At 43.4% G+C, this 72,089-nt stretch overlaps 2 protein-coding genes across 2 annotated transcripts; both read left to right on the top strand.

The window, feature by feature from the left end:
* Positions 1 to 2,893: 2,893 nt before the first annotated feature.
* On the top strand, positions 2,894 to 5,062 carry LOC309566134 (trafficking protein particle complex subunit 5-like). Its single transcript, XM_082271193.1, has 2 exons — positions 2,894 to 2,965; positions 4,302 to 5,062. The coding sequence occupies exon 2, from the start codon at positions 4,305 to 4,307 to the stop codon at positions 4,869 to 4,871; it is 567 nt and encodes a 188-aa protein (XP_082127319.1). The 5' UTR covers positions 2,894 to 2,965; positions 4,302 to 4,304; the 3' UTR covers positions 4,872 to 5,062.
* A 9,105-nt stretch (positions 5,063 to 14,167) lies between these two features.
* ENGASE (endo-beta-N-acetylglucosaminidase) lies at positions 14,168 to 57,594 on the top strand. Its single transcript, XM_082272945.1, has 15 exons — positions 14,168 to 14,297; positions 24,215 to 24,306; positions 26,943 to 27,000; positions 30,412 to 30,613; positions 31,037 to 31,185; positions 33,823 to 33,980; positions 38,268 to 38,416; positions 40,445 to 40,604; positions 44,516 to 44,619; positions 46,265 to 46,373; positions 48,805 to 48,992; positions 51,549 to 51,697; positions 53,828 to 53,921; positions 55,649 to 55,763; positions 56,841 to 57,594. Exons 3-15 carry the CDS (start codon positions 26,952 to 26,954, stop codon positions 57,234 to 57,236), a joined length of 2,022 nt encoding a protein of 673 aa, XP_082129071.1. The 5' UTR covers positions 14,168 to 14,297; positions 24,215 to 24,306; positions 26,943 to 26,951; the 3' UTR covers positions 57,237 to 57,594.
* The last annotated feature ends 14,495 nt before the right edge of the window (positions 57,595 to 72,089 follow it).

The following is a 72,089-nucleotide window of genomic DNA, read 5'->3' as shown; positions in this document are numbered from 1 at the left end:
CACACCGACTTCAAAGTAGTCCCTGCACTACTTTGGCCCGATTTTAATGCGTTTTGAGGTCCAAAGACATAGGAATTGCTTCGAGCCCAGTCAAAATCGCTTCAAAATCACGGCTGCAAAATTGCCGTAAAATCGTGCAAAAGGGGCTTAAATCTTCAAAGCACTGATGACTAAAATTAAAGTGGGTGCATGGAAGGATTTATGGGATGATCAGTGGGCAGATTCGGTAGGACGGCCAGTGGGTGGGCCCAGGAGAATGTTGGTGGTCAGGCCTGGGGGTGGGACCTAAAGCTGTAAAAGGGGACTCCAAAATTTCTGATGGCTGTCCTGGACGAGAGCAAGTTACTAACATCACACACCACCATCGCTCCCAACTCTCCTTTATTTCGAGGGACTGTGCCTGATTGGGAACAAAGTCGCTCTCTCCCTCTTTCCTCCCTCATTTTGGTCTGATCTATATAATTTAGTGATCGACCGACATCGCTTTTTTATTGCTGATACCGATATTTTGGTCATCGCATATCGGTATCAGCCTGATATCTGGTGATATTTTCGAACAATTAAACATTTTTTTTTTTTTACACAGGTACTCTTGTGGAGAGATCTGGGGGTCTAAAAGACCCCAAACCCCTCCTCTGCACTTAAAAGCATTCAAAACGCCAAGTTTGGCTGTTGTGAATGCTGTCATTTTTTTTTAATCTGGTGCCGAGTCCCCGGAAGTGATGTCATGACATCACTTCCAGGTTTTTACATGGAGACCCGATCAGAACCAAATGCGGCTTTGATCGGGGCTTTGGCGGCCGTGCAGGTAGGATGCCCGGGTCTCCTGGTGGGACGGGAGACTCTGGCGAGCTGCGGAAGGTGGCGGGAGGGGGGAACGTCCCGCTCCTTGTAATGACAGCCGAGCGGCTTCTCAGCCACATCGGTTGTCATTACAAGTCAGCTGACCCTCAGCTATGGACGCCGGTACCGGGGTGATACCTCTAGCTGCAGACATCACTCCGGTACAAGCACTTTCCAAAATATCGGTAACCTCAGGGGCCGATTCCGATACATCAGGGAAAGTGCAGATCGGCCCTCGATACATCGGCTTTGCCGATAATCGGCCGATCCCTAATATAATTGTATATATAAAATGTACTATTTATCTATCAAAAAGTGTTTCCCAGTGCTAAACCTTTCATCCAATTTCTAAATTGCTGCATTTGTAAACTTCAGATGCCAAATTGCATTGTAGTGGTAGAACCTAATACTAAAACATATTAAATATATATATATATATTTATTAGGGATCAACCAATTAACGGCAATGCCGATATATCGAGGGCCGATATGCCCTTTCCCTGATATATCGGCATTGGCCACCAAGGTGACCGATATTGCCGATATTTTGGGAAAGTGCATGTACCGGAGTGATGCCTGCAGCTAGAGGCATCACCCCGGTATCGGCGTCCATAGCCGGCGGTTGGCTGTCTTGTAATGATAATCAATGCGGCTGTGAAGCCACTCGGCTGTCATTACAAGGAGCGGGAGGGGACGTCTACTCCCTCCCGCCACCTTCCGCGGCTCTCCCGGGTCACTGGGAGACCCGGGCATCCTACCTGCACGGCCGCCGAAGAGAAGATCCGATCAAAGCCGCATTCGACTCTGATTGGGTCTGCATGTACAAACCCGGGAAGTGATGTTATTACATGACATCACTTCCGGGTACTTGGCGGCAAATTAAAAAAAATGTGAGCATTCAAAACAGCCAAACTTGGTGTTTTTAATGCTTTTAAGTTCAGAGGAGGGGTTTGGGGTCTTTTAGACCCCCAGATCCCTCCACAAGAGTACCTGTGAAAAAATAAAAAAATGTTTAAATGTCCCGAAAATATTGCTAATAGGTGTCCCTCGTTTACATCTCAAAAATTTAGGAGGTGTGCAAACCACGGCCTAAAAGAACTGGAAGATTTGTGCTGGAAGTGTATGATTAACCCTTTCATTCCAGAAATGCTTGGTAGAAATGCTTGGTTAACCCTTTTATCTAGCCATTAAATGGTTAATCATACACTTCCACCACAGATCTTCTAGCACTGAAAGGGTTAATTGTGCACTTCCCCGCGGATCTTCCAGGGTTATTCCAGCAATTGTTTGTTTCAGACATTGATTATTGTTGTTGGGATGTAATAATCACTTCCTTATTATAAAAGACAGATAGAAAGAAAACTGTTTTCCTACTTTTATTATAAAGAAAAACAAATAAACATTGCAGGAGAGCACACCCTCCCTGTCTGTACAGCACACTTTCATTTCTTTACTTCCGCCCTTTCTATTATACCACCTACCTCCACTTCCGCCCTTCCTAGAGATTACTTCCGGTGTGCTCACTTCCTCCCTTGCAGGTTTGAACGCATGCTGATAGGTAGCAAGTGTTTTGACAGAACACCCTTCCTATCAGACCCCTCTTGCCATTTCAGCCCTTCCTAAAGCTCCCTTCCTGTGTTTTACTTCCGCCCTTCCTATCAGACCCCTTCCTTCAACTTCCACCCTTTCACAAAGTTCACTTCCGGTGTTTTACTTCCGCCCTTCCTGCCAGACGCACCTTCTTTCTTCCACTTCTGCCCTTCCTAAGAGTCATTTCCTGTGTTTTACTTCCGCCCTTCCTGTCAGACACCCTCTTTCTTCCACTTCCGCCCTTCCTAAGAGTCACTTCCTGTGTTTTACTTCCGCCCTTTCTATCAGACCCCTCCTTATCCTGCCTTTCTAATCGATGTTCCTATTGGTCTGTCTAGTGCCAACTGACTGTTACTAACCAACCAATCACAGCTGTCTCCTCACTGCACAACACCGTCAGTGTCTAATCGCCTGTGACCTCTCCTGCAGTTGATTGGTTGGACCAGTGTACGGAGACTGGTCAGCAGGCGATGTGGTGAGTGAGGGGAGAGATCATCCGGTGTGCGGTGTCCGGACTCCGCCTGAGAAAACGGTGAGTGTGTGACTGCCCCTCCCCCCATCTCCTACCGAGGACACACCCCTCATCACTCCGAGGACCAATCACATCACCATACAACCTGATTATAGATATTAGTATAGTATAGATCACATTACCCAGTCCATACCAGTATAGATCCCAACACATTACCCAGTCCATACCAGTATTGATCCTAACACATTACCCAGTCCATACCAGTATAGATCCTAACACCTTACCCAGTCCATACCAGTATAGATCCTAACACATTACCCAGTCCATACCAGTATAGATCCTAACACATTACCCAGTCCATACCAGTATAGATCCTAACACCTTACCCAGTCCATACCAGTATAGATCCTAACACACTACCCAGTCCATACCAGTATAGATCCTAACACATTACCCAGTGCATACCAGTATAGATCCTAACACCTTACCCAGTCCATACCAGTATAGATCCTAACACACTACCCAGTCCATACCAGTATAGATCCTAGCACATTACCCAGTCCATACCAGTATAGATCCTAACACATTATCCAGTGCATACCAGTATAGATCCTATAACATTACCCAGTCCATACCAGTATAGATCCTAACACATTACCCAGTCCATACCAGTATAGATCCTAACACATTATCCAGTGCATACCAGTATAGATCCTGACACAATACCCAGTCCATACCAGTATAGATCCTAACACATTACCCAGTCCATACCAGTATAGATCCTAACACATTACCCAGTCCATACCAGTATAGATCCTAACACATTATCCAGTGCATACCAGTATAGATCCTAACACATTACCCAGTCCATACCAGTATAGATCCTAGAACATTACCCAGTGCATACCAGTATAGATCCTAACACATTACCCAGTCCATACCAGTATAGATCCTAACACATTACCCAGTGCATACCAGTATAGATCCTAACACATTACCCAGTGCATACCAGTATAGATTCTTACACATTACCCAGTCCATACCAGTATAGATTCTTACACATTACCCAGTCCATACCAGTATAGATATCCAGCATGACATTTTTCCACATTGAGATCTGATGTGTTTTTAAAGTGTTCCTTTAATTTTTTTTTGTGTGTATGTTTTATATATATATATATATATATGTGTGTGTGTGTGATCCGATGCAGAGGTGCCACCCAGTCGCAGTAAAACTGCTAAAGCGGAGACCCTAAATGGTTTAAAATTCAAATTAAATTAATTAAAATAAATTTAATTTGGGTGGCAATTTCATATAAAGAAGAAGGGGGGGATCTGTTTCAAGAAAAAGTTTTGTCTGTAGTTACAGTTGATTTATTCTGTTCTTCCCCCTCAGATCATGGATTCCCGATTCAGCCGCGGTAAATCTTCCATCCTGGAACGCTCTCTGGCTCGGCCGAAGACAGAAGTCAGCCTCAGCGCCTTCGCTCTGCTGTTTTCGGAGATGGTGCAGTACTGCCAGAACCGAGTCTATTCGGTTTCCGAGCTGCAAGCCAAGCTGTCCGAGCTGGGCCAGCAAGTGGGGTGCCGGATCCTCGATCCGCTGGTGATGAGGGAGAAGAACGGCAAACGTGAGACGAAGGTGATCAGCGCTCTGCTCTTCATTAAGGTGGTGGCCTGGAAGGCGTTGTTCGGGAAGGAAGCGGACAAGCTGGAGCAAGCCAACGATGATGACAAAACCTACTACATTATAGAGAAGGACCCTCTGATCAACTCTTACATCTCCGTCCCAAAGGAGAACAGCACACTGAACTGCGCTTCCTTCACCGCCGGCATTGTGGAGGCTCTGCTGACCTGCAGCGGCTTTCCCGCTAAGGTGACCGCCCACTGGCACAAGGGGACCACTCTCATGATCAAATTCGATGAGTCCGTCATTGCTCGGGACAAAGCAATGGATGGACGCTGAAAATAGATTTACATGCAAAGCCCCCGTGCTTTGTTGGCTCTTTGGGTTTAAAATAATCCAGATGGAAGGTCCCTGCAATAAAGAGGTATTCTATTCACCCCTCTGGCAGCCCATGTCTCCTACCTTCCCTCCATTCCAGTGTTGTAGCTCCAGCCGGTTTCCTCAGGTTTTAACACTGTGAGCAGTTGCAGATGTCCTCCATGGCAGATGTCCTCCATGGCAGATGACCTCCATGGCAGATGTCCTCCAAGGCAGATGTCCTCCATGGCAGATGTCCTCCAAGGCTGATGTCCTCCATGGCTGATGTCCTCCAAGGCAGATGTCCTCCATGGCAGATGTCCTCCAAGGCAGATGTCCTCCATGGCAGATGTCCTCCATGGCAGATGTCCTCCATGGCAGATGTCCTCCATGGCAGATGTCCTCCATGGCTGATGTCCTCCATGGCTGATGTCCTCCAAGGCAGATGTCCTCCAAGGCAAATGTCCTCCATGGCTGATGTCCTCCATGGCTGATGTCCTCCAAGGCAGATGTCCTCCATGGCTGATGTCCTCTATGGCAGATGTCCTCCATGGCAGATGTCCTCCATGGCAGACGTCCTCCATGGCAGATGTCTCCCATCGCATACATAACTACAGGACACAGCCGTCACGTAGAGGTCAGAGCATGGAACTAAAGACATCTGACACTCCTGGAAGTGTCAAATACCAAAGGGCCTTATGGAGGCTTCAGCTCTGGATCAGGGGAAAGATAAAGGACACAGGCTGCTGAAGAGGTGTCCTCCAAGGCAGATGTCCTCCAAGGCAGATGTCCTCCAAGGCAGATGTCCTCCAAGGCAGATGTCCTCCAAGGCAGATGTCCTCCAAGGCAGATGTCCTCCATGGCAGATGTCCTCCATGGCAGATGTCCTCCATGGCAGATGTCCTCCAAGGCAGACGTCCTCCATGGCAGACGTCCTCCATGGCAGACGTCCTCCATGGCAGACGTCCTCCATGGCAGTTGTCCTCCATGGCAGTTGTCCTCCAAGGCAGTTGTCCTCCAAGGCAGATGTCTCCCATCGCATGCCGCCGTTCATCCTCTAACCCCTACATAACTACAGGACACAGCCGTCATGTAGAGGTCAGAGCATGGAACCACAGACATCTGACACTCCTGGAAGTGTCAAATACCAAAGGGCCTTATGGAGGCTTCAGCTCTCGATCAGGGGTAAGATAAAGGACACAGGCTGCTAAAGAGGTAAAATAAAACCTTCTCTATATCAGGGATCGTCATTATTTTCATTTTCAGATGCCTAGAACTGTACATTTCAGAGTCCATTCACACCTTGGGGGAGATTTACTAAAGCCGGAGCGTTCAGAATCTGGGCCAGCTGTGCATGGTAGCCAATCAGCTTCTAACTTCAGCTTGTTCAATTAAACTTTGACAATAAAACCTGGAATCTGATTGGTAATTATGGAGAGTTGCAGCAGATTTTGTACTCTCCAGTGTTAGTAAATCTCCCTCTATATGCGTTGACTAAGAGAAGACGATTTGGCTTGTGCGCTATTCGTTCAGTTCACACCTCTTTACTGAAAAAGCAGGACGCATTACACCACATGACAACCTGCTGGCTGGAATATGAAAAAATGAAATGTGAATTTTCAATAAAGTTTAAATAAAGTAAACCTTGTGATGTCTTTTTATGACGCATCAGCACTGCTCTGTTCACAGAGGTCCCAGTATTAGATGGCCGCTGATGTGAAAAAGTCATATCTTTGTGAGCGTCCCAAAAACCTCAGACTTAAACACTGGCACACCCCATTCTACCCTCACTATGGTCAGTCAGCATACCTGTCACATTGATCGACCAATAGCAGGGTAGGGGAGAGCTGTGCCAATGCTTGACTTGCTTCAGCTCAAAGTAAACCTGACCACATAATTCTGTATTGGCTTTAACATTTTATTTTCATTATTTACAAGTCTGCAGCTTTCCCTATAATAATCCCTGGTGATCCTGCCATGGAGGACCTCGTTCAGACACCTGGTGATCCTGCCATGGAGGACCTTGTGCAGACACCTGGTGATCCTGCCATAGAGGACTTTGTGCAGACACCTGGTGATCCTGCCATGGAGAACCTTGTTCAGACACCTGGTGATCCTGCCATGGAGGACCTTGTTCAGACACCTGGTGATCCTGCCATGGAGGACCTTGTGCAGACACCTGGTGATCCTGCCATAGAGGACTTTGTGCAGACACCTGGTGATCCTGCCATGGAGGACTTTGTGCAGACACCTGGTGATCCTGCCATGGAGAACCTTGTGCAGACACCTGGTGATCCTGCCATGGAGGACTTTGTGCAGACACCTGGTGATCCTGCCATGGAGGACTTTGTGCAGACACCTGGTGATCCTGCCATGGAGGACTTTGTGCAGACACCTGGTGATCCTGCCATGGAGGACCTCGTTCAGACACCTGGTGATGCTGTGTCCATGAGGGAGATTTACTAAAACCGGAGAGTGCAAAATCTGGTGCAGATGTGCATGGTAACCAATCAGCTTCCAGGTTTTATTGTCAAAGCTTAAAGCCCCTTTCACACTTGGAGTCCGTCGGCGGACTCCGTTTTTCTCAGCAGGGGATCGATGCCCCGCTGAGCAGACGGATGGCAGCTCTGTCTCCGCGCTGTGTGCGGAGACAGAGCTGTCAGGTCCCCGCTGTCCTCTATGGGGGGAATCGGATGAGAACGGACCGCCTGTCTCATCCGATCCCATCCGACTGGACGGATGGAAAATAGGGTTTCCATCCCTCCAGATTTGACGGACAGGATCGGATCGGATGTCAGCGGACATGTCTCCGCTGACATCCGATGCTCCATAGAGATGCATGGGGGATCCGTTTAGATCCGCCTGAAAAACTGACAGGCGGATCTGAACGGTCCGCTAGTGTGAAAGGGGCCTTACTGAACAAGCTGAAGTTGGAAGCTTAGCTGATTGGCTACCATGCACAGCTGCACCTGGTTTTGTTCTCTTCAGTTGTAGTAAATCTCCCCATGTCTGCCAGTGATTCTTCTGCATGGGCTTTCAGTGGAGTCTGTAAGTGGCCATGTATGCACATTACCCAGACACGGTCCACTGATGTCACCCTCAGGAAACCCACACTCAGAAATCTGTGGTTGGCCTTTAACCTCTTAAAGACCAGGCCTATTTCTGACACTTGTTGTTTACAAGTTAAAAATCTGTATTTTTTTGCTAGAAAACTACTTAGAACCCCAAAACATTATATATTTCTTTTTAGCAGAGACCCTAGACTAGAGAATAAAATGGAGATCGTTGCAATACTTTGTCACACTGTATTTGTGCAGCGGTCTTACAAATGCAATTTTTTGGAAAAAAAATACACTTTTTTAATTAAAAAATAAGAAAACAGTAAAGTTAGCCCAATTTTTTTTTTTTTTTATAATGTAAAGGAAAATGCTACGCTGAGTAAATAGATACCCAACATGTCATGCTTCAAAATTGCGCACGCTCGTGGAATGGTGACAAACATTGGTACTTAAAAATCTCCATAGGAGACGTTTTAAAAATATAAAGGTATTTGACATACTAATAATAGGAAAAGTTTCATGTTTGACTGGAGATTCCCTTAAGACTCGATTCACACTAGCGCGACTTGTTAGGCGACTTGTCAGCCTGACAAGTCGCGCTCCCTCGCGGTCCATTGACCGCTACAGGACCCGTTCTAATAGGAGCGACACAAGTCGCTCCGACTTAGAAAAAGGGTCCTGTATTACTTCGGGGCGACCTTGGAGCGACTTGCATAGACTTCCATTATGTGAAGTCCATGCAAGTCGCTCCGAAGTCGAGGTGCATGGGAATGCACAAGTCGCCCCCGAAGTAGCACAGAGTCGTGCCGCCCCAGTGTGAACCGACTCTTAATAATGTTATAATAATTAAATAAATAGTATTGACAATAACAATTATTATAGTTTAAATAATACGAGCTCCCAGGGCTGCTGACATTGCCAGGCATCGGTTGGAATGCACCGGACACAAACGGAAGCACCGCTGCCGGCAGAAGGCCATCCCCGCAACAGCAAGGGGCAAGATGGCGCCCGAACCAACTGAGCCTGATGACTCCACAAGGCTCTCAGCAGTGGGACCGGCCTCCCCAGCAGACAGCTTGTTGCAGTTCCCCACGGACCTGGTAAGACATGTGCCTGTTGCTTCCGAGGACTGGCTCTCCAAGTTCAGGGCCATAGTGCGGGAGGAGATCTCCACTGCCTCCTGCAAGCTCTCCTCTGATTTAATGAGGGGCTAGGGATTGACCAGATTATCAGCAGTGATAGAAAAGGGGGTGCCAAATAGAACCCTGAAGAGTAGAGTAAAGGGGGTGTCAAGTGGAACCCTGAAGAGTAATCTACCAAGTAGTTTGCCTTTCTAATACTTTACTTCAGTGGCAAGGTGAAGCAGCGGCCTTGCCGCACTCAACATAGCTAGAAGTCCTCAAGTTGTGCATAGTTTATCCAGTTGGAGTATCCCACTCATTCCTTCTCCCATCCCAAGTTCTAAAATAAAAACAATGAAAACTAAATCCCCCAGACTGTTTTCTGACTGAGCCAAACACTTAAAGTACTAAGAATTCATAGGCTGTTGCTATGGGTAACCCAGGGGAATCCGTATCAAGCAGCTACCAAGGGAGTAGGGCTACAATTAGTTTATTCATCAATTATCTCCTCTAGGAGACCCAAAGTGTGATTCTATCACCTGCGGCTGGCGGCATCCCGCGCGCATGTGCGGGAGTGACGTCATCGCGGCTCCGGTCAGTCACAGAGACTTAGTAGTGAACCGGGAAGGAAGACCGGGTATAGATGGACGCTGCCTCCAGCGATGACATCACATCGCTGGAATGTTTCGTTTTCCGGTAAGTTTAACATGCCTTTGCCTTGCGGGTAAGAAAAAAAAAAAAAAAAGTGCATTGGTTTACAACCACTTTAGGCTCCGTTCACATGTAGGCGTTTTGGGTCGTTTTGGGGGAGTTTTTCTGCTCTAGGATCAGCTCTCAAAACGCCCAACAAGACAAATCCTATTCATTTCAATGGCCCCTGTTCACATCTGAGCGTTTTGACGCCATAAGCAAAACGCCCAACACTCAAAAAAGTACATGAGCTTCTTTTTGGGCAGATTACAGGCGTTTTCCATTGGTCTCTATTCAATCTAAAAACGCCTGCACAAAAAACGCCTGTAAAAACGCCTGCAAAAACGCCCATAAAAACGCCTGTAATAGCAACACCAAGATGTGAATGCAGCCTAAGGCTGCATTCACATGTCAGCGTTTGGATCGCGGGCAGAATCGCCGCGATTCCACCCGCGATCCGGAGATTATTGCAAATCGCGGGACGCCTGTGCGATGCCCGTGTTTTGCAATAGCCCCCCAAACGCTGTGCGATGTTGCCGCAATTTCAGCCTGCCGAATCGCGGTAACATCGCGCAAAATAAATCGCGGGACGCAATACACTCCAAAGAAGCTCTTGTACTTTTTTGGGCGTAATGCGTCCGGCGATTTTTTTTTGCGCGATGTTCCCGCGATTCGGCAGGTGGAAATCGCGGCAACATCGCTCAGCGCTTGGGGGGCTATTGCAAATCACGGGCAACGCACAGGCGTCCTGCGATTTGCAATAATCTCTGGATCGCGGGCGGAATCGCGCCGCGAGCCATACGCTGACATGTGAACGGAGCCTAAAGGAGATTCACCCTCTCTATTTGTCCTGTTTACCATTATCATTAAAGTGAAAGTAAAAGAAAATCCCAAATTTTGGATTTTTCCCAGAAAAGTAATAGAGGAGAAATCTTCCAATGGGGACACTAGTTCTGGTGATCTGGGGGGTCCCTGAGGAATTCCCTTAATTGTCAGGGATTTCCTCTCACTTCCTGTTTGGCTATGGGACAGGAAGTGAAGGGAAATCTTCACAACGGGGGACAGATGGCGAAAAAAAAATCTGACAGGGGTTATAACCCTCCCTTGCTCTATTCAAAATGGAAAAAAAGTTGTGCCTATAGTTCTACTTTGAGATTGAATATTATTATAAAAATGTAAAAATAATAATAAAAATAACAATTAGTATAGTTTGAATAACAATTAATTTTTATTAATATTATACACGGTAAAAAGTAATTTTTAGAAATTTTCTAAAATAAAATCTGCAGTTGCTTGGAGTTTCAGTCTTAATAATGTTATAGACAGAAATGAGAATAGGGAACAACAACAATGATCAGGGAAAACTGTTCATGTTGTTTCCTGGATCACTTAGGACTATGGGTGTGGAGTTGTCAAAAGAAGTGAGCACCAATAGATAAAAATGTAATAATGTTATAATAATTGTATACATAGTAATAATAACAATTATTACAGTTTGAATGATACAATAATTAATAATAATAATAATAATATTAATACTATATTATTAGTATTGCCATAAGTTTTGGCTTTTAAAAATGTTTTAATAGTTTAATAAATAGTATTAATAACAATTATTACAGTTTGAATAATAATAATACATTATTATTATTATTACCTTAGATTTAAGCTTTAATAATGCTATAATAATTTAATAAATAATAAAAAGTATTATTATAGTTTGATTATTATATTACTATTTTGTTAAAAAAAAGTAATTAAAAAAATGTTGTAAGCTTAAGCTTTAGTAATGTTCTGCTAATTTAATTAATAATAATTATAGTTTGATTATTATATTAATATTATTTTGTAAAAAAAAGAAGAAAAAAAGTAATTTTAACAAATGTTACTTAATGTGAAATAAAACCTGCAGTTGCTCCGAGTTTCAGCATTAACAATGTTCTAATAATTTATTAAATATTAATAATTATTACAGTTTGATTAATATATTATTATTATTTTTTTAAAAATAAAAAATAGTAATATTTAACAAATGTTACTTAATGTGAAATAAAACCTGCAGTTGCTCCGAGTTTCAGCATTAACAATGTTCTAATAATTTAATAATTATTAATAATTATTATAGTTTGATTAATATATTAATATTATTTTTAAAAAATAAAAAATAGTAATATTTAACAAATGTTACTTAATGTGAAATAAAACCTGCAGTTGCTCCGAGTTTCAGCATTAACAATGTTCCAATAATTTATTAAATAATAATAATTATTATAGTTTGATGAACATATTATTATTATTTTGTAAAAAAAAAAAAAAAAATAGTAATATTTAAAAAATGTTACTAAATGTAAAATAAAGTCGGTAGTTGCTCAGAGTTTCAGCTTTAATAATGATCTAATAATTTATTAAATAATAATAATTATTATAGTTTGATAAATATATTAATATTATTTTGTAAAAAAAAAAGAAGAAAAAAAAAGTAATTTTAACAAATGTTACTTAATGTGAAATAAAACCTGCAGTTGCTCCGAGTTTCAGCATTAACAATGTTCCAATAATTTATTAAATAATAATAATTATTATAGTTTGATGAACATATTATTATTATTTTGTAAAAAAAAAAAAAAATAGTAATATTTAAAAAATGTAACTAAATGTAAAATAAAGTCAGCAGTTGCTCAGAGTTTCAGCTTTAATAATGATCTAATAATTTATTAAATAATAATAATTATTATAGTTTGATAAATATATTAATATTATTTTGTAAAAAAAAAGAAGAAAAAAAGTAATTTTAACAAATGTTACTTAATGTGAAATAAAACCTGCAGTTGCATTCGAGTTTCAGCATTAACAATGTTCCAATAATTTATTAAATAATAATAATTATTATAGTTTGATGAACATATTATTATTTTTTTGTAAAAAAAAAAAAAAAATAGTAATATTTAAAAAATGTTACTAAATGTAAAATAAGATTGGCAGTTGCTCAAAGTTTCAGCTTTAATAATGATCTAATCATTTATTAAATAATAATAATTATTATAGTTTGATGAACATATTATTATATTTTGTAAAAAAAAAAAAAAATAGTAATATTTAAAAAATGTTACTAAATGTAAAATAAAATTGGCAGTTGCTCAGAGTTTCAGCTTTAATAGTGATCTAATGATTTATTAAATAATAATAATTATTATAGTTTGATAAATATATTATTATTATATTGTAAAAAAAAAAAAAAAATATATATATATATATATATATATATATATATATATATATATATATAGTAATATTTTAAAAATTTTTACTAAATGTTGTAAAATAAAACCGGCAGTTGCTAAGAGTTTCAACTTTAATAATTTATTTAGTAATAATAATTATTATAGTTTGATTAATATATTATTATTATTTTGTAAAAAAAAAAAAAAAAAAATAGTAATATTTAAAAAATGTTACTAAATGTAAAATAAGATTGGCAGTTGCTCAAAGTTTCAGCTTTAATAATGATCTAATCATTTATTAAATAATAATAATTATTATAGTTTGATGAACATATTATTATATTTTGTAAAAAAAAAAAAAAATAGTAATATTTAAAAAATGTTACTAAATGTAAAATAAAATTGGCAGTTGCTCAGAGTTTCAGCTTTAATAGTGATCTAATGATTTATTAAATAATAATAATTATTATAGTTTGATAAATATATTATTATTATATTGTAAAAAAAAAAAATATATATATATATATATATATATATATATATATATATATATATATATATAGTAATATTTTAAAAATGTTTACTAAATGTTGTAAAATAAAACCGGCAGTTGCTAAGAGTTTCAACTTTAATAATTTATTTAGTAATAATAATTATTATAGTTTGATTAATATATTATTATTATTTTGTAAAAAAAAAAAAAAAAAAATAGTAATATTTAAAAAATGTTACTAAATGTTGTAAAATAAAACTGGCAGTTGCTCAGAGTTTCAACTTTAATAATTTTCTAACAATTGAATAAATATCAATGATAAATAGGAAAGTAATAAATAAGTGTATAATAAATGTTGTGGAATAAAGATTGAAATGCAGTGATGTTGGTGATCCTGGAGAAGGAGAGTCACAGCTCTGCAGCCCTCCCTGTGCCCAGGACTGGGATATAATTGGCAGGCACAGTGCTTGTCTATGTCCGGTGATAATATCTAATATGAAAGCGATCATACGGCGGTGAGGCGCGCCCCCTGGTGGAGGGAGGTGCGATGAGCGGCCTGTGTTGGTGCATGTGACAGGCTGTAGCAGAGCGTGTAACGTTAGAAAACCATACCCCGTGGAGAAACCATACCCTACAGACCTTCGGGTAGCGGGAAGTGCAGAGGACGGGCATGACACAACTTCCGCCCGGACTTAGTACAGGCCGGGCGGAAGTTGTGTCAGTGTACTCAGTGCGGAAAGACCCTGAATGAGAGGAAGAGAGGGATCTGCGGAGAACTCATCCTTTTATGATCTGGCAGCCCGCCCACTCACCTGCAGGAGTCTGTATGTTACCTTTTATTTGCTTTGTTACCTTTTATATTTATTTATGCTCCATTAATATTGATTTCTTTGTAAATTTCTTCCACATCAGTAATTCTGCATGAAAAATCTCTCCTACACTTCCTGTAATAAAGACCGCTCGCTGCTGCTCTCTCCCTGTGCGGGGTGACGGGTCTTGTCTCCGCCCCCTACGCTCAAACACACACACACACACGCGCGCGCATATATATATATATACTCTATATTACCAAAAGTATTGGGACGCCTGCCTTTACACACACATGAACTTTAACCACTTCAGCTCCGGAAGGTTTTACCCCCTTAATGACCAGGCCATTTTTTTGCCATTCGGCGCTGCATTACTTTAACAAAAAATTGCACGGTCGTGCAATGCTGTACCCAAATACGATTGATGTCCTTTTTTCCCCACAAATAGAGCTGTTTTTGTGTACTGGTCCAAATCATTCGGTGGAGGGGGAATTATGGTGTGGAGTTGTTTTTCAGGGGTTGGGCTTGGCCCCTTAGTTCCAGTGAAGGGAACTCTTAAGGCATCAGCATACCAAGACATTTTGGACAATTTCATGCTCCCAACTTCGTGAAAGCAGTTTGGGGATGACCCCTTCCTGTTCCAACATGACTGCGCACCAGTGCACAAAGCAAGGTCCATAAAGACATGGATGAGCGAGTTTGGGGTGAAGGAACTTAAATGACCTGCACAGAGTCCTGACCTCAACCCGATAGAACACCTTTGGGATGAATTAGAGCTGAGACTTCTCGTCCAACATCAGTGCCTGACCTCACAAATGCGCTTCTGGAAGAATGGTGAAACATTCCCATAGACACACTCCTAAACCTTGTGGACAGCCTTCCCAGAAGAGTTGAAGCTGTTATAGCTGCAAAGGGTGGGCCAACTCAATATTGAACCCTACGGACTAAGGCTGGGTTGCCATTGAAGTTCATGTGCACGTAAAGGCAGGTGTCCCAATACTTTTGACAGTATAGTGTGTGTGTGTTTGTGTGTGTATATATATATATACACACACACTTACGATTGCTGGGTATTTTTTTTTTTTGCAGGGCTCAGGCGTGAGTTACATAAAGATTGCAGAGCCCAGGAGTGCGCCACATACAGGGTGCAGAGCCTAGGAGTGCGCCACATACAGGGTGCAGAGCCCAGGAGTGTGCCACATACAGGGTGCAGAGCCTAGGAGTGCGCCACATACAGGGTGCAGAGCCCAGGAGTGCACCACATACAGGATGCAGAGCCCAGGAGTGCGCCACATACAGGATGCAGAGCCCAGGAGTGCGCCACATACAGGGTGCAGAGCCCAGGAGTGCGCCACATACAGGGTGCAGAGCCCAGGAGTGCGCCACATACTGGGTGCAGAGCCCAGGAGTGCGCCACATACTGGGTGCAGAGCCCAGGAGTGCGCCACATACTGGGTGCAGAGCCCAGGAGTGCGCCACACACGGGGCGCAGAGCCCAGGAGTGCGCCACACACGGGGCGCAGAGCCCAGGAGTGCGCCACACACGGGGCGCAGAGCCCAGGAGTGCGCCACACACGGGGCGCAGAGCCCAGGAGTGTGCCACATACAGGGCGCAGAGCCCAGGAGTGCGCCACATACAGGGTGCAGAGCCCAGCCCAGGAGTGTGCCACATACAGGGTGCAGAGGCCAGGAGTGGTCCACATACAGGGTGCAGAGGCCAGGAGTGTGCCACATACAGGGTGCAGAGCCCAGGAGTGTGCCACATACAGGGTGCAGAGCCCAGGAGTGCGCCACATACAGGGCGCAGAGCCCAGGAGTGCGCCACATACAGGGCGCAGAGCCCAGGAGTGCGCCACATACAGGGCGCAGAGCCCAGAAATGCACTACAGAGTGCAGAGTTCAGAGAGTGTGCTACATGCAGGTTTCTGGAGCGCGCCACGTACAGAACATAAGGTTTCCGGAGCGTGCCACGTACAGAGTGCAGGGTTTGTGGAGCACGCCGTGTACAGAACATAAGGTTTCCGGAGTGCGCCACGTACAGAGTGCAGGGTTTGTGGAGCACGCCGTGTACAGAATATAAGGTTTCTGGAGCGCGCCACGTACAGAGTGCAGGGTTTGTGGAGCGCGCCACGTACAGAGCATAAGGTTTCTGGAGCGCACCACGTACAGAGTGCAGGGTTTCCGGAGCGCGCTACCCTATCGTTGCAACCCTGGTTTTAACACCCACACGTTGCACAAACGCGGTGCTGAGAGCACGTTCTTAGCAGAAAGACTGAGCAGCTCTTGGTCTGGCGGGACCAGTTTACGATCATGTGACCACAGTGATAATGGTCACATGATGAGAAATCCTCCCCACCCCCTGGGAGTTCCAAACTATTTAAAGGGATGGGGGAGGGGTTAAAGTAATTATAACTTGGGCTAACTTTAGTGTTTTATTTTTAAATTTATGCTTGAGGTCATTGTAGCCGTATTAGTGCACTTGTGACAGAGACAATTGAGTACTGTCCATGATACTTTTTTTATTTGCACTGACATACAATTTTTCAGGACAAGCTTTCGGGGTATGTCCCCTTCTTCAAGATCCAAGCAGTACTTTTTTACCGCGATTTACAGGCGTTTTTTGTGCAGGCGTTTTTAGATTGAATAGAGACCAATGGAAAACGCCTGCAATCTGCCCAAAAAGAAGCTCATGTACTTTTTTGAGCGTTGGGCGTTTTGCTCACAGCGTCAAAACGCTCAGATGTGAACAGGGGCCATTGAAATGAATAGGATTTGTCTTGTTGGGCGTTTTGAGAGCTGATCCTAGAGCAGAAAAACTCCCCAAAAACGCCCCAAAACTCCTACATGTGAACGGAGCCTAAGCCAAAGGAAAAAAAAGGGAAAACCAAACAATTATAAACAAATTTAAAGCGGTTGTAAACCCTATGAAAAAAAAAATAAAAAAAAAAACCTGCAAGACAAAGGCATAATGAGCTAGTATGCATCGCATACTAGCCCATTATGTTTAACTTACCTTAAAACGAAGCCCCGACACGGACCCCCGGACATCGATGCGGGCGCTGCCATGATCCCTCGTCGTCTCTTCCGGGTTCGGCGGCTCCGGCGCGCTGATTGGCCGGAAGAGACGGCTCCAGCGCGCTGATTGGCCTGAGCCGCGATGACGTCACTCCCGCGCATGCGTGCGGGAGTGATTTTTCCGGCAAGCTCCCGGCAAGTTAATTGAAGGTCCCCCCGGACCTTCAGAGCGCATGCGCCGCTCGCGCGAGCGGCTGCATGCACTGTAAATATCTCCTAAACCATGCCGGTTTAGGAGATATTATTTGTACCTACAGGTAAGCCTTATTATAGGCTTACCTGTAGGTAAAAGTGTCAAAAAGCGGCATACAACCGCTTTAACCGGCAATGGTAATAAAACTAGCATAGTTAGTGATTACTCCCTCTGACACCAGCAATGGGGCACGATTACTCCCTCTGACACCAGCGATGGGGCACGATTACTCCCTCTGACACCAGCGATGGGGCACGATTACTCCCTCTGACACCAGCGATGGGGCACGATTCCTTCCTCTGACACCAGCGATGGGGCACGATTACTCCCTCTGACACCAGCGATGGGGCACGATTACTCCCTCTGACACCAGCGATGGGGCACTATTCCTCCCTCTGACACCAGCGATGGGGCGCGATTCCTCCCTCTGACACCAGCGATGGGGCACGATTACTCCCTCTGACACCAGCGATGGGGCACGATTACTCCCTCTGACACCAGCGATGGGGCACGATTACTCCCTCTGACACCAGCGATGGGGCACGATTACTCCCGCTGATACCAGCAATGGGGCATGACTACTCCTGCTGATACTAGCGATGGGGCAGCATTCCCGCTGATGCCGGCGATGGGACAGCATTCCTCCTCTGTGCAATGGTTTTTCAGAGAGCAGCCCTGATTCTTCTATTCTGGGGTTCCCTCGTCCCCAGGTGCTACTGGCTCCCTCCACCACCCCCCTTAGTGTCCTCGTAGCTAGCCACTTGCTATGGGCGCATTCATGTGGTCTTGATCCCGAGCTGCAGGGGAGCCATCAGAAATTGTGGGGGCCCCTTACACAGCTTTAGGCCTGGGCCCCTCTGGGCCTGACCGCCAACATTCCGCAGGGCCCACCCTCTGGCCGTCCCACCGAATCCGTCTACTGGCACATTCACTGTATTGAGATGGGGGTCAGATAACTATAAGGGGGGCTGGGGAGGAGCTGCACACAGAAGATTTGGAAAATGCATTACGGTAAAAAAACATATTTTACCTTTTTAGAACCATTTTAATCTAATAAAGAAATTAGGGCCGACATTTGTGCAGCCTGTACAAAGACATCTGATGTTTGTTTAACAAATGCTTTGTAACTAGAGATGCAGGTTTGTTTAGATGCCATTCAAAATAAATGTCCCCATGACATGCTAACACGCTGCAATAGTGTGTTTCTGCACCTAACAATTTTTCTGTCAACTCTGTAACTATTTAGGCGGCACTGGCACATAAACCACTCTCCACCTTTTTACTGCTGGTTATATAGCAGTGATTCTGCTGGCAATAAAGCCACATGGTCATTCCATCCATTCGCTGATCAAACCTGTCAAATATGAACCTGGAAGGCCCAGCCTGGGTCACTGGGCAGGTCTTAGATGAGGATTTCCTCTGTTTGGCCAATGGGAACACTCTGACTGTTGAGCATTCTTGCCCATTACATACGTGGCTGTTTGATGTTATAAAATCTACCATAGCTATCAGCCTTTGTACTTGTCTTTTGTTCTGATTTGTTGTACCTAAATTTGTGTTTAATAAATAAAGATTATTTAAAAAAATATGAATCTGGAAGCGCTCAGCACTGACATGGCCATATAAGGACAGCCATGTCACAACATCTCCGCCCCTTTGTGTACGTGCATCTGCTGGACAGGGAATGCACTTAGCTGATTGGACAGGGAAAGCAAATAGCTGATTGGCCCAGCAATGGCTGCTTCCTTCTGGGTTCAGCTGAACGGGAGTTCAGACCTGAACCCAAGCTCATCCCTGCTGCTGATCCTGCCAGAAACTCCATGTCCTTATCACTTTCTCCGAGCTGAACTGGGAGCACAAACAATGTTTTGTTTCTTCAGGTAACTAATAATTCCCCCCCCCCCCCATATAATGTAGATGAAGCTTAGGTGACCACCGTGGCTCCCTCCATAGATACAGTGGAGTTAGCTAATTGATGATTACAAAAGCCTTGTGCAATTATGTTAGCACAGCTGAAAACTGTTGTACTGATTAGAGAAGCTATAAAACTGGCCTTCCTTTGAGCTAGTTGAGTATCTGGTGCATCAGCATTTGTGGGTTCGATTATAATTTAAAAATGGCCAGAAAAAGAGAACTTTCTTCTGAAACTTGACAGTCTGAAGGATGCTCCTCCACCCTGCTTTTGAGGATGCCCCACAGATGCTCAAAAGGGTTTAGGTCTGGAGACATGCTTGGCCAGTCCATTACCTTTACCCTCAGCTACTTTAGCAAGGCAGTGGAGGTGTGTTTGGGGTCGTTATCATGTTGGAATACTGCCCTGCGGCCCAGTCTCTGAAGGGAGGGCATTATGCTCTGCTTCAGTATATCACAGTACATGTTGGCATTCATGGTTCTCTCAATGAACTGTAGCTCCCCAGTGACGGCAGCACTCATGCAGCCCCAGACCCTGACACTACCACCACCATGCTTGGCTGTAGGCAAGACACACTTGTCTTTGTACTCCTCACCTGGTTGCTGCCACACACTTGACGTCATCTGAACCAAATACGTTTATCTTGGTCTCATCAGACCACAGGACATGGTTCCAGTAATCCATGTCCTTAGTCTGCTTGTCCTCAGCAAACTGTTTGTGGGCTTTCTTGTGCATCATCTTTAGAAGAGGCTTCCTTGTGGGACGACAGCCATGCAGACCAATTTGATTTGAATTGTGCAGCGTATGGTCTGATCACTGACAGGCTGACCCCCCCTTCAACCTCTGCAGCAATGCTGGCAGCACTCGTACGTCTACTTCCCAAAGATAGCCTCTGGATATGACGCTGAGCACGTGCACTCAACTTCTTTGGTCGACCATGGCGAGGCCTGTTCTAAGTGGAACCTGTCCTGGTAAACCGCTGTATGGTCTTGGCCATCGTGCTGCAGCTCAGTTTTAGGGTCTTGGCAATCTTCTTAAAGCCTAAGCCATCTTTATGTAGAGCAACAATTCTTTTTTTTTTTTTTTTTTTAGATCCTCGGAGAGTTCTTAGCCATGAGGTGCCATGTTGAACTTCCAGTGACCAGTATGAGGGAGTGAGAGCGATTAATGCCAAATTAACACACCTCCTCCTCATTCACGCCTGCTCCCATGAGACCTTGTAACCCTAACGAGTCACATGACACTGGGGAGAGAAAATAGCTAATTGGGCCCAATTTGGACATTTTCAGTTAGGGGTGTACTCACTTTTGCCAGTGGTTTAGACATTAATAGCTGTGTATAGACAGATGTTTGTTTGTATAATAGTATTATGGTACCAACATCCCTAATAATAATGCAAAAAAACAAGGAGTTGAGTGAAAGCCCTGGTGTGAGGGTCGAACACAGACACCTTGTTTGAAGTGAGGAAGGTCTAGAAATAATGAAGGAAAGGAATGAAAATAGTGAAATTTGGCAGAAAAAAGGAAAATGGGGAAAAGTTGAAAGAAAAAAGGAAAAGCAAGAGGGCTGAAAGAAAAATGGTGGAGGGGAAAGAAGGAAAAAGAGGGAGGGAGTAAAGGGAAAGGGGGAAATAGAAAAAAGGAAGGAAAGAGGAGGGAGGAGGGGGGGGGGGGGAAAGAAGGAAAGGGGAGGAGAGGGAAAAAAAAGAAAGGCAGAGGGTTGGATGGGGAGGGAAAGGGGGAAATAGGAAGGAAAATTAGTAGAGGGCTAATGGGATTTTAACGGTACTTAAATCAACGATGGAAAAACCACCATGTATAAAAATATATAAATTTTATTATTCCATTAAAAATTACATACAGAAAGAAGAGAAAAAGATTATTGTAAAATAAAAAATTGTACAGAATAGATTACCATCATAGTCATATCAATTACATACAGTTCTGAACATTGCAGGCAGTATCGATGTTATGCAAGCTCCGATAGCCCCAAATCAGGGTACCGGGCATTAACCCAACATGTTTCGCGGGTTTCAACACTCCGCTTCTTCAGGGGTGTAAAATTGTACACTATATTGGTTGCCTTAGAGTTCCTGTATGTGATAGTATCAGTATCTGGTAGGTCATAGAATGCCCATGAGGTTGTATGGCCAGACAAAGTGGCACTTCTTTCAAACTTGAGTTGGAAGTATACAAGTGTATCTATAAATACATCATGATGTCCCAAGTAGTTCTTTTTTGGCTCCAAGTTTGCATATAAGCAATATCTGCAGATGCCGGGGTATATACTAGCAGACCAGACACGAGGCATTCAAGTGCCTCTTACCTCCTTAAAGGGAGCCTTTATCCGGAACACCCATACATCCCTCCATAATTGCTTATATGCAAACTTGGAGCCAAAAAAGAACTACTTGGGACATCATGATGTATTTATAGATACACTTGTATACTTCCAACTCAAGTTTGAAAGAAGTGCCACTTTGTCTGGCCATACAACCTCATGGGCATTCTATGACCTACCAGATACTGATACTATCACATACAGGAACTCTAAGGCAACCAATATAGTGTACAATTTTACACCCCTGAAGAAGCGGAGTGTTGAAACCCGCGAAACATGTTGGGTTAATGCCCGGTACCCTGATTTGGGGCTATCGGAGCTTGCATAACATCGATACTGCCTGCAATGTTCAGAACTGTATGTAATTGATATGACTATGATGGTAATCTATTCTGTACAATTTTTTATTTTACAATAATCTTTTTCTCTTCTTTCTGTATGTAATTTTTAATGGAATAATAAAATTTATATATTTTTATACATGGTGGTTTTTCCATCGTTGATTTAAGTACCGTTAAAATCCCATTAGCCCTCTACTAATTTTCCTTCCTATTTCCCCCTTTCCCTCCCCATCCAACCCTCTGCCTTTCTTTTTTTTCCCTCTCCTCCCCTTTCCTTCTTTCCCCCCCCCCCCTCCTCCCTCCTCTTTCCTTCCTTTTTTCTATTTCCCCCTTTCCCTTTACTCCCTCCCTCTTTTTCCTTCTTTCCCCTCCACCATTTTTCTTTCAGCCCTCTTGCTTTTCCTTTTTTCTTTCAACTTTTCCCCATTTTCCTTTTTTCTGCCAAATTTCACTATTTTCATTCCTTTCCTTCATTATTTCTAGACCTTCCTCACTTCAAACAAGGTGTCTGTGTTCGACCCTCACACCAGGGCTTTCACTCAACTCCTTGTTTTTTTGCATTAATAGCTGTGTGTTGAGTTATTTTGAGGGGACAGCAAATTTACACTGTTATACAAGCTGTACACTCACTACTTTACATTGTAGCAAAGTGTCATTTCTTCAGTGTTGTCAGATGAAAAGATATAATAAAATGTTTAGAAAAATGTGAGGGGTGTACTCACTTATGTGAGATACTGTATGTTTGTGTGTGTGTGTGTGTGTGTGTGTGTGTGTGTGTGTGTGTATATATATATATATATATATATATATATATATATATATATATATATTTTTTTTTTTTACACAAGGCACAATGAAAATTAAAAGCTATGTAATCATTTTTTTTTTTTAAAGTTAATTTTTATTTATTTTTTAGCTTATGTTCTTTTAACCGCTTGCCGACTGCTCACAGTATATTTACTGCGGCAGTCAGCCCCTCACAGGCAGAGCGACGTAGGTCTACGTCGCTCGCCTGTGAGGCTCTGGGGAGCGAGCGCGCGCCCCCGCGCAGTCACGAACCCCCCCCGCGCGCGTGTGACCGGCGGACCCGATGTCCGCCGGTCACTCGGCGATCGGCGGGGGAGAGGGAGAATGTCAGGCAGCTTGTGTAAACAAGCCACCTATCATTCTCCTCGGTGTAGACACTGATCACACGGATCTACTATGTAGATCCGTTGATCAGTGTCCTTACAGCTCAAGCCACAGCCAATCACAGTAGAAAGCACGCCCCTAGGGACACACATAGCCCCTCCCTCCCAAATAAAGTTAACCCCTTCACTACCAGTGTATTTTTACAGTAACAGTGCATATGTATAGCACTGATTACTGTAGAAATGTCACTGGTAACCCCAAAAGTGTAAAAATTGTCAGTCAAGGGTCCGATCTGTCCGCCCCAATGTCGCAGTACCGCAAAAAAAATCGCAGATCGCCGCCATTACACGTTAAAAAAAAAAAACAACAAAAATGACAAAAATCTTTCCCTTTGTTAGTAAACGCGATAACTTTTGCGCAAACCAATTAAAATACGCTTTTTGCGATTTTTTTTTTTTTTACCAAACATATGTAGCATAAAACAAATTGGCCGAAAATGTTAAAAGGCTTAGATACACTTTGAGTGATGGGAGAAATAGAGGGGGGAGCTTGGGAGAAATGATGGAGTTGGCTTTTAATTAAAGTTTACCATACAGATTACAATCTGATTGTAAAATCTCCTTTTGGATCTACCAACAGCTCTTTAGCCCATCTGATTGGATGCAAATTGACTCCTAGTTTTGGTAAATCTAAAGGTGATGCTATGGCCAGAATGTAAAATGTATGGTGACCCTAACATAGACAGCTTAATTATTATTGTGAAGGTATTAAGAATCTAAAATCTGATTGGTTGCCTCTGGGGTTATGACACCTGTGCTCCATGACTGCTCCTCCCGCTGCCTTTGTGAAATAAGTCAAGTAGTAATAGAAGGATTATAAATCTTGTGCTGATTTTTCTCTCCTTCCCTCCCACTCATCTCACTTCACTCCCACACTTCAGATGGAAAACACGTTCCTCTGTAACCTGACGTGTTCTAGGAATTGAAGACAGCCAGCGCTTTCCAGAAGGAGACCGTTCATTAACGCATCAAGGTCTGGACATCTTTTTATATATATCTAGTGTTTTATATATTTATAGTTTAGATATTTATAGAGCTATTTTATATATTTATAGCTTTATAGTATTTTATTTATACAGTGTTTTATTTATTTATAGTCCTATAATTATAGAGATGTTTATGTATTAGCTCATGTTGTATCAGCTCAGTCACCAGCCTCTGCAGTCAGTAAGGCCTGGTGCACGCAGGCGCGGTATGGACATCCACACCCAGGAAGCCCAGGCGCTGCGTACAGCCGCCAATAGACATGAATGGCTGTGTGCAGCCATCTGCAGGTACAACCTCAAATCCAATGGGACTTATTTTATTTACAATAGAAAATAGAAAACATATCAAATGTTCTAACTGAAAAAATGAAGCGTTTTAAGAAAAAACAAGTTCATTTTTAAATTGATGGCAGCCACATGTCTCAAAAAAGTTGGGACAGGGCCATGTTTACCAAGGTTTAGCATCTTCTCTTCTTTTAACCACTTCCCGACCGCGCTGTAGCCGTCTTTTGGTCGTCCAATTCAGGATGGGCATCCATGGATGTCCTCCCAGAACCTCGCCCCTTGTCCTCCTCTTGGGGCGCGCATCCACCGCGCTCTGTGATCAATGTGCCCTTCGGATACAGCTGATCAAAAATCACGATGAAGGGCCAATCACAGCCACCCTTTACCAAGTGATCAGCTGTGTCCAGTCACAGCTGATCACATGTAAACCAACTTTCCAGTTATTGGCAGTGCTTTCCTCAAGCGCTGTAACAGTTTGAGGAAAGGGGAGCCAGTAACTGGCAGTTCTGACAGGGCACATTTACACTGATAATCAGGGCACTGATCATCAGTGTCCTAATTAACAGTGCAGCCTCATTAGTGCCGCATATCATGGCAGCCTCATCAGTGCCCATCAGCGCCACCTCATCAGTGTAGCCTCACCAGTGCCCTTTGTTGTAGCCTCACCAGTGCCCTTTGTTGTAGCCTCACCAGTGCCCTTTGTTGTAGCCTCACCAGTGCCCTTTATTGTAGCCTCACCAGTGCCCTTTATTGTAGCCTCACCAGTGCCCTTTATTGTAGCCTCACCAGTGCCCTTCATTGTAGCCTCACCAGTGCCATTTATTGTAGCCTCACCAGTGCCCAGTATTGTAGCCTCACCAGTGCCCTTTATTGTAACCTCACCAGTGCCCAGTATTGTAGCCTCACCAGTGCCCTTTATTGTAGCCTCACCAGTGCCCTTTATTGTAGCCTCACCAGTGCCCTTTATTGTAGCCTCACCAGTGCCCTTTATTGTAGCCTCACCAGTGCCCAGTAGTGTAGCCTCACCAGTGCCCAGTATTGTAGCCTCACCAGTGCCCAGTATTGTAGCCTCACCAGTGCCCAGTACTGTAGCCTCACCAGTGCCCTTTATTGTAGCCTCACCAGTGCCCTTTATTGTAACCTCACCAGTGCCCTGTATTGTAACCTCACCAGTGCCCTGTATTGTAGCCTCACCAGTGCCTGGTATTGTAGCCTCACAAGTGCCCTTTATTGTAGCCTCACCAGTGCCCTTCATTGTAGCCTCACCAGTGCCCTTTATTGTAGCCTCACCAGTGCCCAGTATTGTAGCCTCACCAGTGCCCTTTATTGTAACCTCACCAGTGCCCAGTATTGTAGCCTCACCAGTGCCCTTTATTGTAACCTCACGTGTGCCCAGTATTGTAGCATCACCAGTGCCCTTTATTGTAGCCTCACCAGTGCCCTTTATTGTAGCCTCACCAGTGCCCTTTATTGTAGCCTCACCAGTGCCCTTTATTGTAGCCTCACCAGTGCCCAGTATTGTAGCCTCACCAGTGCCCAGTATTGTAGCCTCACCAGTGCCCAGTATTGTAGCCTCACCAGTGCCCAGTATTGTAGCCTCACCAGTGCCCTTTATTGTAGCCTCACCAGTGCCCAGTATTGTAGCCTCACCAGTGCCCAGTATTGTAGCCTCACCAGTGCCCAGTATTGTAGCCTCACCAGTGCCCTTTATTGTAGCCTCACCAGCGCCCTTTATTGTAGCCTCACCAGTGCCCTTTATTGTAGCCTCACCAGTGCCCAGTATTGTAGACTCACCATTGCCCAGTATTGTAGCCTCACCATTGCCCAGTATTGTAGCCTCACCAGTGCCCTTTATTGTAGCCTCACCAGTGCCCATCAGTGCCACCTCACCAGTGCCCATCAGTGCCACCTCACCAGTGCCCACCATTGCCCATCACTGAAGGAGAAATGTTGCTTTGCAAAATTTTATAACAGAAACTAAGAATTTTTTTTTATTCTTTTTTTTTTGTTTGTTTAGCAAAAATATTTTCAGTGAGTCAGCTGACTCAGAATTGCATTGTGGAAAGAAGCAGTAAAGCACAATCGCTGTGCAGTACTGCAAAGCTGGAAGTAGGGCCATGTATGCAGTTTACAAATATGACTTTGTGTATGCAACCAATTACAAAATATACACAGTAACAAGATTTTTTTTTAAAATATGTTCATGAATATGAGCCCATTATTAAAGACAAGCTGATGTATTTTACGTATATGTAAAACTATATATATACTGTATATATTATTATTAAAATGGAAAAACATATTTCACATTCTTTTTTGTGTCTTTGCTCTCTCTTAGATTCTGGAGATGAAAGTCTATAAAGAGATCATTAGATATGAATCGGCTCCTTTGTCTGGTAAATTTAATATCTGCTCACTTTGTTTACAGATTTTATAAAATGTAATAAAAAGCGCTCCTTGTTAAAGAGGGTCCTTTCACTCGGCGCACCGCCCGACGAGGTCTGTTCTCTGCTCAGCGGGGGATTGATCCGCTGATCCCAGCTGAGCAGGCGGATGACAGCTCTGTCTCCACTCTGTGTGCAGAGACGGAGCTGTCAGATCCCCACTGTCCTCTATGGGGAGATCGGATCCAATCCTCCGGGTTTCCATCCATCCGGATTTTACAGACAGGATCGGATCGGATAGCAGCGGGTGTCAGGAGATGTCTCCTCTGACACCCGCTGCCCCATAGGAATGCATGTAGCATCCGATCATGTCCGCCTGAAAACTGACAGGCGGATCGGATCGGATAGCCCGTGTGAAAGGACCTTAACACTGTGTTATGTTAAAACTAAATGCTAGTCTTGCAAAGTTATACAGGCTCCTCTCTTGTTTTGAAATTGCTTCCTCTGAGTTCACTGCACACTGTGAGCTTCTAACAATGTGCATTAGAACCAACAGCAAGTCAAAAAGAGCCAGCTTGGTTTCCTGGCTGGATGAAGTCCAGTATCATCTAGCTCTTTTATTCACTGGAGTTCAGTTCTTTCAATTGTGGATGCTCAGCATCACATGTGGACTTTGCCTAAGGTGATCTGCCTGCAAATACAGCCTGCCAATGAATGACAACTCCTCCCAGACTGACCTCAACCTATCAAGGCATTGTGAAATTTGAAAAACTTCTCCCAAGAAGCATCCTACTGCTTGTATCAGGGCTGAGGGCTCTTGAGAGGAGTACGGAGGCAGGGTGCTGTGATGGTTTCAAGAAGCTAAGTACAGCACCCTGCCAGCTTCGCTCACCAGCTTTGACCAGCCTGCATTGCATACAGAGCCACAGAGACATAGTGATGATGTATTGGATCTAAAATAAGGTAAGGCTTTATTTAACCTCCCTGGCGGTCTGATTATGTCAGGATTTCTGTGCTAAAAGCGGTACATTGTTTCGCATGGAAATCTGTTGTTTTATATTTTAAAACTCACCTTCCCCTGCGATCCCCCGCCGTCCTCCCCTGCTGTCCTTCCGCTGTCCTCCCCCGCTGTCCTCCCCCGCTGTCCTCCCCGCCGTCCTCCCCCGCCATCCTCCCGCTGTGTGCTCGGCAGATGCCAGCACCTGTCTTCCAGTTCCCTTCCCTGCGAGCGTCGCAGCGCAGGGGGGTGGAACCGGCGGCAATTTCAAAAATGAAAATACACTAAATGACATGATACAAAGCTGTGACCCTAACGGATTACACTGTATCTGCCATTTCACCACAGGATTGCACCTGGTGACTTTTCCAGTGCCCTGCCTGTGCTTTTCCAGTTCTTTCTGTCTGGAAAATAGAGAACGACCATGGCGTCCAAAAAGCGTTCTTTTTGCGCAAAAGCGCTTCTAGACGAACTGGAAAACAGCGACAGCGAAACTGAGTAACTTGAAGAACCGAGTGATAACGATTAGTGGGAAAATTCGTCATCCGGTACGGAAAGTGACGACAGCGACGATTCTGATGTCTCTTTTTGGCACGTCGCTCCGTTGGAAATTCTGAAGAATCATTTGATATTCTTCCCAAATTCCACAAGCGATGTGCCAGAAAGAGACATCAGAATCGTCGCAGTCGTCACTTTCCGTACCGGATGACGAATTTTCCCACCAATCGCTATCGCTCAGTTCTTCAAGTAACTCTGTTTCGCTGTCGCTGTTTACCAGTTTGTCTAAAATCGCTTTTGCGCAAAAATAACGCTTTCTGGACGCCATGGTCATTCTCTATTTTCCAGGCACAAAGAACTGGAAAAGCACAGGCAGGGCACTGGTAGGGAGTAATATATAATATTATAAATGGCGTGATCAATGTGATAATGATAGTGATGAAGTGCTGAAATGTGTAATACAGCTAAAGGTTACATCCCAAGGGAAGGAGGGAATACCCAGTGCACAAAGTTTCTACATAGGTGAATCAAGATGCAAATGTGAAAAGAAAATTTATAACAAATTGATATGGATAGACCTAGGAAACCAAAAGTGGGATAGGGAGTGTGTGAGTGAATATACACCTGAAAGCTGGGGGAAGAAATAGGACAATCTGAGGGATGTAAGGCATGATAAAGAGAGTCCAAAGGGAATAATATGTCACTCCTAAATTAAATGCAGGAGAAGGCAGTCAGCAGTATAAACCAAGTGCATTACCTCATAGTGCATAGTATAGCCATTGTCCAAGATGCATAGTAGCCCAGCATAGAGAAAGGAAATGAAAAAGCTGATCGGGAGTGTATCGTCCTCAACAGGACAGTATATATATTATCAATGTGGCCACGGGTGACTCCCAATGTCACGCCAGCGTGCATGACAAGGGGAGGTGCCACACCTGAGCGATCTGGTTCGCACAGGCATTGGCGCCAACGCTCCCTCATGTAGTGAATGCCAGAGTGAATCAGAGCATGCATTGATGGTCAGTCCTGATATGGTGGTGGTAGGTGTCTATAAGCCAGCCTTTCTCCACCAGGGTTCATTAGAACCCTAAGGTTCTTCCAGGGGTTCCTTGAACAATAAGCAAAGAACTCCTCTATGTCTTATGCTAGCGTCCAGATTGGCCTTTCTCAACCAGGGTAATGTGGAACCCAAAGGTTCCTTCAGAGGTTGCTAGGAGTTTCTTGAGCAATGAGCAAATCACTCCTCCATGTCTGATGCTAGTGTCTAGATTGGCCTTTCTCAACCAGGGTAACATGGAACCCAAAGGTTCATCCAGAGGTTGCTAGGAGTTCCTAAAGCTATGAGCAAAGAACTCCTCCATGTCTGATGCTAGTGCCTAGATTGGTCTTTCTCAACCAGGGTAACATGGAACCCAAAGGTTCCTCCCAGAGGTTGCTAGGGGTTCCTTGAGCAGTGAGCAAAGAACGCCTCCATGTCTAAAACTAATATCCAGATTGGCCGTTCTCGACCAGCATAACGTGCAACCCAAAGGTTCCTTCAAATGTTGTTAGCGGTTCTTTGAGCATTAAGCAGTTTCTGCCTCTCAAATATGTAATTACTGAAGTAAACGATCTTTTAGCTATCTAAGGGGGGATTCTTCTTGCAGACCACAAATGTAAAGGGACACTCTTCACACTGAGCATTATGGTAATGTACCATGAACATTACATCACCAAAAGATAATTGAAATATAGTAATTATTAGCAGGAGATCCCTGAGACTAAAAGGTTTCAAGGATTCCCTCTGTATTAAAATGATTGAGAAAGTTTGGTCTAAGGCTAAGCAATACTAATAAGGAATAAAAGTGGAGAATCTTTGTAAACCTGAATTATAAAGAAACGTTTGCTAACCTTGACTCTAATGTGGTTTATCTCTGTTATTAATTTAGCAAGGCACCATGATAGGGGGACCACTGAACCAATCAGCTTCTTCTTCTCCAACCTGGAGGAACTTTTGTCATGGAGACCAACCAATCAGGACAAATATAATGTCGCTGTAACACCTCTTGCCAAAAGACATCCACCTATTGAAGATCAGAGGCCCAAGACACTGGTCTGCCATGACATGATGGGAGGATATCTGGAAGACAGGTATGGAGGATAGCTTAAACAAGCAGAAACTTTATTTTCCTAAAGTAACCTCTTTCTTTAGCATGCAGGGCAAAGTAAGGGTGTCACCTAATTTCTCTTCTCCCCATTAGCATATACCACCCATTCCTTGTTCCCGTGGTTGGTTTACCTCTTCAGTTACTCAAAGGGATTCCACAAAAATTACACCTTTTTATTTTGCTGCCTTTGCTTTCCTTCTCCCAGTGACACCCACTCCCTCTATCTCTCTTATCCTGGTGTCACAGAGACAGCAAGTGAGGAAAAATCTTTCCAACAGGATCAGAAATAACCTGATAGAAATGATAAATCTTTCTCACACTTTCCAACGCTAAGTTAAAAAACCTGATTTAGTATGTATGATTGCCTTGAAGAATAGATTCTATTTAATCACATATTGTCCTGCAGGTTCATCCAGGGATCTGACGCGAAGGACCCTTTTGTGTTCTATCATTGGCAGTACATTGATACATTTGTGTACTTTAGTCACCGTATGTTTACCCTTCCTCCTGTCTGCTGGACTAACGCTGCCCACAAACATGGAGTCTCCATTCTAGGTGAGGCCATTGCCATTCTGTGTCATGCCTTGTGCATCATAATAACTCTTACCATCCATATCAATGTTGTTATATCCTTTTAGTCAGATAACCATATTTATATGAAATCTTTCTGTTACAAATAAACATTTAAAACAGGATGACATTAATGTCACAGATATTGTATACAGTCAGGTCCATAAATATTGGGACATCGACACAATTCTAATCTTTTTGGCTCTATACACCACTACAATGGATTTGAAATGAAACAAACAAGATGTGCTTTAACTGCAGATTTTCAGCTTTAATTTGGGGGTATTTACATCCAAATCAGGTGAACGGTGTAGGAATTACAACAGTTTGTATATGTGCCTCACACTTTTTAAGGGACCAAAAGTAATGGGACAGATTAACAATCATAAATCAAACTTTCACTTTTTAATACTTGGTTGAAAATCCTTTGCAGTCAATTACAGCCTGAAGTCTGGAACGCATCGACATCACCAGACGCTGGGTTTCATCCCTGGTGATGCTCTGCCAGGCCTCTACTGCAACTGTCTTCAGTTCCTGCTTGTTCTTGGGGCATTTTCCCTTCAGTTTTGTCTTCAGCAAGTGAAATGCATGCTCAATCGGATTCAGGTCAGGTGATTGACTTGGCCATTGCATAACATTCCACTTCTTTCCCTTAAAAAACTCTTTGGTTGCTTTCGCAGGATGCTTCGGGTCATTGTCCATCTGCACTGTGAAGCGCCGTCCAATGAGTTCTGAAGCATTTGGCTGAATATGAGCAGATAATATTGCCCGAAACACTTCAGAATTCATCCTGCTGCTTTTGCCAGCAGTCACATCATCAATAAATACAAGAGAACCAGTTCCATTGGCAGCCATACATGCCCACGCCATGACACTACCACCACCATGCTTCACTGATGAGGTGGTATGCTTTGGATCATGAGCAGTTTCTTTCCTTCTCCATACTCTTCTCTTCCCATCACTCTGCTACAAGTTGATCTTGGTCTCATCTGTCCATAGAATGTTGTTCCAGAACTGTGAAGGCTTTTTTAGATGTTGTTTGGCAAACTCTAATCTGGCCTTTCTGTTTTTGAGGCTCACCAATGGTTTACATCTTGTGGCGAACCCTCTCTGTATTCACTCTGGTGAAGTCTTCTCTTGATTGTTGACTTTGACACACATACACCTACCTCCTGGAGAGTGTTCTTGATCTGGCCAACTGTTGTGAAGGGTGTTTTCTTCACCAGGGAAAGAATTCTTCGGTCATCATCCACCACAGTTGTTTTCCGTGGTCTTCCGGGTCTTTTTTTCGTGTTGCAGAGCTCACCGATGCATTCTTTCTTTTTAATGATGGCTTGCTTCACTGATAGTGACAGCTCTTTGGATGTCATATTGAGAGTTGACAGCAACAGATTCCAAATGCAAATAGCACACTTGAAATGAACTCTGGACCTTTTATCTGCTCCTTGTAAATGGGATAATGAGGGAATAACACACACCTGGCTATGGAACAGCTGAGCAGCCAATTGTCCCATTACTTTTGGTCCCTTAAAAAGTGTGAGGGACATATACAAACTGTTGTAATTCCTACATCTTTCTCCTGATTTGGATGTAAATACCCTCAAATTAAAGCTGAAAGTCTGCAGTTAAAGCACATCTTGTTTGTTTCATTTCAAATCCATTGTGGAGGTGTATAGAGCCAAAAAGATTAGAAGTGTGTAGATGTCCCAATATTTATGGACATGACTGTAAGTTTCCTAAGGAGAGAGCATTGCTGAACTGTTTGCTTTCCGACTGTCTCTCACTGATTGAATTTCCATATGGCCTTTATGAACAGAGTAGGTGGAGTCACTCCTCTGGCTCGTTCATTTGTGTGTGAAAATTTCTGCTTTAAAAGGTTAGTTCATCTTTTCAGAAAAATTAAAAAGGTCAACTAACGCTGTGTTTACCCCTGTGGCAGATGAACTGTCAGTGCCGGTGCAGTGCTCCAGGGATCTGAAATCCCTGCTCTTCTCCCTCTACCCTGGTGCCAGTGCTGACCAATCAGAATTGCTCTGATCTTTCCTGGAAACTGCACAGAGGAGAGGGAGAAGAGCGAGGATTTTATTTTCCCGGATGGCTGTGTGGGTGCTGACAGCAAATCGCCCACAGTGGTAAATACAGTGGGATCGTGGGGTTTGGGAAGGGTTTAAATTTTTTCTGAAAAGGTGATCTTACATTTTAACTATTGTTCTAGGTAGACAACAGGCTTTTTTTTTCTTTCAGTGACGCAGTTAAGATTAGCCTGGTACACATGTGAAAAGAGCCCAAGGAAGTTTAGAAATTTTAATATGAAAAAAAGCAATATTTCAAAGTTTTTTAACTAAAAAGAAAACTTTAATATTGTATTTTTTTTTTTTTTAATAATGGTGTTAAAATAAATGGTATGCATTGAATTTTATTTACAAGTAAACAAGAGTGCAACCTGCTCAAGCAAATCGTCTTATGTCTGCTATAACATCTCTTTCGGTTTAGGGGTGGACTTTGAGTAGGTCTTACCAGAATATGACTTTTAATTGCATTTTAATAATATACTATTAACATTCTTCCACTAGTTCTAGATCTTCACTGTCATGTTGAGTTTCTCTTCTGATCTTCATCTAGGAACTTTTATCACAGAATGGGAAGATGGGGCTAAGACATGCGAGTCCTTCCTAAGTGGTGAAGAATCAACCTATAAAGCTGTGGCAGATCAGATGGTCATGTTGGCTCAATTCTACCGTTTCGATGGCTGGCTGATCAACATTGAGAATGTACTTAGTGTGAGTATTGCCTATGCCTACTGTCCATGTCCTGAATCTTAAAGGCAAATTCAGACTAGGCCAAGCAGCCCTTTCTTGGAATTCAACATCATTAACTGTCTTCTGGCCAGTCACATGATCTGCTAGGTTCTCTTTCTATCTGGTGGTCGGTGATCCTGAATAATTCAGGAAGCAACACTGATGTTAGCACCAATCTCTGCAGTTTTGTTCTATGATCCCAGTCCAATATGATGACACTTCCTCAGGGGGAGGGGCTGTGACTCACAAGAAGTGGGTGGAAAGATGCTGGGTGGCATGCCTGGGCTTTAAACATAGAATGTGTCGGCAGATAAGAACCATTTGGCCCATCTAGTCTGCTCAATATATCTGAATCCTATGAATAGTCCCTGGCCCTATCTTATATGAAGGATAGCCTTATGCCTATCCCATGCATGCTTAAACTCCTTCACTGTATTTGCAGCTACCACTTCTGCAGGAAGGTTATTCCATGCATCCACTACTCTCTCAGTAAAGTAATACTTCCTCATATTACTTTTAAACCTTTGCCCCTCTAATTTAAAACTGTGTCCTCTTGTGGTAGTTTTTCTTCTTTTAAATATGCTCTCCTCCTTTACCCCTCTGTCTCTTCTTTCTTCCAAGCTATACATGTTAAGGTCCTTTATCCTTTCCTGGTAAGTTTTTTCCTGAAATCCATGTACTAGTTTAGTAGCTCTTCTCTGAACTCTCTCTAGAATATCTATATCCTTCTGGAGATATGGCCTCCAGTACTGCGCACAATACTCCAAGTGACGTCTCACCAGTGTTCTGTACAGCGGCATAAGCACTTCTCTCTTTCTACTGCTTATACCTCTCCCTATACATCCAAGCATTCTGCTGGCATTTCGTGCTGCTCTATTACATTGTCTTCCCACCTTTAAGTCTTCTGAAATAATTACTCCTAAATCCCTTTCCTCAGATACTGAGGTCAGGACTGTGTCAAATATTCTATATTCTGCCCTTGGGTTTTTACGCCCCAGGTGCATTATCTTGCACTTATCCACATTAAATTTCAGTTGCCAGAGTTCTGACCATTCTTCTAGTTTTCCTAAATCCTTTTCCATTTGGCGTTTCCCTCCAGGTACATCAACCCTGTTACATATCTTTGTGTCATCAGCAAAAAGACAAACCTTACCATCGAGGCCTTTTGCAATATCACTTATGAAGATATTAAACAAAATTGGTCCCAGTACAGATCCCTGAGGTACCCCACTGGTAACATGACCTTGTTCTGAATGTTCTCATTGACTACAACCCTCTGTTGTCTGTCACTCAGCCACTGCCTAATCCACTCAACAATATGGGAGTCCATGCTCAATGACTGCAGTTTATTGATAAGTCTTCTATGTGGGACAGTGTCAAAAGCCTTACTAAAATCTAGATATGCAATGTCTACTGCACCTCCACCGTCTATTATTTTAGTCACCCAGTCAAAAAAATCTATAAGATTTGTTTGACATGATCTCCCTGAAGTAAACCCATGTTGTTTTTCATCTTGCAATCCATGGGATTTAAGATGTTCCACAATCCTATCCTTTAATAGGGTTTCCATTAATTTGCCTACTATTGATGTCAGACTCACTGGTCTATAGTTGCTCGATTCCTCCCTACTACCTTTCTTGTGAATGGGCACGACATTTGCCAATTTCCAATCTTCCGGGACGACTCCTGTTACTAATGATTGGTTAAATAGATCTGTTAATGGTTTTGGCAGCTCACCACTAAGCTCTTTTAATAATCTTGGGTGTATCTCATCAGGACCCTGTGACTTATTTGTCTTCACTTTAGTTACACTTTAAAACCTAATTCCAGTTACAAATGTTTATCTGTAATGAATCTTAAATTTTGCGACCGAGGACATTGCCTGCAGGAACCTGGAGATACCTGCTTGTGCCTTCAGCTTTCTTTTAAGAATGTCTTAGATGGTCAGTAAATCTTGAATTGCAGCTATAAGGTCAGTGTCCCTATTGGCTGATCTCAATGTCCTCATTGGCTGACCTCAGTGTCCATATTGGTTACCTTTATTTTCCTTATTACCTGGCCTAAGTATCCTTTATTAACTGTCTTCAGTGAAATTGTTGGCTGGCCTTAGTGTCTCTATTGGCTGGCTTTAGTGTTCATGTTGAGTGACCCCAATGTCTGTACTGGCTGGCCTCATTGTCACTATGGACTGGCCTCTGTGTCATTAGTAGCTGGTCAAAGTGTCCTTATTGGCTGGCCTCACTGGCTTAACTGTCATTGGTTGGCTTCTGTGTCCTTAGTAGGTTACAAACATGTCCCTATTGGCTGGCCTCATGGCACCTTATTATTGGGTGACCTTAGTTTCCTTATTAGCTGTCTTCAGTGTCCTTATTTCCTGGCCCCGCTGTCCTTATTAGCTGGTCTAAGTGTCCTTATTGGCTTGCCTCAGTGTCTTTATTTGTAGACTTCACTGTCATTGGTTGGCCTCTGTCTTTAGTAGTTTGCAGTTGTGTCCTTATTGGGTACCCCTATTTTTCCTACTGGCTGTCTTCAGTGTCCTTATTTTCTGGCCCTGTGGTTCTTATTAGCTGGCCTAATGGCTTGTTTCCATTGAGTGGTAAAGTTTGGTTTGGTACAGTACGCAATTTTTGCCGTTTCCATTGCCAAAAGTTGTTAATGGTAGCCTATTTCTGAACCCTACCGTACCACTTTTTTGGGACCCTTTCATTGGGGTACCAAGCACAATATAACCGTACCAATAGGGTGGAGCTACACTGTTGAGGTACTGTTGAGCTGAGGTACTGTTGGTGGTGGAAATGCAAGCCTGATCAAGGTGTACCGTTCCCAACCATACTGAACTATACCGAACCTAACCGTACCGCTCAGTGGAAATGAGGCATTAGTGGCTTTATTGCCTATCCTCAGTGTTTTCATTGGCTGGTCTCAGTGTAGGTATTGGCTGGTCTTAGTGTCCTTATTTGCTGGTTTCAGTGTCCTTATCGTCTGGCCTCCTTGTCACTCTATGCTGGCCTCAGTGTCCTTATTGGCTAGCCTCAGTGTCCTTATTGGCAGGTTTAACTTTTATTGGTTGGCCTCTATGTCCCTACTTGTTGGCATTAGTGTCCCTATTGGCTAGTTTTAATGTGGTTATTGGCTCCCCTTAGTGACAATATTGGCAGGTCTCAGTAACAGTGTTGGTATGGGCTGGCCTTATTTTCCTGTCTCTAGGATGTACATGCCTAATTCTCACGGATTGTGGAAAAAATTTACAAAATCGGTAGGGACTCAGCATGGTAGGGACTATGAGCATGGTATAGCATCTGAAAAGAATATGTAGTACTTTTTTGTTTCCTTTTTTGTATTCAGGGCAAATAAAAATTTTATTTTGTTCAGTCAGGTATATACAAATATAAATGTCATATCTACCATCTCCAGCCAGCAGGTGGTGCTCTAGGACTCTATTTATTTCTACACCTCTGTTAAAGGATAAGTTTGCCTTTAGTAGCATGTTACACCTGTATTTTTTCCTTGCACCCACTGTCACATTTTGAAATCGGTGCGATTGTGCGGGACATAGTTGCATCATTTATTCACAGGAACCTGTGAATGGATAAACTACAAGTCCAGTCCGCCACCACGGCAGAGGGATTTGTAGTATCCATGAATGACGATCACACTGATCAGCACGCTCGTAGTTCATTCACACTGCCCACAGCTCAGGAACCGTCTGCCCCATACAGACAATGTCTTCAGGAGCTTGACATTACACTCGCGATCCACTGATCATGGGTGCAATGCTCTGCAGGCTTCTGTCAAAAAAAACGATAAATGCACTTTTTCTTCTGCAAAAAGATGGCATTTTTTTGTTTTTTAAGGAAAGGTGAACTTAGCCTTTTAACGCAGAAATTCACCCAAAAAGGAAAGTTCCACTTGCTTGCATACACCCCCCCCCTACACTGCCACATTTGCCACTTTCTGGGGGAGAGGGGGGGAGCGGGTACCTGGTTTTGGCAGATACCTGCTCCCACTTCTGGTGAGAGGCACTGCGGCAATCTGAGCCAGAAGTTTGCTTATGTTAAAAGTCAGAATTTCGATTATTTGTAGCTGCTGACTTCGAAATTGAGACTTGAGCTCCTCTTGAACAACCAGCCAATTCTTGGTACTGTAGATCTCTGTAAAGGGCTGTAACCTCATTTGATCTTCCAAATAACAGCTTGAATATGTATCCAAGGATTAATACAATGATAATGGAAAGCCCTTATAGTTTGTCTTTCTCTTTTTCATGTCTAGCCACTGGCAGTGTCTCAGGTCCCGCTCTTCCTTTCCTACCTAATGGAAAAAATGCACTCCCAAGTCCCGGGGAGCCTCGTCCTGTGGTACGACAGTGTGATCCATACCGGAGAACTGCGATGGCAAAATGAACTTAATGGTGAAAACAGGTAAATGACCAGTGGAATGGTGTTGGGTTTTCTCTTTTCCTGGAATACCGCACCTTTTGATTCCTTTTACACGAATGGACTGATCAGGTCCGCCTGTCAGTTTTGTAGGCAGTCCTAATTGGACCCTACATTCACACTTATGGACCTGCAAGTACATTTTTACACCTGCCTACCTCCCATCTGATCTGGTCTGCTAAAAAAAAAATAAAATGGAAAGGGGATCCGTCCCCCTCCGTCTAGACGCATCAGAGGCAGCCGGGTGTAAACGGGACAGTGGAGTCTTTTTACACCTGACCGCCCATAGAGCAGAGTTGGCTCTGTCTGTGTCCACTCTACATAAACTAAGAGGACACGGACGGGTCATCCACCCGCTCTGCTCCGATCAGCAGGAGATCAGTGGACACCCCCCCCCCGATTATCAAATCAGAGTCCGTCTTGTGTGAAAGGGGCCTTTCTGTTTTATCTTCTGATATTCAGTAAATACACTGATAAGTGTGTATGTGTGTGTGTGTGTGTATATATATATATATATATATATATATATATATATATATATATATATATATATATATATATATATATATATATATATATATATACACACACATAGAAGAGAGACCCGAGAAGAGGAAGATCCAGGCTGCCCTGTGCACAACCAACTGCACAGAGGAGGCAAGTATAACATGTTTTGTTATCTAAAAAGAAAAAAAAAAAAGACTTTACAATCACTTTATTTGTCTTAGACTTGTATAAAATTGTAAAGTCCATTTTTTTTTTCTTTTTAGATGACAAAACATGTTATACTTGCCTCCTCTGTGCAGTTGGTTTTTTGGATCCTCCTCTTCTCGGGTTCCTCTTCTATGCTCCTGGCCCCTCCCTTCTGATGAGTGCCCCCCACGGCAAGCAGCTTGCTATGGGGGAAGCCGAGCTGCACCTCCGTGTGTCCATTCAGACACGGAGCTGCTGTTCGGCCCCGCCCCCGCTCTTGATTGGCTAAGGCTCCATGTACACGGGACGTTGTTAAAAGTCCCTTTTGAATGCTGGAATTTTTAGGACGTTTGAAATGTCCGTTAGGTCGCGCTTGCACCCGCGTTTAGCGGGCGTTTGCATTTAGAACCGTTCCTAGAGGTCAAAAAAATGATTCCCCTTTAAAATGGAAAAACGCGAACGCTAAACGCAGGTCATCGCGCTCGGTCGCGTTTTTGCGTTTGAAACGCCGGGAAACACACATTCGAACGCAATTAATTGCGTTCCAAAAAATGTCCCTGAACTCAACTGCCTGCAAATGACTGTAAACAAGCCTGTGTACATGGACAGATAAGATAACATGTAGATGGGTTCAGGGGCTTCTGAAAAAAACGCCCAACTGCTCCTAAACGGCCATTTACAACGTCCCGTGTACATGGAGCCTAACTGACGTTGACAGCTGTGGGAGAAAATTGTGCCACTGCTGTGTCTCAGCCAATCAGAAGGGAGAGCCCCGGATGGCCGAGGGATTTGTGGACAGAGATGGGGATCAGGTAAGTATTAGGGGGTGCTGGGGAGGTGGCTGCACAGAGAAGGCTTTTTCTCTTCATGTATAGAATTCATTTAAGGAAACCAAAACCTTCTGCCTTTACAACTCCTTTAAGTAAACATCGGTGTGGTCTTATCTGTATTGTTATTGGCCTTTCAATTGTACATAAACCTTAAAAATTAGCTTCTGTTTTTTGCTCCCGTTTGGTCTGTTAAAATGCTTCATTAATAGTAAAATGCTGTGCATTCCTGCTGCCTCAGCTCTGCTCCTGTGTGCTGTGTAAAGAGGGTGCGGTACGTCCCTTCCCTCCAATCAGTTCTCAGAGCTCTCCTCCTCACTGATGTAAATTCAGCTCTCTGCCCCTTTTTCATTGCTGAGAAATCCTGTGTAAATTCTGCACTTTTAATGAATGTAGGGGAAAGACAGCTGTAGATAAACATGTACAACTTTTGTTGGAAGATTTGTTTCATCTCTGTGTATCACAAAAAAAAGTCTTTCTTTTATAACCATAGACAGTTTTTTGATGCTTGCGATGGAATTTTCACAAACTACAACTGGAAGGAGGAGCATTTACAGCGTATGGCGGTGGAGCCCCGCAGGACAGACATTTACGTTGGAGTGGACATCTTTGGTCGGGGAGAAGTTGTAGGAGGGCAGTTTGAAACCGTCAAGGTAAATGTACCTAATGTGTACAGCTGTCACCGTGTTCGTGATCCTTCTATGGATATTGTAGATATAGAATTCTATGCACTACCACTTATAAGAAATAGGAAGCAGCTGCTCACAACTTAACAATGTGTCCCCACATCTAAAATACAATTGTTTACAAATATGAAGTGACACTATGCTTCAAAAACTAAAAAACTATATAAAGAATTGCAAACGGTAATATTATATGTGTCTGATCTCTCAAGGTAGATATTGCATAACGTGAATAATAATAATAATAATAATAATTTATCTACAGACTTTGTACTCAAAGTGCTGCAATGAACTTCTCATCAAGATGTACAAAATAACGCAAATAAAAATAAAATGTATGTGTCTTATCACAATTCAGCATTAAAATAGTACCCCGACTAGGTATTGAGATGTGGGAGGGGATAGTGAGCGCTAAGGGGGAAAGAAAGCTGATGAGTCAGACTGTATATAATGTATAAGTGGGTACAGGGAGCAATGTGACATCAAGTGACAAGTGTCAGTCCGTATGCAGTTCATGGCATATAGTTCATGGCATATAGTTCATGTCATGGCATATAGTTCATGGCATGGCATATAGTTCATGGTATATAGTTCATGTCATGGCATATAGTTCATGGCATATAGTTCATGTCATGGCATATAGTTCATGGCATATAAATCATGGTATATAGTTCATGTCATGGCATAAATTTCATGGCATATAGTTCATGTCATGGTATATAGTTCATGGTATATAGTTCATGGTATATAGTTCATGGTATATAGTTCATGGTATATAGTTCATGGTATATAGTTCATGGCATATAGTTAATGGCATATAGTTCATGGCATATAGTTCATGGCATGGCATATAGTTCATGGCATGGCATATAGTTCATGGCATATAGTTCATGTCATGGCATATAGTTCATGGTATATATTTCATGTCATGGCATATAGTTCATGGTATATAGTTCATGTCATGGTATATAGTTCATAGCGTATAGTTTATGGAATACAGTTAATGGCATATAGTTCATGGTATATAGTTCATGGCATATAGTTCATGTCATGGCATATAGTTCATGGTATATAGTTCATGGCACGGCATATAGTTCATGGCATATAGTTCATGGCATATAGTTCATGTCATGGCATATAGTTCATGGTATATATTTCATGTCATGGCATATAGTTCATGGTATATAGTTCATGTCATGGTATATAGTTCATAGCGTATAGTTTATGGAATACAGTTAATGGCATATAGTTCATGGTATATAGTTCATGGCATATAGTTCATGTCATGGCATATAGTTCATGGTATATAGTTCATGGCACGGCATATAGTTCATGGTATATAGTTCATGGCACGGCATATAGTTCATGGTATATAGTTCATGTCATGGTATATAGTTCATGGCATATAGTTCATGTCATAATTGCTGGTGCAAATCACACTAGAGGTGCACTTTAGGAGGTCTGCTGCCAGCTCGCAGAGTATGAAGCAGCTCTGTAGTATGGAGACAGGGGGAGAAAGAGCGGCACCGATCTAAGTGCAGCATAAAGGTGAAGAAACAATTTATTTGGATAAAAAACACTTACATTTTCCACAATAGTACAAGCATTTGTAGTGCCCTACACACTACAAATGCTTGTACCATTGTGGCAAATGTAAGTTTTTTTTATCCTAATAAATTGTTTCTTCACCTTTATGCTGGACTTAAATCGGTGCGGCTCTTTCTCCCCCTGTCCCTCTACTAAGTATTGTAACAAAAAACACCAGTGCTGCAAATAATGCAAAATTGTGCAAAAATGTGGAAATACGGAAAAATAGCTTAAACATTAATCAATACAATGATAAAGTGTGAGAAACTACAATTTGGTGACCTAATTTTCATATAATTATATATGTTTCATATAATTATGATGTCCATTACAGAACAAAATTAGTGTGTCCAGTGATATCCATCGTGCAAATGTCATCAAATTCCTCAGTGATGTAATCACTCTCCCTTGCACCTCAATCCACACTGTGAGCAGCTCACCTCATTCCCTAGACCAGAAAGTCTAAAAGAATGTAGGGTGTAATCAGTTCCTCTCCATGGGTGACTGTATCCTATCCTTTCTTCCAATCAGCAATGAAATGGTATATGGGTCTGTCCTCACTCTCTCCCACTATCCACTCCCCTCTCTTCCGAGGGGTGATATGGTTATACAAGAAAGCAAATCCTCATTGTGTAATATTCCAATGAAAATGGATTTTATTAACAAAAAAGTAGTAACTCACATTTTAAAACTGATTACAACAGCATCAGAAACCATGAACTTCTGGGATCGGCCGAAAACCCAAAGAGATGTACCTGACTAGTTGCGTCACAGCCCACGTGACTTAATTTGGGTTCCCATTCATGGAAAGCCTGGTATTTTCTGAAAGAGTACAAAGCTTCTTCTGTTTGAGCATGGTGGAGATTGTGAGGTCATCTACACCTCAGCCAATTAGAGGAAGCCTTGTATTCATTCAGGAAATACAAAGCTTTCTGTGAACAGATGAGCAGCACTCAGCCCAACTTGATTTTATTGACTCGGGCCGGGTGGCGGACTGTGGGCCACCATTTAGTGATGACTGTTATAGGTTGTTCTTTGGTGGTAGGTTATGGTAGTAACAAGAAATAGACAGCTAAATGTTAAAAAATAAAAAATAATAATTTAGGCCAGTTTTCCTTGAATATAAAAAAAAAATCAAAAACAAAAAATCAAGAGATCCATCACCAAATGAAACCCAATTTGCCCTGAAAATAAACGTGATATAATCAACCTGGATGCACAAAGTAGTTGTGATACGTAAAAGTTGCAAAATTGTGCTTAGACGATAAAATGTGCTTAGGCATGAAGGGTTTGAACTAGGGCTGCAACTAACGATTAATTTGTCTGTCGACTAATCTATCGATTATTTTTACGATTAGTCGACTAATTTAACGATTATTTATTTATTTTTTTTGCCTAATTAAGTGTTTTTTTGATTAGCTAATTAATCCCCTCCCCCTCTCAGTACAGACCCCTCAGTAAGCCCCCCTCCCAGTACAGACCCCTCAGTAAGCCCCCCTCCCAGTACAGACCCCTCAGTAAGCCCCCCTCTCAGTACAGACCACTTAGTAAGCCCCCCTCTCAGTACAGACCCCTCAAGAAGCCCCCCTCCCAGTACAGACCCCTCAGTAAGCCCCCCTCCCAGTACAGACCCCTCAGTAAGCCCCCCTCCCAGTACAGACCTCTCAGCCCCCCTCTCAGTACAGACCCCTCAGGAGGCCCCCTCTCAGTACAGACCCCTCAGTAAGCCCCCCTCTCAGTACAGACCCCTCAGTAAGCCCCCCTCTCAGTACAGACCCCTCAGTAAGCCCCCTCCCAGTACAGACCCCACAGTAAGCCCTCCCACCTAGTACAGACCACTTAGTAAGCCCCCCCTCCCAGTGCAGACCCCTCAGGCTCACCTGCGATCACATGCTGCTGCTGGAGTGGCGTGTGACATCTCGTCTATGTGGGACAGTGGGAGGGATCAGCCTGCAGCGGCCCCAATCAATGCAGCGGCCCGGCCGGCAATGCTTAAAGCGGCACTGCGGGCCGGCCGTATCTTGGTATCCCGGTAGGCGAGTCCGGCCAGGGGGCGTGTGACGTCACGTGTTGACACCTTTCACGCACGTCGACGATTTTTTGTAGTCGACTACGTCGACGCGTCATTGCGCCCCTAGTTTGAACAAGAACTCTGATTGGTCACTGTCAGCAACAACTTATTTTATGTGCAAATTTGTTTTTCCCCCATTTTTTATGACTCATCTCTATATATCTCTGCTGCTGACTATTTGTCCATGTGCAGCCCCTCTAATCTAACATGTATTGTTCTCCAGTCTCTGCAGATGATCCGTCAGTATGGCTTCTCCGCTGCGCTCTTTGCTCCTGGCTGGGTTTATGAATGTTTCAACAAGGAACAATTCCTGGAGAACCAGCACAGGTGGGAATAATAATAATGATAAAAATAATACAGGCGGTCCCCGGGTTACAAACATCCGACTTACCAACGACTCCTACTTACAAACGGAGGGAGACAACAGGAAGTGAGGCGAAATCTCCCCCTAGGAAGGGAAATTCACTTCTGTAAGAGTTATCATGGGAAAAAGGTGTCTCCACTGAAGTATTATCACTAATCCTTGTTTCCACAACAACCCAAAATTGTAAAATCCAATTATTATAGGGACAGAAAGTGAGGTGAAATCTTCTGAACATGGGCATAGACAGCAAAACAAATGTTACAGGGGTGTTAACCTTTCCCTATGCTATCCAAAAAACTTTAAAAATGATTTTTTTGTCTGGAACTACACTTAAAAAATGTACCTGTTCCGACTTACAAACAAATTCAACTTAAGAACAAATTTACAGAACCTATTCTGTTTGTAACTTGGGGACCGCCTGTAGGCTGTATGAACTATTTGGGCCTTGTCACACCAAGGTGTTGCAGTAACGTACACATGTTCATGTTTAAATAGGCTGCCAAAGCCCTGCAATGCATTTAAACTGCACTTGCAACATTTATTTCATGCAGCTAGCCACAGATCATGCACATCTAATGCATTGTGATGTGCTATAACGCAAGTGCACTGTGATGTGTTAAAGGCTAAGTTCACTTTTTGTACAATCTCTGTACAATTGATTTTAGATCCCCCTTTAGGGCAGGCCAGGGTCCCCATAGATCCCTCTTTAGGGCAGGGTCCCATAGATCCCCCTTTAGAGAAGGGCCCTAACCCTAGTAGAAAGTAGTGTTTTTTATGTTTTTTAATTTGAAATGTACGTTGGTGTCCTTCACTATGGTCTGTACTTTGGAAAATGTCCGTCACAGCCTTGGTCTGTGCCTATCCCTGCTAAGAACAGGCAGGTAAACATGTAATACAGCCTAGAGCTCTACTTTGTCTTTGAAATTTCTATGTTTTAGACTTAAAGCGGAGTTCCGGCCACAAAATCGACATAGTCGATTTTTGGCCATCCGCTTGCTATAGCTCACCTGAAAAAGAAATGGGTAGTTAGGATTTTTTTTTTTTTTTTTTTTTTACTTGTAATTGCAGAAAAAAAAATGCTCACCTTCCTTCCACTTCCTCCCTCGGCCGCACGGCCTGCGCCGTCACTTCCGCTTTGCAATGATTCCTGGGAGCTGAACGTCATCGCTCCCAGGAATCAATGAGCCTGCACCGGCCCCGACGTCAGTTCCGTTGCAGGCGCCGTCATACCTTGCTAAACAGCTTCTGGGCATGCCCAGAAGCTGTGCAGGGATGACGCTGCAGAACCGGAACTGACGGCGGGGCCGGCGCAGTGCATCATGGGACCGAAGAGGGCGGAAGAGGACGCGGAAGAGGATCGCGCTGGCTTCAAGCTGTCCACACCTGAGATGGCAGCGCTGGAGAAGAAATTTTAAAAGTAAGTATTTCTTCTAAAAGGTAAGTGCGAACTGGGACAGATCAAAGGCTATCCATTGTGGAATGTACTAGCCCTGACTGTCCCGGGGGTATGTTCATTGATTTTTTTTTTCTGTGGCCGAAACTCCGCTTTAAATGTTTGGACTTTTATGTATAAAAATTTAATTGGCCCATCCCATAATCTTTCTCCAGGTTTTGGTCTCTCTTGGAAAAACACCTGTACATCCACAGTCTCTGCACCCTTCCTATATATTCCTCATTTTGTCTTGGGTACGGGAAGAAGAGATTTTTCTACGGAGAGGTGAGTTGTGTGTTGGAGCGCCTGAATAATCATTGCATATGCTGGTGATCTCATTGGTTTCTGTCCCATGAATAAAAGCAATTCATTACCTTGCCGGTACAAAGAAAAGCACATGAACCCTGCACAGGGTTAATGTAGGATTGGGAAGAGAGTGGGCACCATAGATATACAGTGCCTTAAAAATTTTTCACATTTTGTCATGTTACAACCAAAAACGTAAATGTATTTTATTGGGATTTTATGTGATCGACCAACACAAAGTGGCACATAATTGTGAAGTGGAAGGGAAATGATAAATGGTTTTAAACATTTTTTACAAATATTTGAACAGTGTGGCGTACATTTGTATTCAGCCCCCCTGAGTCAATACTTTGTAGAACTCCCTTTCACTGCAATTACAGCTGCAAGTCATTTTGGGGATGTCTCTACCAGCTTTACACATCTAGAGAGGGACATTTTTGCCCATTCTTCTTTGCAAAATCGCTCAAATTCTGTCAGATTGGCTGGAGAGCATCTGTGAACAGCAATTTTCAAGTCTTGCCACAGATTCTCAATTGGATTTAGGTCTGGACTTTGACTGGGCCATTCTAACACATGAATATGCTTTGATTTAAACCATTCCTAAAATACATTTACATTTTTGGTTGTAACATGACAAAATGTGCAATAATTTCAATAGGTATAAATACTTTTTCAATGCACTGTATATTGCTTGGAAGGTTTTTAGTTTGTCTTTGCTTGCATTTGGAAATTCTTTTCAACCCTTTTGCTGCCAAGAATGTTTTTGTATTTTTGCACACAAGGCACATTTTAGGCCTGAAGATCAAAAAAATGCTGACTATACCTGATTTCAGAGTGGCACTCACGTGACCGGCCAGCTCTCCCCTCTCCATCTGACTGCTAGAGCGGGAGGGGCTGAAAATCCGCTGCTAACGTCAGTCGGGAGGAGAGAGGAAATCAGGCATAGTTTGCATTTTTTTTTTTTTTTATAAAGCACAGAGATCAGGGCACACAGCATTAGGAAACAGAATTATATAAAGCATTAACCGTAATTTCAGTAGCAGGAGGTTCAGGTGGGCTTTGACACGGAGTTGGCAGGGAGGGGAGGAGGACTCACGAGAGCAGACAACAGGGCTGTGGATGACGGAGGCATGTAAACTGACCACAGTTTCAGTTTACAGGGGAGGGCAGATCCAGGCAGGATAAGTCAGGTGATTGAAGGGACCAAATGACAGGGCTCTCTGAGAGGCTGAGCCGAGTGTCGGTCCAGGCACCTGGTGGATCTCAACTCTGTGGTCATGATGATTTGGTGACGTCATCAGAGTGCGGACTTCAGCCTGCTCTCTGCTGAAAACGGGTCACAGGAGTGCAGCACGAACTGCACTCCTGTGATTCAAAGGAGATGTAAAGTCAAATGAGCCCTGGCTGTATATCTCCTTTAAAATTCACCCCCTAGAATTTCCGGCTGGGGCCATCTTGAATAAGGGCAAATGATTCCTTCCTGCTCTTAGCTCATGTATGCATACAGGAGAGTGTATATAAAAAAAAAAAGTATAAAACAAGTAAATATAATATACTTTCCTATCTATTCACTAATGCTTGCTGCATGAGGATTAAAAATAATCGTTGATTGGGAGTGAAGTTCCACTTTAAAGTGGTTCTAAACCTCAGACGTGAAATATGAACAAAACATATCTCTCTATAGTGTGTACTTGTCTCAATCCAGAGCACTAAGTGTCATTTTTGTCTGCTGCTTTGTTCCTCTGCTATCAGCATGAATTACTTCTGATAAGTTTTTTTCTTGACACCAATAGAAAAAAAGGTAATGGGGGAGGGACCTATAGCAGATTGACAGCCTCAGCTCTGTTCTTGTGTGTTGTGTGAAGGGGGGCGTGTCTCTTCCCTCCAATCAGCTCTCAGAGTTTTCCTCACTGAGCTCTGCAGAGTGTAACTTCAGCTCTCCACCCACTTTTTATCTTGACTCTTAAGGGCCATACACACTATAAGATTTTCTGAAGGCTTTTTCCTTCAGATTTACCTTTTCTTTGTAGTGCAAGGGCCTGCCAGATTGCATACAAATTGAACGTGTTTAGGTTTGACCTCATATTATATGGTTTTGGTAAATCTAAAGGAAAATGTCTTCAGAAAATCTTATAGTGTGTATGGCCCTTTAGACAAGCTGGATACATTTTGCACTTTGGATGCAAGTAGAGAAGACTGCAGATAAACAGGTGCAACTTATGTAGGAGGATTTGTGTCATCGCTGTGTATCGCCTGAGGCCGGTCCCTTCACTGGGTATATATAAGGGTTTACAATCACTTTAAATGGTGAAGGAAAGGTTCCATTATGCATTTTTTTCCCCAGTGAAGACATCAAGGTGTTTTTCTAACTTTGATGGTCATTAATTGTTTCCTCCTTGCTTTGCTTCAGGCGGAAGATATTGGGCCCTGGTTTAATTTAAGTGCTCAGGAACTACAGCCCATCTTCTCTGCGGTTGAGCTGGAGGAAGACAGCAGCTATGTGAAGACTCGGGTTTGCCCACAGGAAGCCTGGAATGGGGGCAACTCTCTGCTGGTGGAAGGAAATATATCGGCTAACACCAATGGTGTTTCTTTGAAGTGAGTTGCCTGATAGAGCTTCTGATTGGCTGTCATGTTGCGGTAGCTTTAGTATAATCTGCTGAACCTCAGACGTGATGGCGCTCGGTTAAGGTGCTCAGAGGTCTCACAGGGCATGCCGTAAAATCTGACCGCCCTCAGGCACTGCTACTTCTGGAGAAAAAGGAGAATGCCAAACGATCGTCTAATGAGTTCAAGATCCGTTATTGTTATCAAACATAATATCAGTAAGGCAGAAGACAGCCAATGCGTTTTGGGAGCCAAAGATCTCACTTCATCAGGGCTTGGACAATGTAGCACAAAGGTGTCAGATGCTTTTTCTAGTTCAAGCCCTAATGAAGGTGAATTTTTGGCCTCCAAAACGCATTTGATGTCTTTTGCCTTGCTGTGTCATAACAATAAAGGATCTTAGACTTAGCACAATTGCTTGGTGCTTTCTTTTTTATTTTCATGTGGACTTCTCAGTTTAGGTGACCCCTATATCTTGGGCGCCATGCTTTGTGTTGAGCTGCCAAAGCTTTTCACGTGCATTTCTCAGTTTAGGTGACCCCTATATCTTGGGGGGGTGCCATGCTTTGTGTTGAGCTGCCAAAGCCAAGCCATTAAGTATAACCAATGATTCCTCATTGCAGGGTAAAGTGGTTGTAAACCTCAGACATGAAATATGAACAAAGAATATCCCTTTATGGTGTGTACTTGTCTCAATCCAGAGCACTTAGGCCCTGTTCACATACTGGCGTATCGGATCACGGCCCGAATCATTGCAAATTGCGGGATGTCCGTGCGATTCCCATGACTTGCAATGGCACCCCGAAGGCGGCGTGATTTTTCCGCGATTGTCCCCCGTCAAATCGCGCAAACAGAATCGTTGGACGCCTGTCGCCCAAAAGAAGTTCTTGCGCTTTTTTTGGGGCGACAGGCGTCCCACGATTCTGTTTGCACGGTTTTACCGCGATTCGTCAGGCAACAATCGTGGCAAAATTGCGCCGCGTTTGGGGTGCCATTGCAAGTCACAGGAATCGCACAGGTGTCCTGCGATTTGCAATGATTTAGTATCACGGGCAGAATCGGCACGATTCCGTGGGAATTTTCGTCCGACGACCGATCGGCCGATTTTCGGCTTGTTAGTATGATGCTTCCGACAACCAACTCCGACTTTTCGGCCGAAAAAAATTCTGGTGCGCAGGCTATAAAATTTTTGTCCTCCGTCAAAACACGTCCGATTTTCGTGCAGTCAGTACAGATTTCGACAGGGAAAAATCTTATGAGCAAGACTAGGCATGCTCAGAGAAGAAAGAACACAAAGAAAGCAAACCAACACATGACATCACTTCTGAAGTAGAATTCTGTCGTGCGGGAAAATTCGTGTGCAGTCTAGAGCACATTCCAACCGACAGACACCACTCTGGACAAAAGATGGACGACCGGTCGGCGGAAATTCATTGCGTGTGTACGAGGCTTAAAGCCCCGTACACACGTACCGATCGTCGGCGAACGATCGGCCGTCTTTTGTCCAGGGCTGTCGATGTCTGTTGAAAAGTGCAAAAGACAGCACAAGAATTTTGTCCGCCGACTACAGCCGACTGCAGAAGTGATGTCATGTAATGGTTAACTTTCCCTGTGTTTTTTCTTTTCTGAGCATGCCCAGTCTTGCAAATCTGCGGTCTGTCGGCCAAATTCTGTACTGACTGGCGAACAATCGGCCGCTCTGGTGTCGGCCAACAAAAATTTTAATGCTTGCATGACAGATTCTTGTCGGCAGAATGTGCGCTGACGGCTGTCGGAGGCATCATACTAACAAGCCTACAATCGGCAGATCGGTCGTCGGCCAACGCTTTTCGGCCGACGATCGGTACGTGTGTACGGGGCTTTAGTGTCATTTCTGTCTGCTGATTCATTCCGCTATCAGCATGAATAATTTCTGACAACTTTTCCTGACATCAAGAGAAAAATGGTGACAGGGGAGGGCCCTCCAGCTGATTGACAGTCTCAGCTCTGTTCCTGTGTGTTGTGGGAAGGAGGTGTATCCCTTCCCTCCAATCAGCTCTTGGAGCTCTCCTCGCTGAGCTCTGCAGAGTGTAATTTCAGCTCTCTGCACCCTTTGTTTTTGTTTTTTTTGTTTTTTTTTTAACTCTGACAAGCTTTATAAATTCAGCACGTTGAATGGTGATAGAGAAGACTGCAGATAAACAGATACAATTTATGTAGGAGGATTTGTTTCATCTCTGTGTATCGCCTGATGCCAGAAAATTGGTGACTGGGGAGGGACCTCCAGCTAATTGGCAGACTCAGCTCTGACAGGTGACCCCCCCCCCCCCCCTTCAGCATATTTTGATACGTTAACTTCTAATATATATTTGTTTTAAAATTGTCCCTCAAAATTGGAGCACAAAGGACCGTGTAGGGGTAAAATGGGACTACTTGGCACCATCTTTTAGTGCTACAAGAAATCAGTTTGGTGATGAGGGTTCCTTTTTTTTTCTCCATTTGTTGTAAATCAGCTTTTCTTCCGATTCATTTTGGATCTCTCATATGTACAATGTTGTGTTTTGGTAGGTTGTTCTCTCTGCATGTCCCCGCCCCGGAGAAGCTCTTGCTGTCCATGGTGTACAGGCTGGAGGGGTCACCCAATGTCGCAGTTTCACTGGAGCTTACCACCCAAGACGCCCCATTATGCAGCGTGGAGAGTGTGTCCGAACTGACTGGTGAGCCATTTATTGTTGGAGCCAGATTGGCCATGATTGTGCTGGGATCGCAAAGTCTGTGCCGCCTAATGTGTCATGTTTTTGCAGTGTAATACCGGGGTTAGGGCTGCAGCTAGATGTCATAACCTCTGTATTTAAATTTTTCATCAGCCACCGCTCTTTCTCCTAAAAGTGACCTGAGTGGCTGGATGACTTTTAGAAGCGGCAGGAAGGGTGACATCCCACCCTCTGCTTTCCTGTAGTTCTCGGGCTTACCTGGCTGATCAGGCTGTTGCAGGGGATGGCCAAAGAGATGAGCAGAGGAAAGATGACCTCTGCTCATCTCTATGGACCAGGAGGGAGCAATGTCATGACATCAGATCCGGTTCATGACTGATGTAATCAAGGCCATTTTTTTTTTTAAAGTATTAGATTAATGCTTTCCATTGTAGAGAAGAGATCTGGGGTCTTATTGACCCCAGATCTCTCCATAAAGAGGACCTGTCATGCTTTTTTGTTACACAATAAAATTTTACAATTCTTGTGATAGCAATAAAAATGAAAAAAAAAAAAAAAATTATAGGGATAGTGTAAAAATAAAAAGTGTAAGAAAATGAATAATAAAATATTTTAACGTGCCCCCATCCCCCTGTGCTTGCGGACAGAGGGGAACACATACATAGGTCACGTATTCATATATAAATGGTGTTCGCAGCACACATGTGAGGTATCGCCACGAGCGTCTAGCGAGAGCAATAATTCTAGTACTAGATCTCCTCTGTAAATCCAGACTGGTAACCTGTAAACCTCTTTAAAGCATCGCCTATGGAGATTTTTAAGTTCCATAGTTTGGCGCCATTCCAAAAGCGTGCGAAATTTTAAAACCTGACATGTTGGGTATCTATTTACCAGATGTAACATCTTTCATATTTTACAAAAAAATTGGGATATATATATATTTATTTATTTTTACACACATTCATTAACCACTTGCCGACCGCCGCGCGACTATTTACTGCGGCGGTCAGCCGCTCCTAGGCAAACCGGCGTAGGGGTACGTCGCTCGCCCAGGAGCCTGTAAGGGGCGAGCGCGCGCCGCCAGGGGCAAGCTCCCGCCCCCGCTCGTTCACAGTGATCCGCGCGCGAGTGAACGGCGGCTCCGATGTCCTCCAGTCACTCGTTATCTCCTGCAGGAGAGGGAGAAATGCAGATGGCTGATGTAAACACAGCCGTCTGTCATTCTCCCTGGTGTAAGTGCAGAAACACTATGATCCTGCTATGTAGGATCATATGTCTCTGTGATTACATCACAAGCCACGCCCCCCACAGTTAGAATCACGCCCCTAGGGATACATTTAACCCACTGATCACCAATAAAGTTAACCCCTTCCCCGCCAGTGTCATTTTTACAGTAACAGTGCATATTTATAGCACTGATTACTGTAGTAATGTTACTGGTACTACCAAAAGTGTAAAAAATGTCGGTCAGGGGTCCGATCTGTCCACCGCAATGTCGCAATCCTGCAAAAAAAAATCGCAGATCGCCGACATTACTAGTTAAAAAAAAAAATAATAAAAATGACATAAATCTTTCCCGTAGTTAGTACACGCAATAACTTTTGCGCAAACCAATCAAAATACACTTATTGCGATTTTTTTTTTTTTTTTTTTACCAAAAATATGTAGCAGAAAACAAATTGGCCTAAAATGTTAAAAAATTTAGATTTTTTACATTTTTTTTGAGAATTTCATATTAAAAAATTTGAAAAATATTGTTATTTTTTCAGAATTGTTGCTCTTTTTTTTGTTTCTAGCGCAAAAAATAAAAATCGCACAGGTGATCAAATACCACCAAAAGAAAGCTCTGTTTGTGGGAAAAAAAGGACGTCAATTTCATTTGGGTACAGCGTCGCACGACCGCGCAATTGTCCGTTAAAGTCACGCAGTGCCAAAGTAGGGCCTGGTCATTGAGCAGCCAAATCCTCCGGGGCTTAAGTGGTTAAGGATTATTTGAATTTTCAATATTTACTTCTATATCCTCCCTGTCATTGTAAATGTGTCTGACTAAAAGGCAGGGTGATCTTGTGCAATGTCTCGGTTTCAGGTTAACTGTAACATTTTGGATTTTGTTTTCTCTTCCTCATCAAATAGTGCAGCATCGAACGCACACCCCGACATCCCTCCAAGATCCGCCTTCATTTCTTACAGACCCTCAGCATGGCAAAGCATCCGGATGGGTAAAAAGGTTAGTATATTAACCACTTACACACCTTGGAGGTACAATGTTTGCACAAAAAACTCCAATGCCCAGGTCTTCCTCCCTTCCACAGCCGATCTACCAGTATAGTTAGCAAGGGCTATCAGTGTGACAACCGGGTCCCGATTGGTGTTTTGGGAGATCCTGCAGCAGCTACTGTGTGCAAATGATTTTTAACAGAATTTTCAGGCTTCATTGAAAAAAAAAATATTGTTACAATGTGTTTAGACTAGTGGCAGAAGAGCTCCTATCTATTCCAGGACTAATGATGGAATTGTCTCAGTGACTTGGCACACTTCCAGTCCTCCAACCCCTAATGTTAACACAAAGCAAGTGCTTTGGACGGGACAGAGACTAAGCTGGTGGGAGGTGAATACTGTATCCAATGGTCGCTGGGCTCTTGAAATACATCAGGTTACTAGCACTCTATCCAGGATCTGGAGGAGATCGGAGGGTCTGGAGTCTTCCTATGTATGATGGCATTATCTTGGCTTGTATTATCGCCATTTCTGTTGAGTTTATAACCAAGGGGTGTGCACAGCGGTGTGGTGAAGGTTCCTTCTTTCCAGGTGTGGAGAACGATTGAGGGTCCATACACACATTTTTTGGATTGTCACCTTTTGGAGGATGTTGGGACTTATTGCATGAACTTTATTGATTAGTCTACCTAAGACAGATTTTATATTCAGCTCCGTTATATGCATATATCAAGTGTGACACGTATGTAATGATATATGATATAGTAGAGCTGCTAGTGTGTCATTTATGGTGTAGCTTCACGCTTCATCACCTAGTGTATACACCATTGTCTATATAGTTTTCATTTTATAGCAGCAGCTTATTTTGGAGTGTCAAGTTTTTAAATTTTATTCTAAATTTATAGTTTAAGCACCGGGTGAGCAAGCTGTTCTCTTCTCTTTGGTCTTGCTCCTGCTGGTGTTTAGACTAGTGTTTTATGTGCAGATCAGGTGTACCCTATTTTTAGGGTTTTTCAACCACTTGCCGACCCGTCACAGTACATGTAATGTGACGGGATGGCACATATATGCACAATGCTATTTGTTCCCACCCCTCATGTTTAACACTGCTTTGGGACGTCCCAATGGTTATGAAGATCAGGAGCTGTGTCTGTCAATGAACAAAAGAGAAAATGGGATTTTTGACTTACCGTAAAATCCATGTCTCTGATGTTCATTGATGGACACAGCACCGGCAGTGGCTATAGCAGAGAGAGAGGGAGTATACTCCCTGGGACTGCCCATTGGTGTAGCCAGAATTTTATTCTGCCTAGTGTTCTACTCCTGTAGGGGGCAGTATAACCCAATGGTTATGAATATCGGGAGCTGTGTTCGTAAATGAACATCAGAGAAATGGATTTTACAGTAAGTAAAGAATCCCATTTTTGCATTACTATATCTGGTCTTACAAAGGTTCCAAGCAAACCTGATGAAGGGTGCACTGCCCTGAAATGTTTTGGACCTACACTTCTGTAAACAATGAACATATATATGAATCAGACTGATCTGCCAGCATTTTGTCATTGCGTTTCGCACTACTGACATGCAGCTCGGTATGTTGATTTGTAGATTAGTGATAAATACCCAACAGGTTCTAAGGCATCCACACTTTTCAAATTTAAAACAAAAGTTGTTCCAGAAGAGCTCAGATGTAAGGAGATTGCTTATGTTGTAATGTGTTACCATTTTTTTTAATAGATATTATGAGGTGCAACTCAGCGGATGTTTCCTGACCAGTCTATCTGTACATTTTTCCAACTTGACGTCTGATAAAGAGGAGCAAAACTTTGTATGTCGCATCGGAGAAATAAGGGTAACTACCCACTTTAAGAGCGGGCCTTTTCTGACACTCTGTTTACAAATAAAAATCAGTATTTTATTGCTAGAAAATTACTTGGAACCCCCAGACATTATATATATATATATATATATTATACTGTGTGTATATGTGTATATCTACAGTATCTCACAAAAGTAAGTGCACCCCTCACGTTTTTGTAAATATTTTATTATATCTTTTCATGTGACAACACTGAGGCTACGTTCACATGTTGGCATAGCCGATCACGGGCAGAATCACCGTGATTCTGCCCGCGATCCGTAAATCATTGCAAATTGCGGGACGCCTGTGTGTTGCCGTTGATTTGCAATGGCACCCCAAACGCTGTGCGATGTTGCCGCGATTTCCGCCTGTAACATCGCGCAAAAACAAAATCGTGGGTTGTATGACGCCCAAAAAAGGTACAAGAGCTTCTTTGGGGCGTCATGCGACCCGTGGTTTTGTTTGCGCGATGCTACAGCAATTCGGCAGGCGGAAATCGCGGCAACATCGCACAGCGTTTGGGGTGCCATTGCAAATCAACAGTGACGCACAGGCATCCCGCGATTTGCAATGGTTTCTGGATCGCGGGCAGAATCGCGATCGTGATTCCGCCCGCGATCTGCTACGCCAATATGTGAATGTAGCCTGAAGAAATTACACTTTGCTAAAATGTAAAGTAGTGAGTGTACAGCTTGTATAACAGTGTAAATTTGCTGTTCCCTCAAAATAACTCAACACACAGCCATTAATGTCTAAACCGCTGGCAACAAAAGTGAGACAACACGGAGCACTGCGTTCCGAGTGGCTAATTAGCCGTTAGATTTCTTTTAGAAACAGCAGGAGGGGTCATCCTCCCCTCCCGATACTCATCGATGTTTCTTGGGCTTACCTGTCTCACCGGGAAGCCCTGGATTCGATCTGGCCATAGCTTCGGGAAACCATTTCAAAACCGCAATGTATACGTATTGCGGTCTTAAAGTGGCTATTTAAATACTTTTACATCAGTAAAATACTTTTTTCTGCTGTGTGGTGAACCATTTGTAACGTAAGTTTCTTTCTTCTCCGCAGGCTCTTGATTTTTCTCTACCTCCACCTCGTCCTGTGCTGCCTACTGACCTCTCTCTGTCCCACGTTCTATGGCGAAGGTATGAGCAGACCAATCAACTCTTTGTCAGCTTAACCCTTCACTGGAGCCACAGTATGGACAATATTCGCCACTTTCGAATATACTGTCGCGGCGTCACCTGCCATCGAGCACCAGACACTCAGACTCACCTTGTTGGACTGGCGCATGCTTGCATATATCGCGTAGTTGACCTGGCGGTGCCGAATCCATGCCCACCAGCCTCAGGCAGGTTGGAGTTTACAGTACAACCAGTCAACAAGGACGTTATTGAAATCTTGCCTCCTGAATGGGGGCAGTTAGTTTTAGAATTTGTGGAGCAGACACAAACCGAGGTCTGACCGCGTGGATGGTTTTCAGTACCTGCTTGTGCAGTTTGTTATTTAGGGGTCATTGTAATTGTTTTTCTTTAGCCTAATACAATTATGTGGTTATTTTTTAAGGGTAGGTTCACACCAGAAAGCGGTGTGGGAAAAGGCACGTTCCCTGCGCATTTCCCACACCGAAGGTGATTGTGCTGCCCTTGCGATCTGCATGCAGGTGCCAACATATTGTTAATGGCACCTCAAATGTAGATCGTAAACCACAGTATCATGCAGTTTGGTGCAGTGTGTTTTTAAAAGTAGCGCAAGCACTACTTTTTTACATGGCCCAATGCATTTTGGAGCCAATTCAAATGATCCCTAAAAAACAAAAAAAAAAAAACAGTTAAGGTTGCTGGGATTTCCTCAAATTACAGTTTGTCTTGTGAATGTTTGTAGTATTGGGATTTGGCTGGAGGAGGAGAAGTTGGCAAGAGATAAATTATGTAAGAATAGAGGAATCAGACCTTTAATTCATCTGCCCATCCTCTATAGATCTCTTTTCTGTTCTAGACGCCATAGTACAGCATCTATTAATGGAGGAGGGAGTGGAATGGGAGGGCCTATCCCAGGTCTGTAGGCTCTATTAACCTCTACAGCACCAGAAGGTTACGTCAGTAGGGGTGTGGGGAGGGGGATCAGAGGAGAAAGATTTCAACAAATGCATCAGACCGCAGCACAAGGGACAGATTAATAGTAAGTCATGTCCCTTGTGCTGATTTTTGTTTTTTAATTATGAGCCTAAACTTTAAAGGCTTTAAACAGCACATCATTATTATTATTACATTTATTATGATATACAGATTTTACTGATGTGAATGGCAGACAGGTTTGTGTAGGCATCTAGAAAAATGTGAGTGAATTGCCCTACTTTCATAGGTGAAGGTGAGAAGCGAACCAAGAACATGGTGAAAAGAAAGAAGGACGGCGCTCAATGGTGCATATAGAAGAAATCAATATGTGGTAGATGGACAAAAACTGTCTCAAGTTGAGCCATAAAGGTTTAATAATGGAAAAAAATAGACATAAAATTGATAATAAATCATCCAAACCAGTCTAGGAGCCTCCGAATCTAACGGAGGTGCTGTGGGGATCCCTGGTGGTGTTTAGTGGAATCTGATCCTATCAGGTGGTGCCATGATCGGATTCCAGCTAAAAATATGCACTCTTACTGTAATAATGACACTGGCAGGGAAGGGGTTAACCCTAAGGGGGATCAACGGGTTAAATGTGATTCTAACTGGGGGGGGCGTGGCTTGTGAAATGACCATAGAGACATGTGATCCTATATAGAAGGATCACATGGGCTCTGTGATAATTTCAGTGAGAAGAGCGGTCAGCTGTGTTTACAACAGCCGACCGTCCTCTCTCAGCGGGGAGTGATCGCGGGTGTCAGGCGGCAATTGGAGCCGCCTGACCCGTGCATCGGCTTCCCCGCTGCCGAGTGGGGGCGGTAGCGCGGCGGCGTACGCTCGCCCCCTAGCTTCCCGCGTGCGAACGACGCAGACCTACGTCGGTTTGCGCAGAGAGCCACCCCGCCGCAGTAAATAGGTGGCGGGTGGTCGGGAAGTAGTTAATAAGACATCAGGGGTTTAAAAGACCCCTAATGTCTCAACAGTCCTCCAGATTGCACTGGCTGGGGAAAGTGACACGTGAACCCTGAAATAGCATTTTACATTGCAAACAGACCTTTATATACACGCACTCCCAGCAACTGCAGCCATGTTAAAAAGCCATGTAAAATGCACAGCCATATCATTCATTCACAGAGAGCTGGGACAGAAGTTTTTAATGCAGCACACATGCCATGTGCTGACGTCATCCTGCCCATAGTCCATTGATACTTCCTCCAGCTCTGTAGCTGAAAATCTGCACCTCAGTATATACCTGAGCTGGAGGAATATTCTGCAGGAGTCATAACATTGCACCTGCCATCAACTGATCGCGGTGCAATGCTTTGCAGACTCTTGTCATATTCATTTTATGGAGTTTTAACATGTTATACAAGGAGGTTTAGATGCAACAATAAGAAACTAACATCATAAAGTACGGGTATAAAGATAATTACAGATACAATGTAATATAATGAATACCGTGTAGTTCAAAAACAATGCTTTGCAGACTCAAATGCATAAAAAAATGCAAATTTTTGCTTTTTTGTGATGTGAATGCATTCGTTTTTGTAAGTTTCAAAAGGCTGAATTTTCCCTTAAAGTGGTTGTAACTCCTTACATAGACCCAGTGAGGTGACTGGCCTCAGGTGATACACAGAGATTAAACAAATCCTCCTACATAAATTGTACCTGTCTATCTACAGCTGTCTGTCCCCTACATCAGTTCAAAGTGCAGAATTTACACAGGATCTCTCAGCTCTGAAAAGCAGGGGGCGGAGAGCTGAAGTTACATCAATGAGGAGAGCTCTGAGAGCTGATTGGAGGGAAAGGACGCACCCCCACACACACAGGAACAGAGCTGAGGCTGTCAATCAGCTAGAGGTCCCTCCCCTGTCACCATTTTTCTCTTGGTGTCAGGAAAACTTGACAGAAGTCACTGATGCTGATAGCAGAGGAAGGAAGCTGGCACAATTGCTCTTTATTAAGACAAGTACACACTATAGAGGGATACGATTTGTTCAGATTTCATGTCTGAGGTTTACAACCACATCTTACATCCTGTGACAGCAGGACAAGAAATTAAGGGGTCTGTGGTCACTGTAACAATGAAACACAAGCAGTAATAATATATGTTTTAACCCTTCCCTATATTATGGAGGGAAACAAAAAGGTTTGGTGTAATTTCTGTGTCCTCACTTGCTGTCCTGCCAAGAAGTGAAGGAAATCTTCCAACTAGGGACACACCAGAAACAACCACATGACCGAGGATCTATGCCTTCCTGTTTTTTCTTCAAACCAGATTCAGGAAACGTTCGTGGAGGTTATCACAGCTCACTTCTTATGCTGAAAATGCTAGTTTTCTGGCTGTCATGCTCACCGCCTGGCCTTAGTCCTTTGAGAGGTTAGCCTAGAAAAAAAATTGCAGATTAGCAGTCTCTGAACTTTCTGATCTGCAGACTAATTACAGATTGGTGACTAATGCCTCGTACACCCGTGCAGATTGTCGGCCGAACGATCGGCCGTCTTTTGTCCAAGGTCTGTCGTGTCTGTTGAAAACTGCAAAAGACTGCACACGAATATTGTCGGCCAACAACAGCTGACTGCAGAAATGATGTCATGTGATGGTTAACTTTCCCTGTGTTTTTTCTTTTCTGAGCATGCCCAGTCTTGCAAATCTGCTGTCTGTCGGCCGAATTCTGCACTGACTGGCGAACAATCGGCCGTTCTGGTGTCGGCATACAAAAATCTTAATGCTTGTACGACGGATTCTGTTCGGCCGAAAGTGCGCTGTCGGAAGCATCATACTAACAAGCCTCCGATCGGCCGTCGGCCGAATCTTTTCGGCCGACAATCTGCACGTGTATACGAGGCATAAGGGTCCTTTCACATGAACGATCCGATCAGATCTGCCTGTCAGTTTTTCAGGCGGATCTGATCGGATCCTCCATGCATCCCTATGGGGCAGCGGATGTCAGCGGAGACACCCGCTGCCATCCGCGTCTGATCCTGTCCATGAAATCCGGACGGATGGAAACCCTATTTTCCATCCGTCCAGGGGAACGGATCGGATGAGAACGGACAGGCGGTCTGCTCTTATCCGATTCCCCCATAGAGAGCAGTGGGGCTCTGACACCTCCCTCTCCGCATACAGTGCGGAGACAGAGCTGTCATCCGCCTGCTCAGCGGGGATCGGCGGATCGATCCCCGCTGAGCAGAGAACGGAGCTCATCGCAAGGCGGATCGTGTGAAAGGACCCTTAAAGTACAGAAGCCAGATTGTCTGTATAACTGCCAGGCAGGTGGCATTTTTCAGTATGAGGCCGGTAGCATTCCATTTTCTGTAAAGTAGGATAATATTAAGTGATATGTATGTATGATAATACATTTCCTTCAGGTCTCTGTACACCCATGCAGCGGTGTTCTCCCAGGACCAGCCTTGATCTCTTCTCCCCTTGTATATGGACTTGTTCTTACTATTTTATACCAACAGACGCAAAATATAAAATGCTGACGTTTTTATTTTTTACAGCTGACTTACTGATATTATTATTCGCTGCATATAATTCCTGTAATAAACATTATCTTATTCAAATTGTTTGGCATTCTCATTAAAGTTTTCGTACCACGGTCAGCATGGAAATTGTACTTGACTGGATTCAACCTATTCCTATGCAGCTTTTCTTCCTATTTATACAGCATAAATAAAAATATAATAATCCATACATATCCACTACTTCAAGCGGAGTTCCGGCCACAAAGACATTTTTTTGATAAAAATACCCCCCTAATCCCAAACTAACCCCATTTACACTAACACTAATCTCACATTACATTACAGGACAGTAATTGAATTAAGATAAAATCTTACCTTTAAAATTGACTGCCGAGCGTGGCCATCTCTGGTGTGGGCGTCTGAAGCCGCTGTGACCCTCGTCCTGGTTTCTGGCTCCCAGAATGCCGATCGCTGTAGATTGCGATGGGCAATCAGAGTAGGGGCCGGCAATTCCCATTGCATCCTGGGATTGATGACTTGCATTTCCCAGGACGCAATGCGAAACCGGAAGTGACGTCCACGGCCGCAGAAGGAGGAAGTCGGACAGAGATGCCCCTAAAAAAAGCTAAGTGACCCCCCCCCCCCCCCCAAAAAAGAATGTCCAATTCTTTTTTAACATGCTTTTCCCCACAGGAATCCGGAAAGAAGAAAAAGAGGGTGTAACTCCGCTGTAATGACCCTCTAATCTATTCTTCATAAAAACATTTCTTTCTCTTACGTCCTCTGACAGTCGCCACCCCTCATATAGTCTTCACCAATGGGTATTGGCCTCTTATCCACAGGAGTAAGCTAGACAGAAGATTTGTTAAAAACACAAAACTTTACATAGACACACCTACAGGGGGCTGTCCCTCTGGTCCAATACCCCCAGCTAGCCTCATTCCCAATTCAGTTTGTCTTTTGCCTAGATAGGCATAGGCGGGCTTTCCTGTGCTGGGGCTACAGTCTCAGCCTTTTCTTTTCTTGGTTATTTTACCTTCCTGGGTTTGTTCGCTCCTGTTGAGATTTCCTGTTACCCGGTGGGTTACCTTTCTGGTTCAGATATGGTTCTTTTATCTGACCTTGGGTGCTTCGTTACCTTAAGACGGTTGCGTTTCCCACTCCTCATGTCTACACTGCTTTGGGACATCCCATTGGTGAAGACTATATGAGGGGTGGCGACTGTCAGAGGACGTAAGAGAAAACTGAATTTTTGTAAAATCTTACCGTAAAATTCCTTTCTCTAAATCCTCTGCCAGTCGCCGCCCCGCCCCTCTTTTGGGGTTCATGGACTATCTACAGCTTGCTACCAAACTGAATTGGGAATGAGGCTAGCCGGGGGTATTGGACCAGAGGGACAGCCCCCTGTAGGTGTGTCTATGTAAAGTTTTGTGTTTTTAACAAATATGCCTAGCTTACTCCTGTGAATAAGAGGTTAATACCCATAGGTAAAGACTATATGAGGGGCGGCGACTGTTAGAGGACTCAGAGAAAGGAATTTTACGGTAAGATTTTACAAAAATTGTTTTCTATGTTTTTCGGCCTCCTTGTAATGTCCTTCGTGAGCTCTGGTACCTCTCATTCCCCCCCCCATACTTCTGTTTGTTTGGAACTAGTAGAGTATGTTAGTCGAAGTCATGTGCACTGCTTTATCCACACTACAAATCCCATAATCCATCTCGGGAGCGGGCAAGAAAGGGTGGCTACATTCCTATCCTACATACAGTGGAACCATGGAGAACAAATATAGTAGAAAACACCTGTAGTAATTCCCTGAGGTGGTGAACGGTTGGTGCACTGGCTTGTAGTGCCATCCTAGCACCTGAGCAAACATGTAGATGAAAAAAAAGCCGCCGGCTCGATCTTTCGTAATGAATACATTTATTATTCCAAGTGTGGTACAAAATATTACAGGGCATACCCGTTTCGGCATGTAGCCTTAAAGTATAACTACAGGCAAAACTTTTTACTCTACCATTGACGGACACAGCTCCTGATCTTCTTAACCATTGGGTTATACTGCCCCCTACAGGAGTAGGACACTACCTTTGAGGCGGTTCTATTTGCACAGTTCCATACGAGGTGCCAGCAAGGGAAATTCTGGCCAAATGGGACAAGAATCCAGTTTCTGAACAATCAGATCCGGCTGTGCCGGGGAACGAAAGAGTATCGAATATGGTGGCTTTGTGCTTCGGCTGGGCAAATTTTTCATCCCCTTGTATTGGACAGTGGTCACCATGGATGCTAGCCTGTCCAGCGGAGGAGGCGTCCTCAGAAAAATTCTGCTCAGGGGATCTGGACACTGGAAGAGTCCAGACTACTGTTCAATATCTTGGAACTCTGAGCAATCAGACTATGCCTGGAACATTGGACGGATCGTCTTCAGGGATGTCCAGTGCACATTCAATTCGGACATGCCTTGGCCGTGGCTTATGTCAATCACCAAGGGGGCAAAAAAAGTGTCCTGGCGGAAGCCAGCTTTCTAAGGTGGGCAGAACGGTTCATTCCAGCCCTCTCCGCCGTACACATTTCCAGGGTGGCAGGCGGATTACCTCCGTCGGCATGCGTTGGACCAAGGGCAGTGGTCCCTTTATTCTGAGGTGTTTCATCAGTTGTGTACCCCGTGGGGAATCCCCGAGGTGGATCTGTTGGTGTTCTGGCTCAACAGAAAGTTGCAGAGGTTTGTGGCTCGGTCACGAATCCTCTGGCGGACACCACAGATGCGCTGGTGGCCCCGTGGGGTCAGTATTGTCTGATTTAGGCCTTAACTTTCTGTCTCATAGTCAAACAGGAAGTAAGGGTAAATCCCTGCAAATTAAGGGAGTTTCTTGGGGACCCCCAGGTTACCAGAACTAGTGTCCCCATTTGAAGACTTCTCCTCTAATACTTTTCTGGGGACAACCCAAAATTGGTATTTTCTTTTACTTTCACTTTCAATGAGAACGGTAAACGGGACAAATGGAGAGGACGAATGTCCCTAAAGGGGGCACAGACAATAATAAAACCATGACCGGTGTTCTAAACCCTCTCTACTCTATCCAAAATTGAAATAAAGTTTTGCCTTTAGTTAGCCTTAATCATAGCTATGACTAAAGTATACACGCCGAAACACATAAGCCCTGTATTATTTTGTAGCACGCCTGTATTATATTCATTGCGGAAGATCGAGCAGCCGGTTTCTCTCATGTACATGGAGAACAAATGTAGCCACCCTCTAACAAGAAGTTGGATCGCAGTAGCAAATGCAAAAAAACATCCATAATGTGAAGCCCGATGATGCATTGTTTAAAGCCATCATTTTTTTACATGTAGTCTGCCTGCTCTCTCCCTCTAGAATAGTGAAATAACAAAAATGCTTTAAGAGGTCTGCATCACTTTTTTACAATTGCTTAGGTATGCAGTTTTAGTTAAAAAAAAAAACATGATTTATTTATCCCAGGTCAGGACTGCCAGATCTCCCTGTGACATAAAATGATGGCAAATAAGCAATACATACTGTCCAGCAAATCAGTTCAATTTTTCAGGCTTGTGCCTTTGAAATAGCACACTCTAGTTTACATTTTAGGAGGATTAAACCTGCCTAGTCTCGCCATCTTGCATTATGGCCTAGTAAAAACACTTACATGGTGTGCTGCATGTCCATACAATATTTCTGGTTCTTGACTGGGACATACCAAACTGAAATACTTTTTTTTTTCTAGATAAAATATTTCTCATCTCTTCCTCTGATATAGTGGCTAAGTAAAGATGCTTTCTTTAAATAATATTTAAACCCTTTTACATGTTCTAATATGAAAAAAGTATCCTGTTCTTTGTATTGCTTCCTTTGTGGGAAATCCCTGGTTTTCCTTCCAGTCCCTCTGCTTACCTATTAAAAACTGACCACACTAGGCAGGAGGGCACACCATAGTCCGTTCCCTAGCTATGCTGGGAACTCAGTTTGCTATCCTCCAATGATCAGACTTGTCATGACACCCCCCACCCCCCCCCTTCCCTGCACAGCCATTCACTGGGATGATCAGTGTATGCTGTTTCTTCTCCCCCAGCTCCTATGCAGCTGAGAACAGAGGGAATGTGATCACTTATAAAAAATAAAAGGGGGGGGGAGGGTATTTATAATTTTTTTATATCTATACATGAATGTTCTAAGATGAGGGTTTATATTCACTTTATAGGCAATGAGTCTCTATGTTTAGGGTTCCCTTGTTTGGAATATCATGTTTTTTTTTCAAAAACATAAAATTGTCTCTTCCTCCTACATTGCTGCCTTGCATGCCATGGTGCTGCTTGCATGCTTTCCAGTTACTGCGTAAGAATGTTTGCTTTTGTCTCTGAAAGCATGGCATTGTGATTTTCTTATTTATAACAAATGCCTCCCTCAGCTTTGCAATTTGAGTTTGTGGTTTGTCAGAGACTGGACACACCAAAGTAGATAGAGTTTACTGCCATACTAAAATCCACATTTGTGACATTTACAACCATGAAAAAGATCCATTAAAAAAAAAAAAAAAAACACGGAAAAAGAAACTTACAATGAAAAGGGCAGCCCCCATCTCAGCCTGCTCCAATATCAGGCTCACCAACTTTGCAAAGTTCCTAGGTTTGCCCATTATTCACTTACCATGCATTGTCCTGCTTTGTCTCACTAAAGATGGGTATCTTGACAGAGGAGAACTTTGTCAAGGCTGCGTCCCTGATGACCAGAAGGGAAAAAATGGAGAGGTACAGAAGACGCAGGGGGAGAGGTGGAGGAAGCACGGATCCACATAGTCCTTTATGGATAAAGCAGAATCAAGGAGATCCTTACACTATAGGATCCTCGGGTACAGCTTCCTTTCCAGCAAGCAGCACATCATTGTCATCTTCAGATCTCACTCCATATCTGTTTAGATTAGCTGTCCAAGGCTGCAGTGCCAAAAACTGTATGTACATAGACACCAAAATTGCCAGGAGGTGTATATTGGGGATCGACCGATTATTGGGGCCGATCTGCACTTTCCCCCGATATATCGCCGATATTTCAGGAAAGTGCTTGTACCGGAGTGATGCCTGCAGCTAGAGGCATCACCCCGGTACCGGCATCCATAGCCGACGGTTGGCTGTCTTGTAATGAGAACCTATGTGGCTGAGAAGCCGCTCGGCTGTTATTACAAGAAGCGGGAGGGGACGTTCCCCCCCTCCCGCCCGAGTCTCCCGTCCCACCGGGGGACTGGGACAACCAGCCTGGACAGCTGCCGAAGACCCGATCAAAGCCGCATTCGGCAATGATTGGGTCTCCTTGCAAAAACCCGGAAGTGATGTCATAACATCACTTCTGGGTACTCAGTGCCAAATTAAAAAAAATGACAGTATTCAAAACAGCCAAACTTTTGAATGCTTTTAAGTGCAGAGGAGGGGTTTGGGGTCTTTTAGACCCCCAGATCGCTCCACAACAGTACCTGTCAAGAAAAACAAAAATTCAGTAGGGCAGTGGACAGTGTCAGCAGAGCAGTGTATAGTGTCAGTAGTTTTTATTTTTATGTGTTTATTTTTTTTACAATTTAATTCGTTTTTCTTTTTTTTCCACAATGCTTTTTTTTTTTGGGGGGGGTTGGTGCAGTGGACAGTGTCGGGGGGGGGGGGGGGCAGTAATTTTTTATTTTATTTTGTTTTTTTATGTATTTATTTTTTAGCCCTTAATTTCATTTTTTATTTATATTTATTGATTTTTTTTTTATTAGCCCTGTTGGTGGGCTTTGGTGAGATATCAAGGGTCTAAGCAGACCCCTGACCTCTCCCCTTTGAGACAGACTGGGGACAGAGATTAAAGATGAATGGACAGGAGACAGAGGCTCCTGTTCATTCATAAATTGAGGCATAGTAAACACAGTTTACTCTGCTCAGTAGTGATCGCTCACTATGTCCAATTCAGAAAAGGAAGGAGCCGGCACATGACATATTTACTGGCCCCTTCCTCCGCTCTCCATCCTGACACATGCCCCAAGTAGCCAGCAGGGGAGGGGAGGAGAGAAACTGGCTGTGGAGGAAGAGCACACGGAAAGGGGGGTGGGGGAGAGGAGGAAATGGAGGGAGGCAGGAGGAGGAGGACATGGGGGACAGTTGGGGATGATCGGTGCAGCGGTGAGGACAGTTGCTAGTACCGACCTCCCTGTATAACTTTTCAGCTGACAGCTGCGGGAGGGAGAGGAGGAGAAGCGGCTGTCAGCTGAAAAGTCATACAGGGAGATCGGTGCTACCAACTGTCACACTGATCATCCCGTGTGCAGTGAACACCCTGCACACATGGATGATATGCCACTGCATCCAGCAATTTTTATTACATCCATGTCCAAGAGACTTTGGATTATCCCCCACTACAGATATCCACCTGTAAGGCTTATTAGCTAGACCAGAGAGCTATGGATTGTGGAGGTAGAAAGAGGGATGCCACTTCTTTGACAGATAGAAAAGTGGTCAATTACCTGAAATTGTTCCGACATTCCCCATCGGGGAAGACTGTAATGCTACCTTATGAAGAAATTATAACATGGCAAAGAATAATCAAAAAGGGAAGATTTATAGAAATATGAATAAAAGAGAGAAAATCCTAAAGGAAATGATAACAGACATGAGATAAATTGAATGTTTATCACCTAATGTGCACTCCTTTTTTATTATGCTCATCGTTTGAGCATTGAACTGATACAAATGAAGCTGTCTTATACTGTGTTATACTTAGAAGTCTAGACTTTAACTTCTTTATTGTGCCACTGAAAAGATCCTGTGGATGTATTGATGAGGAGGAAAGGGATAACCAATGGATGTAGCACTACCCCCTTAGGCGTTACTGGTTTTTCACACTTCTGGATTTCCCTGGGTTACCCGTAGTAACTACATGCAGAATCTTAACACTCTACTTCCTTGGCTCAGTCAATAAACAGTCTGGGGGGGGGGGGGGTTGTTTTTGTTGTTTTATTTGATATTGGGATGGGAGAAGGGAAGAGTGGGATACTCCAACACTTGAACTATCCACAATGCTGAGGACTTCTATCTGAGAATGCAGCAAGGCCGCAGCTTCATCCTGACACTAGATGAATCTGAGGTAATGTTCATTTTAGCACTTATGTTCAGGGCACACACCTAGTACCCCCTTTCTATCCACCAGCTGACACCCGTCCACTGACTACTCTACTCTGGAGTGGCCCCCTTCCTGGTCAGGCCCTTAGGCACGATCCTCTGTACTCACAATACTGCTTTCCAGGTTCTCCAGTGCCTCAACTCCTTCAGTCAGCTCTTCTGGACCTCTGGGTTCAGCTCCACACTTCTGGCTCACCAGGCCGACTGCCTGTGACCATACACCAACTGCTGCAGAAGAGGAGGCAGCCGCCACCCTCCTTCTAGGACTCTGCTCACCAGCCAAAGACCTTGAGCACATGTGCCCCTGGCCTTATATAGTACACCCCCCAATGCACAGAGACAGCAGTCTTGTGCCAATCACTGGGGCTGTATCAAAGCATGTGTGCCCATTGGTCAGGTTTCCTCCACTGTTCAATGTGCCTCCCCATTGGACCAGTGGGGACACTCCCTCAGACCACATAAATCACACACTGAGCACATTGAGCAGACCTAACTTACAGATCCTGCTCCCTGTTAAGCAGAGAGAATATAGAATTTACCTGCTGCTCCTCTGATAGGCAGACAGAGCCAAACACTATACTCACTCTCTAGCACCTACCTAAAAGGGTGCTACATGGAAAATTAGTGACCAACACTATCTGGATCTGTTCGAGTCAAAAGATGGAACAGCATCTGTACCTGTCTACAAAGAAGAGAACTTGGGGAGAACTTGAGTAGCTTAGGGCTATCTTCTGAGAGGAATGGTTGAGAAGCAGCTTAAGCCTGTCCATTGGAGATTAGGGCCATCTTCTGAGAGCCGTGGTTGCGGTGCAGTTAAAGCTGCTCGCTGAAAGCAATGATTGCTGAGGAGGCTAGGGCCACCTTCTGAGAGCAATGGTTAAAAAGAAGATTGGAGCTGTCCCCTGAACGCAATGATTTAGGATCTGCTAAGAGCCATCTTCTAAAAGCCAAGGCTGAGGAGCAGTTAGTGCTGTCCCCTGAAAACAAATTGTTGTAGAGCTGCTTGGGGCCATCCTCTGACAGCCATGGTTGAGTAGCAATTTAGGGCTGTCCCCTGAAAGCAAAGTTTTAGAAGCAGCTTAGGCCCATCCTTTTGACAGCCATGGTTGAGTGGCAAGTTAGGGCTGTCCCCTGAAAGCAAAGTTTAAGAGCAGCTTAGGACCATCCTCTGACAACCATGGTTGAGGAGCACCCTAATTAGACCTGTCTTCTGAATAAAATGATTAAGGAGCAGCTTAGTGCTGTCCTCTTAACAATTGTAGGTGAGGAACAGCTTAGGACTGTCCTCCAACAAAGTCCAGCATGCACAACATAAAAGTCTATGTTGTCACCGAAAATAGCTGTCACTGCATTTTTCTTTGGTAAGAGACTTTGGTATTTAATAATAACAAGCTCTAAAAACAGTATCACACTATTGCGGCCCCTTTGTTTCTTTCCCCCATTGCGGTCATCAATTGGATTGAGGAGAGACCTAGAAGAAGTGTGTGCTGTATCAGAAGATATCCCAAGGTGCTATCATCTTACTGGATACAGTCATTGGGATGCAAGCCTTTTGTGGAGATCATCATACTTGCCCGATTACCTTATCCATATGAGTGAATGGGCATGAGCTCTGGTGAGTTGCCATCTTGTCCATGATTGGTGCCTTGGTGTAGGAGATAAGAGGCGTATTTTGTTCCACATACAGGATTCTCTGTGACTTTACCCTGTCACTGAAGATATTCAGTAATATATAGACTCTATCCAAGAGACTTTATTCCTCACGGACTGTATTCTGCTGTCTTGAGGGGTCACTAATTTCAGCCCTAGATCATAATTTCGTCTGCGCTACTAACACTTATTGGGTTTCTTTGAGATTTAATTGGTGTTTTTTTTTTTAGAATAAAAGACTATAAGTGACATAAACATCTACTTCTAGTTAAGAGGTCTTGGGGGCCAGGGAAGGAAACATCCTAAATTATGGGGGCACTAACTCAGGGGTTCCAACATACTATTCCCAACGCACACTTTCCTGTAAAATGGCTGTAAGTGTTAATGGGTGCAGTGGTGACCACCGGCTAAAACCAAAGGTAATCAGAACCAGAGAATGTCACTGTTTTGGAGATCAATTGTGTGCTGGTAACATTCTCTCGCATTAATGCAGGAGTGACCCATGGAAAATTGTGCAGAGTTTCCCAGATAATAGAGGGGAAAACTGATTACCATGCATGTAAAGTTATAGTGCCCTATCGGTACAAGTGGTACGTTTCTAGTAGCACCCTCTTACTGGCTCAAGGCACAGGAGTTTGGGCACAGGTACTGCACTGCTAATTTTCAAGATGAAATAAACCAAATGGTACATTTTATAAGGCACTACAAAGGCAGAAGTAACATTTCTAGGTGCTGCCTATAAGATAGCAAACCTTAACTTTGAGTTGAGATCTACTTTAATACTGCAGATACAAATGTATGGTGTTGATATTTGTTCGTTGTCATTTTAACCACCTATCTGGTCATAGTACTAGCATGGAAAAAGGGTAAGTTGTGTGATACAAAGTTATTATACATCTGGTATTTGGGAAACAATATAAAACATACAACTGGAGTGTTCTGTTGACAAGTGAAGCACGGTATTCCTTCTTAAACCCCCAAATAGTTATATGTTAAAACTTGTTTCTAGTATTGTATAGAGTAGGGAAGTAGTAGTGTAGGACACTTTCCTTTCATTTCCTATATAGTAACCAGGACAGGAAATTCTCCAAATAGGGGCGTAGACAGCAAATAAAACACTCTTTTTACTATTGTCAGGTATTTATTGCTGATTGCTCACTTGTGGAAATTTTGGGGTCTTTAACCTTCCTAGCGGTATTCCCGAGTGTGACTCGGGGTAAGATTTTAGTGCCAAAAGCGGTAACCCCGAGTCACACTCGGGGTAGCGCTAAGAAGATCGCTGGATGCTGGAGGAGGTTTTACTTACCTTTTCTCCGGGATCCAGCGAAGACTGCGAGCGGTGTGCGGCGGCGGAGCTCTCTCCCGATCATCTGCGAGCCCCGGCTTCCGTCTCCGGCGACGTGACGTCCGCCGGGGGGTGGAACCGGCGGCAAATTCGAATGTAAAATGCACCAAACACACTGATATCGTTCAAAATAAAATAAAATCACATTACATTACCCCCCAGTGCCCTTTCCTGCAGTTTTACTGTACTTTTTATGTAAATATATGTATATATATATATATATATATATATATATATATATATACATATATATACAGTATATATATATATATATATACGTATATATATATATACATATATATATATATATATATATATATATACACACACACATATTATATATATATATATATATATATATATATATATATATACATATATATGTGTATATATATATATATATATATATATATATATATATGTATATATATATATATACACACGTATATATATATATATATATACACACGTATATATATATATATATATATATACACGTAATTCTTGTGAATGAGCAGCCCAAACCAACTGTATACATTATATATATATATATATATATATATATATATATACGTA

The sequence above is a fragment of the Pelophylax lessonae genome, assembly GCF_965119305.1.
Source record: "Pelophylax lessonae genome assembly, chromosome: 11".
Lineage (NCBI taxonomy): Eukaryota > Metazoa > Chordata > Amphibia > Anura > Ranidae > Pelophylax > Pelophylax lessonae.
The sequence above is the reverse complement of the archived record's forward strand: the minus strand, read 5'-3'. Positions and strand labels throughout refer to the sequence as shown.

Coding starts and splice junctions, on each gene's coding strand:
- LOC309566134 (XM_082271193.1), top strand. CDS start 4,305: ATGGATTCCCGATTCAGCCGCGGTAAATCTTCCATCCTGGAACGCTCT.
- ENGASE (XM_082272945.1), top strand. CDS start 26,952: ATGAAAGTCTATAAAGAGATCATTAGATATGAATCGGCTCCTTTGTCT. Junction 27,001..30,411: donor TGAATCGGCTCCTTTGTCTG/GTAAATTTAATA, acceptor TTATTAATTTAG/CAAGGCACCATGATAGGGGG. Junction 33,981..38,267: donor ACATTGAGAATGTACTTAGT/GTGAGTATTGCC, acceptor TTTCATGTCTAG/CCACTGGCAGTGTCTCAGGT.